The following is a 72,089-nucleotide window of genomic DNA, read 5'->3' as shown; positions in this document are numbered from 1 at the left end:
CTGGCTCCACCCTCCCTTCTCGAACCCACTAGCGGGTTCCAGGGGCTTCCAGGGGGGGGGGGGGTCTCTGATAGCTGTTGTCACATTGTATTTTTAAATCCTTTATATTAAGTTTGCTTGCTTGCTTAGGACCGTGCAAATCTTTCGGTCGTTTTTTAACCCACTTCCCGTGATTCAATCGAGCTGACATTTTCCACACAGACTCGTTGTGCGTGACAATTAATGTTCGTGAAAAAATTTTTCCAAAATTTTACACTTTTTAGGACTAAAATATTATATTGAATTACCAATTGCTTAATGGTGCAATGCAATCATCTGACCCATAGGTGGCAGCCATCTCAAGCCAGAGGACGAGAGGACTCTAGCCGCCACGCATATAAAGGATTTATAGTGAAAAACTTTGTTTTTACGGGTTATACTTATTTATAGCTTTATTTTGGTGATTTCGAAAACATATGCTTAAGCCATGTTTCTTGCGGAAGCGCGGAGTTGGCCTGATAACTTTAATCGAAATTGTCTTATGGTTACATTTCGATTGAAAGCTTCCGGGACTGCAGGGATTCATATTATTGGTTCTTTCGGTAAAGTCACGTAGAAGGGAAATGCTATTTTTAGATTTTTATTATTTTATTATTTCCCTTCTACGTGACTTCACCGAAAGAACCAATAATATGTCTTATGGTTGTTATTGTTTGACTTGCATCACACTGGGATTTTTGCACACAGCGTGGGTTTTTTTCTGGAAGATTTGCTGGTTTATCCAGGATGTCTCTGTTGCGCGTCGTCACTTTAAGATGTTCTCCGTTCATATTGTGTTTGTTGCGGTTGCACCCGACTCAAGAGCCGCATGGCTCACCAGCAGAGGTCGCAAACGGGTTTTGATTCCTTACCCGTACCCGTACCCGGCCGGGTACGGGTCGCCATTTGCGACCCTGGTGCGGCCGGGTACAGGTACGGGTAAGGAATCAAAACCCGTTCCCTACCCAAAATGAGTGACAAACAGTTATTCACCAGTGACTCACGGCCTACCCCTACCCGTACCCGGCCGCACCAGGGTCGCAAACGGGTACCCGTACCCGGCCGGGTACAGGTAGCCCGGTATCGGGTAGGGTACAGGTATCGGGTACCCGGTTGCGACCTCTGCTCACCAGGACTACACCTAATAAATGAAACTTGAAACTTGAAAACTTGTCTCTGTGACCCTTGCCCCAGTTCCTCCGCCCTGCCGCACACACACACAGCTGCGTCAGTGCTCACCGGCGCGTGTGCTGTTTGTCCACCGCAGTTGCCGCTGCTGGACAACAGACGGCACTATTACACTACGCACGTGTAATAAACCTTCTCGAGACGGCTTCCGGAATCAGTCCTTTTTATTTTCCAACTTCCACAGTTACACTCACACACTCCCCGTTGCTGACAGACAACGGAAAGTGGGCAGACTCCCCGCTAAGTCCCCACCGCACACGTGGCACCCAGAGCCCCGTACGCGCGTGACCCCTGCTCTCGTCGTTCCCAGGTCTGCTCCCGACTCCTCTCTCTCTCCTCCTCTTAATCCCTGGGTCACGTGGTACCTCCCAGCCAATCCTCCGTAGTCATCGTTGACTGTTCCAGATGGTTTCCCGTCAATCCCGGGACCACGCCTCTGATCCGGCTTCCCATTAGCTGAGGCCCCGATTGGCCAGGCCAATCACCCCTGCTAACATGCCGTGATCACGCCGAGGCCATGCTCCCTGGCTCACCCCTTATTGGCTACAAAGCGGGACCGGCAAGCCAATCACCACGTGAGCTCTCTATGGCTGTTATTACACACGTATTTCTCAGAACCATGTTCGGTCAGACAAGGGAGGGGGATAACACGATGAAAACATAATTCAATAAGTAATATACTTTTTTTTGAACACTCTTTAATGAAATGTACCGTACTCGTAATGGAAGAACTCCACGACTCCAGGAAGTGGCCCCGAAGCTTGCCACAACGTAAGGGACCGTGGTGATTTACAGCCAACGTCAGTTGAGCGTGGACAAATACACCCAAGCCGAAAATAACATATAAAAAATAATGTTTTGAAATATGTTTTTAATTTTTTTTATGATAGAATATAGTATCGTCATCAGTATGACATAAGTATACAAAGTTCGCAGTCGATACCACATTGGGAAGTGGGTTAAAATTGAGTTACAAGATTTGAGCAGAGGTGGGACAAAGTCATTGTTATGCAAGTCCAAGTCGAGTCGCAAGTCATCAAATTCATGACTCGAGTCTGACTCGAGTCCAAGTCACATGACTCGAGTCCACATCTCATAGGTGGGACAAAGTCATTGTTATGCAAGTCCAAGTCGAGTCGCAAGTCATCAAATTCATGACTCGAGTCTGACTCGAGTCCAAGTCACATGACTCGGGTCCACACCTCTGGATTTGAGCATATGACAACAGACAGAGTGAGTTAAATAAAAGTGTGTAAATAAAAGCGTGTAAAAAGGGGGGTTCAAGTTCATTTATTAGGTATAGCCCTGTGAGCCATTCGGCTCTTGAATCGGGTGCAATCGCAACAAACAAAAAACAAAAACATGAACAAAAAACATCTTAAAGTGACTATATGTGACTGAGTGCAAACAGAAAATCCAAGAAAAGACAGCAAAATATTGCAGAAAAAAAATCACCGTACACCAACACTGTGTGCAAAAATCCCAGTGGGATGCAAGTCAAATAACCACAAGACAACTTAGATTAAGGCCATCAGTCTAACTCTGTACTACAACAAACAAACATTGCTAAACCAATACACTTTTCGAAATCACCAAATTAAGCCATGAAAGCAATGAAACAGTGATCATATGAACTGGCAGTAGCCAGCTAATGTTTGAGACCAGTGGCTTACACCACCAACGACACGCGACACAATTACACTGCTGCTGTATTTAGCCAGAGACAGGTTTTTTTTGCTTACGTCAAAATATAAAACCCCAATCATTTCAACTGTCACGTCGCTGGGAAAGGAGTCAAACCAGCGACTTCTGGGTGGGACCGCTATCACACCCCACAGATGTGGCAGCTTCTTTTTCGATTTAAAGCATTCGTGACTGCAGGGATTCATCTTCTTGGTTCTTTCGTAAAGGCACGTAGAAGGGAAATAATAAAATAATAAAAATAAAACATAATAATTCTCACGACGTTTCGGCCACAACGCAAGCAGCCGTCCTCAGGCGCCTGAGGACGGCTGCTTGCGTTGTGGCCCGAAACGTCGTGAGAATTATTTTATTATGTTTTATTATTTTATTATTTCCGTTCTACGTGACTTTACCGAAAGAACCAAGAAGACGGCTTCTTTTTTGTTTCTCAGTTCAAAAGGTTATCGCGCAGTCATCGTTTACTGCCCTGGACATTCCTACATGGGTCGGACGAGTGTTCTCTATCGGGTGAACATATGTGGCGGTGATCCTGATTGGGGTGAACAGGTGGACTCAGCGTGCCCTCTCCTCCGGCGAACGTGAGCGTGGCCCTGCTGGGCCCCACCACGGCGCGGGTTTCCTGGCAGCTGCCCGACTCCGACGCTGTCATCGGCTTCACCGTGAAGCAGCAGGTGTGACCCTTCCCCTCGGCTCACCCTCTCACCCGCTCGCCCGCTCGCCCGCTCACCCGCTCACCCGCTCAGCCGCTCACCCTCTCGCCCGCTCACCCGCTCACCCGCTCAGCTGCTCACCCGCTCACCCGCTCACCCGCTCAGCCGCTCACCCTCTCGCCCGCTCACCCGCTCGCCCGCTCCCCGCTCACCCGCTCACCCCCTCACCCCCTCACCACCTCACCCGCTCACCCCCTCACCCGCTCACCCGCTCACCCCCTCACCCGCTCACCCGCTCACCCTCTCACCCGCTCACCCCCTCACCCACTCACCCGCTCACCCCCTCACCCGCTCACCCGCTCACCCTCTCACCCGCTCACCCGCTCAGCCGCTCACCCGCTCACCCTCTCACCCGCTCACCCAGGTGGCAAGCAGCCATCCTCAGGTGAAGACCAGGTCTGTCGGGGAGACAGCGTCTGAGGACGGCTGCTTGCGTTGTGGCCGAAACGTCGTGAGAATGATTTTATTATGTTTTATATTTATTATTTTATTACTTCCCTTCTACGTGACTTTACCGAAAGAACCAAGAAGATGAATCCCTGCAGTCACGAAAGCTTTAAATCGAGATTGATGCATGTCGTGCATGTTGTTCCCCCTGCATACGTACGCTGGACTTCTCTCGCAACGTACGTAGCCGACCGCGCTAATCGGAGTTGCGGTGGCATTGACAACAAACTGATCACGTCGAAGACCGGCGACAGGTTTTTGAAAAGACAGCGGAGCAGCGAACGGGAAGCCGGGGAAGTCGAATTAGGAGAGGCGAAGTAGTGAGAATTAAGGGGGGAGCTTGAAGATTACTCGCGCAGGAGAAGCGTTTCGAATTTGTTGGAGGGCAATAGGCAGAGGTCGCAATCGGGTACCCGATACCCGTACCCTAACCGATACCCGACTACCCATACACGGGTACGGGTACCCGTTTGCGACCCTGGTGCGGCCGGGTACGGGTACGGGTAGGCCGTGAGTCACTGGTGAGTAACCGTTTGTCACTCATTTCCCAACGTCTTGTCTCTTCTCACAATTCAAGTTCCTAGAATCAACCCACCCGCGCCTGCAACATGGCTTCATCCCAGAGGTCGCAATCGGGTACCCGGGTACCCGTACCCGTTTGCGACCCTGGTGCGGCCGGGTACGGGTACGGGTAAGGAATCAAAACCCGTTTGCGACCTCTGGCAATAGGGCAGTGACTCATGCAGCCAGCTATGGCTACAGGGTTTGGTGGTGGTACGTGTTGTTTATGTCGTTTATTGTGAAATTTCGGTCACAGTTCCTATGATCAGTGTTACATTGCGTATGGATTTATTTTGGTGATTTCGAAAAGTTTTTTGGTTTGGCCATGTTTGTTTATTGTAGTACGGAGTTAAACTGATGGCTTTAATCTAAGTTGTTGTTGTGGTTGTTGTTGTTGTTTAACTTGCATCCCACTGGGATTTTTGCACACAGCGTTGGTGTACGGTGATTTTTCTGGAAGACTTTGCAGTTTTTTCCTGGATTTTTCTGTTTGTGCATAGTCACTTTAAGATGTTTTATTGTACATGTTTTGTTTGTTGCGGTTGCGCCCGATTCAAGAGCCGAATGGCTCACAGGGCTTTACCTAATTAATGAAACTGAAACAAAGAAGGGAATTGCAGTGGTCCAGATCACAGAATGAGCCGTATGGCCCACAGCATCTTTATTTTTCCCTCGAGAAATCCAATGAGCCATGGAGTAGCTTTTCACAGGTGTCCAGTATGGGGGGGGGGGGGGTGAGAAAGTCACATCAACGAACGGGTACGAAAAACACAATAGGAGTGCAAAGAAATCACTGAACCATGAAAACGTAAAATAAATGCATAAATAAATAAATGCGTAAAATAGATCAAGTATATTGCACCTTGCTCTCTCTGTGTCGTCGTGTGGCCGTGTCACTGTGCCGTGTCACCGTCTCACCGTCTCACCGTGCCGTGTCACCGTGTCAAGTTCAAATTTCATGTATTAGGTATAGCCATGTGAGCCATTCGGCTCTTGAATCGGGTGCAACCGCAACAAACAAAAAACAAAAACATGAACAAGAAAACATCTTAAAGTGACTAAGTGCAAACCGTGTCACCGTGTCACTGTGTCACCTTGCCATGTCACTGTGTCACCATGCCACCGTGTCACCTTGCCATGTCACTGTCTCACCGTGTCACCGTGTCACCGTGTCACCTTGCCATGTCACTGTGTCACCATGCCACCGTGTCACCTTGCCATGTCACTGTGTCACCGTGTCACCTTGCCATGTCACTGTCTCACCGTGTCACCTTGCCATGTCACTGTGTCACCGTATCACCTTGCCATGTCACTGTGCCACCGTGTCACCTTGCCATGTCACTGTCTCACCGTGTCACCTTGCCATGTCACCGTGTCACTGTGTCACCTTGCCATGTCACTGTGTCACCGTGTCACCGTGTCACCTTGCCATGTCAATGTGTCACCTTGCCATGTCACTGTGTCACCGTGTCACCGTGCCATGTCACTGTGTCACCGTGTCACTGTCTCACCGTCTCACTGTGTCACCGTGTCACCTTGCCATGTCACTGTGTCACCTTGCCATGTCACTGTCTCACCGTCTCACCGTGTCACCGTGTCACGTGTCACTGAGTGACCCACAGAAGCGTCCGGGTGCGCGCCAGCGCTTCATTCTTCACCTGGCTCTCGCCCTGTCGCTTTGTCTCACCATGTCACCTTGCCATGTCACTGTGTCACTGTCTCACTGTCTCACCGTGTCACCGTCTCACCGCGTGTCCCCCGCAGAAGCGCCCGGGTGCGCGCCAGCGCTTCATCCTTCACCTGGCTCTCGCTCTGTCGCTTTGTCTCACCGTGTCACCTTGCCATGTCACTGTGTCACCGTGTCACTGTCTCACCGTGTCACGTGTCACTGTCTCACCGTGTCACGTGTCACCGTCTCACCGCGTGACCCCCGCAGAAGCGCCCGGGTGCGCGCCAGCGCTTCATCACCGAGGTGAACACGACGGCGCGCTCGTGCCTCCTGTGGGGCCTCGAGGGCGCCAGTGACTACGTGGTGGCCGTGCAGGCGCTGGGCCGCGCGGGGGCGGCCAGCGAGCCCAGCCCCGGCCTGCGCTTCAGCACCCCCCCGGAGGGGGACAGCGACGAGCAGCGCGACAACAACAACAACAACTCATCGTCGTCACGATCGTCTTCATCGTCCTCGTCACCGTCGTCGTCGTCGCTGTCTGTGGCGACGTCGCTTTCGGCGCACGGAGGAGGTGGGTGACCGGGGCATGTGTGTGGTGGTGGTGGTTGTTGTTGGGATGTGTTGGGATGTGTGTGTGAGGTGGTGGTGGTGGTGGTTGTTGTTAATTTTGGGATGTGTGTGTGAGGTGGTGGTGGTTGTGTTTAATGTTGGGATGTGTGTGTGTGGTGGTGGTGGTGGTTGTGGTTAATGTTGGGATGTGTGTGAGAGGTGGTGATGGTGGTAGTGTTAGTGGTGGTGCTAGTGGTGTGTTGTTGTTGTTATTGTTGGGATGGTGCGTGCGAGGGGGTGGTGGTGGTTGTTAATGTTGGGATGTGTGTGAGGTGGTGGTGGTGGTTGTTGTTGTTAATGTTGGGATATGTGTGTGTGGTGGTAGTGCGAATGACGAAGGGTGAAGATGATGATCGATGCTGGTGTTGGTGATGAATGTGGTGGTGGTTGTTATTGCTGGGATGGTGCATGCGAGGAGGATGAGGAGGTGGTGGCGGTCACCTCGTCCCCGCGTCGCACGGATGAGGTGCTCTGCAACTGCCCACGTGACGTGCCCGCTACCCACCCAGCCCGCTTCTTGTGCCGTGCCGGCCTTCGTAGTTGCTGCTGCTACTGCTACTTGCTTACGGCACTGTTCCGAACGAGTCTTTTAAGGCGAAACGGGGGAATCTTTTGTGTTTGTTCCAGAGACTGGATTGGGTGTCGGAGTCAACGCTCACTACTTTGCGAGTGAGGGTGTGCTTACGATCACAGTCTTCCTCCTCTGGATTGGTGAGGCGATGCAAACGTTTTTGGGATGTGTGTATGGGACGGCTTTTTTGGGTTTTTTTAACCGGTATCAAAATGATGGGGGGGGGGGAAATTAAAATAGGCTTCAACCCTTTCTGGAATTATAACGGAAGGTGTGAGATGTTCAAACACCGAATCGATACCTATTGCAAGGCATCATCAAGTCGACATTAACCACACGTGCATGTGGATACATATGCAGGTAATGAAATGTACGCATCGTCTTTGAAACCGATTGCCCTTACACCAGAGGCAGCCTCCTGCATGGCCTATTCTCATCGCCGGTGTTCGACAACACCAAATATCGACAAGTATAAAGGCACATTTTTGTTTTAATTGTCGCCTGTGGGGTTTCATAATTGCCTGGGATAGGGACACTGAGCTAAGGTCAAGAGGTTGAGTATTGAAATCCGCGGTGTGTCTCTTTCTCGCCCTCTCTCCCAGGGGCTCATTATCAACTAAAAAGTACGAAACAATTTTTTTAAAAGGGAAATAATAAAATAATGAAAATAAAACATAATAAAATAATTCTCACGACGTTTCGGTCACAACGCAAGCAGCCGTCCTCAGGTGAAGACCAGGTCTGTCGGGGAGACAGCGTCTTCAGAAGTGAGAATTATTTTAGCATGTTTTATTTTTATTATTTTATTATTTCCCTTCTACGTGACTTTACCGAAAGAACCAAGAAGATGAATCCCTGCAGTCACGAAAGCTTTAAATCGAAATTTTTAAAAATTTTACCAAGTAAGGTCCACTGAGCTGGATAGCTTTTTTGTTTCAGAAGCGACCTGGCCACAAATTATAGCCCAACGAAATTCATAGCAGCCAAATAGTCTGAACGCATGTTGATTCTAAATGCGGAGGGAGAAACCGGAGGACCTGGAAAAAAAATCTACGCAACTAACGGGGAGAGAGAGACACACACACGCAAACTCCAAATATACAGCAGCAGTCGTCAGGGTCGGGATTGAACCCACGACCTCCTGCATACCAGGCGAGGTGGTTAACATCTCCGAGCCACCGTGGCACCCTAATGACCATGTCAGACCTATTGTGAGTGAATGAATGTGTCTTTGTGTGCGAATCCGATCACCCGAGTTCGATTCCCGTTCACATCAGGGATGATTACCCGAGCTGGTCATGGGCCACCCCAAGGTCGATTCAACCTCAATTGAGTGCCTGGTGCGGTGTGTAAACATCGCCATTGGAGAGACAAAGGCGGTCGGGCGTGGTGCTGGCCACCCACCCCCTCGTGAACCATGCCGGCCTTTCACAGATGCTCGCGACCAGAACTTGCCCCAAAAGTCTGCAGTGGCTATACGGGGGCCTCCCCTGGGTCGATTCAGCCTGATGAATGAGCATCTGGTGCGGTTTAGTAACATCAGCGCTAGAGAGACAAAGGCGGCCGTGCGGGAGTAGTCTTCCCCGCCCCCCTCCCCACGTGCACCGTTCCAGGCCTTCCTTCACCGGCGCTCGCTTACCAACACTTGCCCCCGACAGTCTGTGCAGGCTATACGGGGGACCTTTGCCTTTAGTGGGTAATGGTGGTGGTGGTGGTCGTGGCCACGAGATGTAGTAGTCTTTGTGCGTGCGCGTGTGTAGCAGTGATGGTCCTCTGCTTGCGCGAGTACCGCACCATCAAGGACAGCTCCATACTTCACCACGGCGGCATGGTGAAGCCTGCGCTGGGGGAACGGGGGAGCGCCATCCTCCGCAAGCCGGACACCCCCATCGCTACGGCACAGGCAAGATGATGCCATCGCTAGGGTGGTGGTGGTGGTGGTGATGGTGGTGGTGCGGTGAGTGGTCGTGTAGCAGTTAGCGCGCTGTGGTACGAATCCGGCGACCCGAGTTGATGATGATGGAGATGGTTGTGGTGATAATGATGGTTGTGGTGATGATGATGGAGATGGTTGTAGTGATGAGGGTTGTGGAGATGGGAGATTGTTGTAGTGATGAGGGTTGTGGTGATGATGGGAGATGGTTGTAGTGATGATGATGACGGAGATGATTGTGGTGATGTTGATTGTGGTGAATATGGTTGTGGTGATGATGATTGTGGTGATGATGGTTGTGGTGGTGATGATGGTTGTAGTGATGATGATGGAGCTGGTTATAGTGATGATGATGATGATGGTTGTGATGATGATGGTTGTAGTGATGATGGGAGATGGTTGTAGTGATGATGATGGAGATGGTTTTAGTGATGATGGTTGTGGTGATGATGATGGGAGATGGTTGGAGTGATGATGATGGAGATGATTATGGTGATGATGATCGTTGTGGTGATGATGATGGTTGTAATGATGATGATGGAGATGGTTGTAGTGATGATGGGAGATGGTTGTAGTGATCATGATGGAGTTGGTTTTAGTGATGATGGTTTTGGTGATGATGATGATGGGAGATGGTTGTAGTGATGATGATGGAGATGGTTGTAGTGATCATGATGGAGATGATTGTGGTGGTGATGATGATGGTTGAAGTGATGATGGGAGATGGTTGTAGTGATGATGATAATGATGATGGAGATGATTGTGGTGATGTTGATGGTGCTGGTGGTAGTTTTGATAGTCTTGGTATTAGTGATGATGCTGGTTGAGGTGATGGCGATGATGCTAAGAATTATGGTAATGACGATTGGGGGGTGATAATGATAACGATTAAATATTGATCATTTAAAGTTTGCTTTTACACCCATTTAAAATTGTCAGATTGTGAGATTGCTAAATATGAAATGGTTCTGAGCGTAGCACTGCAGCCACTGTCAAAGTATAATTAATGAAATATGAATAATTTATGAACCATTTTAAATTAACGGAAGTCAGCTATGAGTTGTTTAGAGTTTAAATGTCACGTGTTACTAATGTGCGCGTGTACGTGTGCGCATGCATGTGTGCGTGTGTCTGTCTCTGCACGTGTGCAATGCGTGTGTGCGTGTATGTGCAAGTACCTGTTTGCATACAAACGTATGTTTGTAAATGCATGCATGTGTCTGTGTGCGTCCGCGCGTGTGTGTACGAGTGTATCTGTATGTACGCGTGTGTATGTGTACATGTGTACCGTGTGTTTGCGTGTGTGTATGTATTTTTGTACGTGTGTGCTCGTACATGCGTGTCTGCGTGCGCACGTGTGTGTGTGTTCTCGTTGTGAATTCAGCAGCCTCAGAGGAATTCCCATAGCCCCCGCGTTTCGAATGTATGACTCACATCGTCAATCGACCACTCAGCCGGGTGAACTGTGTTCGTGCGAAGAGGTGGTTCATAATGGCCATGTCAGACACCAACAAGTCACCATCAGTATCATCACCATCATCATGATCATCAGCACTTCCACCATTATAATGAGAACCACAACCAACATAATTTTCATCATCATCAACACCATCACAATTCCCATCATCATCGCAACCATCACAATTCCCATCATCATTCTCATCGTCAACATGAGAACCCCCATCGGCAGGATCATCGTCATCATCAAGAGGAAAAGAAAAGGTGGAGATTTTTAGAACGCAAAAATATATCAACTCATCCATTCACGATACTGCATAAACTTTATTACATTTTTTCCAATTACATTTTTTATCTAGAATAAAGGTTTTATAAACATTTTTTTTTTTGCACGGACGTATTCCGGGATGTGAAATTTATTGCTTGTTTTGAAAGTCAGTGCTACGGACTTTGTCGTGTACCATGATCTTAAACAATAATCTCATACATGGAAATATATAAAACAAAACATCGAACGATAATAAAAAATATAATAATTCACAGCCGTCGTTCATCCACTGCTGGCCGCAAGCCTCCCCCATTCCGTGTCGATCATGGGATTCTTACGACCATACTTCACCGCGCTGGTCAACGCAAGTGTTGACGAAGGCTGCGGGGTATTCGCAGGCTCGGATATTGTCAGGCCGTGGTGTGGAATCGATCTTAAAAACTTGATCCACCCGGGTGGGAAATAAACACGCGATATAAAATTAGACGCTCAATGTACGGCGAGTCCTCGCTTAAACGCGCGGCGGTGTTCACACAGCGCTGTGTTTACGCTACGACGCGGTTCTTCCATTTCGGGAACACTTCGCACGACGCGGAACGCTCGCGCCGTCATGATGCGGAACACGTGCCTGTTATAACGCGGTTTCTGATTGGTTGACGAACTTCCCTTCTTGATATTCTTAGGTTCATTCGGTAAAGTCACGTCGGTAAAAAATTAAAATTAATAAAAGTAAAATAAAAAATAAAATAAAAATCACGACGTTTCGGAGGCAACACAAGCTTCCGTCTTCAGGTGGAACCGTCACAGCACGATAGCTGTATCAAGTGAGAGAAATTTCAAGAACACAGTATTTGTATATATACTGGTTGAGGGTGGGAGGAGCCAAGGTAGGCCCTGAATATTATCTTTGTGAGGTTCGGTGCAGCTGAAGCACGCTGTTAGGAATGAGCCTTTGTTGTGTAAACTATTTTTTTATTTTACTTTTATTAATTGTAATTTTCTACCTACGTGACTTTACCGAAAAAAAAACCTAAGAATATGAATCCTTGCAGTCACGAAAGCTTCAAATCTAGAATTAATTCCCTTCTTGAGCTGCGCCGCTGAGCGGTGGTAGCGATAGAGTTCGCGGAATGATGCAGTAACGGTGTTTTGTCCCGCCATCTCACTCGTATCTCGCCAAACTTTATCGTCATTACGTTACTTGTGGGGAAATAGTTTACGCTTAAAACGCATCTACTACGATGACAACTCGCACGTTAAACGAGGACTGCCTGTACTCGGAACTTTTCGCGTTTGACGTCATAGCTTGCGTGGCACAACGGTGAGAGTGCTCGCCCCTCAATAAGAAGGTCGCGAGTTCAAATCCCGGTCGCAGAATGTTGGAATATATTATTAAATAACGTGAATAATTTAATCACATTTAAGTTAAGTAATATTCATTACAATAATAACAGAATTCTCCAATTAATTCCCCCAGCAAACAAGCATCGCTGAATCTCACGAGATTGTTTTCAACGGGGCCCTGCCACATTCAGATGTTGGGCTAATTTCACTTAATTAATGGAAAGGAAAAAAAACTACCATTAATTTTTGTGTCACAATTATTAATTAAAGTGTTTAAAATTTCGGGAATGTCTCTCCCCCCCCCCCCCGCAAGATGCATTTGTGCTGGAAACTCAGAAGTTAATACGAATCTGGTATGGATGGGGGTTTTTTTGTTGTTAACTGCTTAAAATGAAATCGCTTTAATGAACACAATCGCATTGGGGATTGTCACCTCATATTAACACAAATTTAGAATAATTATTATAACGTATGAATCATAACGTTTTGACCCGGCTTGGATTTAGGAGTGTAAGCGAGAATGCATACTGGATACGCAGGTGCATGCCACACGCAAGGACACGTTCCAAGCTTCAGGCAGGCAGGGTCACGTCATGGCAACGGGGATTCTTTTTTGTTTAAACATTCTCCACATCCAGGCCATCATGCGCTGTGCCCGACTTGAGCTCCCGCTTAACCTGCAACTACAAGCGCATTGCTTCCGCTGTAATTTACGAACAAGTTCACAGTTCTGCTGTAGGTGTCTTTTTTTAGGGGTTTCTTTTGTTAAAAACGAGAGATAGGTGTTTGGAAAAAGAAAACACAAACTCTTGGTCGTATTTACAGGAACTTTGCACATCCGCGCGTCGACATCGTTGAATGAACTCCATTTCTTTTTGTGATCCATCAAATTTCCTCAAAACCGCCCAGGGAAACTGTACAAGCTTAAACGGGTTTAAGGGTCGAAGAAGGTCAAAGGTCAAGTTTTGTAAAGAAAATTCAAATGCGTTAGGCAGGAGGTGTCTGTCTGTGTGTGTGTGTAAGGGTTGCCACTTGAGTCATCATGTGATGAAGAAGACTTATCCCACGATCGCGAAAGAGGAGAGAGCTCCCTGTAAACGCGTCGTCTTGAGTGGTGGATCATCATCATCATCATCACAACGACGACGACGACTACATAGTGGACAAAAACCAGGACTTTTAATGTCACACCCTCACTCACTCGCCCGACTCACCCACTCTTACTCATCCACTCACTCGCCTCTCAACTTACCCACTCATCCATCTACTCATCCACTCACCCATCCGCTGACCCACGCACCCACTCACCCATCCGCTGACCCACCCAACCCACTGACCCACCCACCCACTCACCCATGCACTCACCCATCCGCTGACCCACCCAACCCACTGACCCACCCACCCACTCACCCATCCGCTGACCCACCCAACCCACTGACCCACGCACCCACTCACCCATCCGCTGACCCACCCAACCCACTGACCCACCACCCACTCACCCATGCACTCACCCACGCACCCACTCACCCATCCGCTGACCCACCCAACCCACTGACCCACCACCCACTCACCCATGCACTCACCCACGCACCCACTCACCCATCCGCTGACGAACCCAACCCACTGATCCATCCACTCACTTACCCATGCAATGACCCACACACCCACTCACCCATCCGCTGACGAACCCAACCCACTGACCCACCCACTCACTCACCCATGCACTGACCCACCCAACCCACTGACCCACCCACTCACTCACCCATCCGCTGACCCACCCAACCCACTGACCCACCCACTGACCCACCCACTCACTCACCCACGCACCCACTCACCCATCCGCTGACCCACCCAACCCACTGACCCACCCACTCACTCACCCACGCACCCACTCACCCATCCGCTAACTCACCCAACCCACTGATCCACCCACTCACTCACCCATGCACTGACCCACACACCCACTCACCCATGCACTCACCCACGCACCCACTCACCCATCCCCTGACCCACCCAACCCACTGACCCACCCACCCACTCACCCATGCACTGACCCACGCACCCACTCACCCATCCGCTGACGAACCCAACCCACTGACCCACCCACTCACTCACCCACGCACCCACTCACCCATCCGCTGACGAACCCAACCCACTGACCCACCCACCCACTCACCCATGCACTCACCCACGCACCCACTCACCCATCCGCTAACCCACCCAACCCACTGATCCACCCACTCACTCACCCATGCACTGACACACCCACCCACTCACCTATCCACTACATGTGAACTCATTGTCTCGAGTGATGCATCATCATCATCATCGTCACGATTGCTATTCATTACGCCACTGACAAACACCGGGACTGGTAATGTGCCGGGAAGACTTGGAGATGTCCCAGTAGCAGCAGCGGCCTCACTCGACAAAGAGGGAAGCTCCCTGGTGAACACCAGGACGGGTGGCAACCCTGCCGTGCATGTGTGCGTGCGTGCTTCCAGGATTGTTGTACACAATGGTTAAATACTTTTTTTCAGTTCAAGTCAAATATGCATTTGGCCGTCTTTTTTTTTCGCCCCTCTTCTCAACAATGCAGGATAATTGTGCATGCGTGTGTTTTATATACATACAGAGCGTAGAGGCCCCCCCCCCATCAATAATCTTCCCCTTGCGTGAGCATGGCTCTCGGGATCCAGCGTAAAATGTCCCGAGCGAGGGGTTGGATCCCGCTTAATGCCGAGGCATTATTGCTACGGCTGTGATCATCACCACCGCTGGATTGAAACTTGAACACGACTACCCCCACGTTTATCCACTGCCACGTGTCCAAGCCAGCCCCGGGGCTATCATGGAACGTGTGGTTTTTCCATTGGGCCTGGTTTGCCGAGCCGAGCACAGAAACCAATTGGCGACACGCCGCTGGCTTCACGAGAAGACTTCTGAAACTGGCACCAGGTGGGCGAGGAAGGGGGGCGGAGCCAAGCAGGGGCGGGACTAACGACGCGTCTGTTGCGTGTGACGTCACTCGGGGGGAACACTGCGACGGTGCAGCGTCATGGCACGGCGAGTGACGTAGGCGGGGGGGGGGGGAAAAACATGGCGTCTACCGGGCCAACCCGGCATGGCCCCGGCACGGCCACCTAGCACTGGTCAGCTGTGCAGTGGAAAAAAAAAAAGAGGTAAGGAATTTGGAGCAGCCCATGAAACGGAAATCGTCCCAGAGAGTTTAGGCCGCCTCCTCAACTTGGCAGCCCAACTTTGGGCTGTCAGGTTGATCAGCCCTTGGGTAGATCCACTGCTAAAACGAAGGCCCTTCCAAGTCCATCTCAGGTCATAACCATACCACCTCATCCCATCTCAAATGATTCTAAGGGCACCCCCGGCGACAGCTGTCCCTGTTTGGCGCAAGGCGACTGCGGCGCCCGGCCTGCAAAGTGGGCTGTTACGTCCGCCGGTAAGTGCGGGGCGTGGAGGTCGGTTGCCGTGTTGCGGTCGCGTTCCGAGTTGTTTCGTGGCATCGATTTTTTACAAATTTAGCAAAACGCCGACCGCGACGCCGACACGCGGTGGCCTCCTCGTGTCGCGACGACGACGTCCGGGGGGACCTTTAGCGTCCACTGCCACGCGGACGGCACGTGCACGTCACGCGGTTAACTTGCGTTGCGCTACACGGTCGACAGAGGCGCGGGCCCACCGGATTCGAAACTGCAAATGTCTGCAACGAGCAGGAAAATGCACCACCTGCTGGGCCAGGTGTGGCAGACGAGACGAGAAAAACAACGTGTCCAGCTTTCTGGGCGGGTCGCGATCACGGACCAGCCCTGCGAAAGTAAAACATCCACCCACACCCCGCTCCCCCCCCCATTAATTAAGCGATATCCGTTACGCTCGTACAGCGGAGTCACAGAAGTGCTCTCCACTCACCACTCCACCACTACTGTCCACGTGTGCGGAACAGACGTCACTTTCAAAAGCTCTCAGAGGTAACTCTGCAATGTCCGCTTCAGCGGATTCCATTCTCTAACAACACGGATTTGGGGGAGGGGGGAGGGGGAGAACAGCAGGAAGGCAGGGGCGGCGATCACACCCCACTGCAAGATTTTCCCGAACGGATTCCGCGTCTCAGCGCGGACGGCGCGACGTGCGGCAATCGTGGGTCGAAAGGAGAACGATCAAATTAGTTACGGGAAAGGAAGCGTCGACGATCACGAATCCACAGCTCTCCTGGCGCGCTCTCTCGCTCTCTCGCTCCCCTCGGGTGTCGCGTTGCCTCGCTCACGGGGAGTTCTCTCTCTCTCCCCCCGAGGAGGTCATACTTCGATGATGTTGATCGTTGGCGTCTTCGTGTACTGCGCACGGGACACGGAGACAAACGCCGGCACGGTCAGCGACGCGCGACGTACGTAAAGACCGATGGAATGAAAAATCACCATCAGCTGCTTTCAACGATACAAGTCCTCTTCTTCTTGATTCTTTCGGTAAAGTCACGTAGAAGGAAAATAATAAAATAATAAACATAAAACAATAAAATAATTCTCACGATGTTTCGGCTACAACGCAAGCAGCCGTCCTCAGGTGAAGAATGAAACGCCACCCAGCTTGGAGCGTATATTTAAGCTGGGTTGGAGGTGGAAGAAGAGCGCCTTGACAAAATAATTTGCATATCAAGAGGAATTTAGCATATTTATGGGAAATGCGTAGGAGGTGGGCGAGGGGGTTTCAAAGTCATATTATGCCCATGCATTATGCAGGATCAGCAGCACCAAAGGGAGGGGGTAGGGGTAGCATTAACAAAGGGAGGGCATGTTAATAGTATGTAGAAGCAACGAAACATGTGAATGGGAGAGCGGTGAAAGGAGACCCGCAGCGAAGCAAATAATCCATTCCCTGTGGAGAACACAAGATACACAGTCAATGCCAGTGAGTGGACTGCGGTCTGAAAGTCACCGTAAACGTGAACAAGCCATCGCCGCCACCTCTCGCGATCCCCGCGATCTGCCCAGCATCTTTGCACCTTTCAGGAATGCATCCCCAGCCAATTACCGAACCGACAGCGACAACATTTGCATCAACATACGCATTTTAACCTTCCGATAAGAACGATATATTTTTGTTCCTAAATACATTTATGAAAGCGCCTTCCTACAAAAAAGGAACTCAATGCCCTGGATGGCAAAAATAAACGACCCAAAAACAAACGTGACCCCCCCCCAAACGTGCGACCAAATCATTACACCGACATCGCTAATTACTAATTAAGACGGTCTCCACCTCGGTGACGTTCGTCATTAACGCCCAGAATTCTTTGTTGGTGGGGGGGGGCAGGGGGGAGAGAGACAGGGGGGGCGGCGGAGGGGCCACTGACCCATCGACAATACGACACATCGACAATACGGATAACGAGGTTACTCAATGTGATCGTTAAAATATCGGCGACCCCCCGTGACCCTGTCCGGTGCAGGAAAGACCACGTGGATCCATCACGGAGCGAGGCCCCCCTCCCCCCTCCCCCCCCTCCCACTCCCCCCTCCCCCCTGCCCCCTCCCCCCGTCCTGTGGAATCCCTTGCCCGCGTCATTAACGACCATTACGTAAATTGGGAATGCGTTAGCACGCTTGTATCGGTGCGGATTCTATTACAGCACATGGATTTTTATTTTTTGTGTCGCTTCGTATTGTCAGCAAGGACCATTACATGAATTATCGTGCATGTACACAATTTCATATGTAAAGATAAAGACAAAGATGCCCCGTATAGCCTTAACAGACTGTGGGGGCAAGTGCTGTTAGCGAGCACCTATGTAGGCTGGACAGGTGCACAAGGCGATGGGTGGCCAGCACCACGCCCGACCGCCTTTGTCTCCCCAGTGGCGATGTTTACACACCGCACTAGGTACTCATTTCAGGCTGAGTCGACCTAGGGGAGGCCCAGGAGCGGTTCAGATCATCGTCACCGGTGTTGGCCGTGAGCGGGAATCGAACTCGGGTCGCTGCGTTCGTAGCGCAGCGCGCTAACCGCTGCACCACCGCTCCCCATCTATACATATATACACACACACAGTCGTACCACAATTTATATTTGTATATTCTGTATAATGCATCGTGGCGGCAATATGGCCAGGCGATAGTGCGCTTGCCGCTTGCAGCCAGGGAATCTTTCGACGCATTAGCACGCTTGGATGTGTGCGTATTCTATTAGAGAAGCATGGATTTTTGGTTCATTTAGAAAAAAAAATGCGTGTAGTTTCGTATTGGCAGCACGGGCCATTACGTGAATTATCGCGCTTGTACACAATTCCATATGCGTCTGTGTGTATATATATATAAGACAAAGACCCCCCCGTATAGCCTTAACAGATTGGTGGGGCAAGTGCTTTTAGCGGGGCATCTATGAAGGCCGGAACGGTACACGAGGGGGTGGGTGGCCAGCAACCCGGCACGGCCGCCTTTGTCTCCCGGTACTCATTTGAGGCCAAGTCGACCTAGGGGAGACCCACAACCGGTTTAGATAATCGTCACTGGTGGTGGTGGTGGCCGTGATGAGAAGCAATGGAACTTGGGTCGCCACGTTCGTCGCGTAGCGCAATGCTAACCACGATGCAACCGTTCCCCACACAAAGACAAAGATCCCCCGTGTAGCCTTAACAGACTGTTGGGGCAAGTGCTGCTAGCGAGCACCTATAAAGGCCGGCACGGCACACGAGGGGGTGGGTGGCCAACACCACGCCCGATGTTTACACACCGCACCGGGTACTCATTTGAGGCTGAGTCGACCTAGGGGAGGCCCAGAACCGGTTCATATAATCGTCACTGGGTGTTTGCCGTGAGCGGGAATCGAACCCGGGTCGCCGGGTTCGTAGCGCAGCGTAGCGCTAACCGCTGCACCACCGCTCCCCTACAACACACACACACACGCGGTCACACGCGTTCACACACAATCACACTTCCCATCGTACGGTGTTGCAGCTCCAGGGAAGAAGAAGTGAAGCTCACCATTTGCATTCAGGGCTGCACGGCTCGGGAATTTGCGTCCGTGCGCACAAAGACACCCCAGGTAGCCTTCGCAGACTGTTGGGGGCAAGTGCCGCTAGCGAGGAGCCACCTATGAAGGCCGGCACGGCACACGAGGGGGTGGGGTGACCAGCACCACGCCCGGCCGCCTTTGTCTCCCTAGTGACGACGTTTACACATCGCACCAGGTACTCATTTGAGGCTGAGTCGACCTTGGGGAGGCCGACGACCGGATCAGATAATCGTCACTGGTGTTGGCCGTGAGCGGGAACCGAACCCGGGTCGCCAGATTTGTAGTGCAGCGTGCTAACCGCTACACTACATCTCCCTAATCAAACACACACGAAAAGACAAAGATCCCCCGTATAGCCTTGACAGACTGTAGGGGCAAGTGCTGTTACCGCGCGCCTATGAAGGCCGGCACGGCACACGAGGGGGTGGGTGGCCAGCACCACGCCCGACCGCCTTTGTCTCCCCAGTGGCGATATTTACACACCGCACCAGGTACTCATTTAAGGCTGAGTCGACCTAGGGGAGGCCCAGGACCAGTTCAGATAATCGTCACTGGAGTTGGCCGTGAGCGGGAAACGAACCCGGGTCGCCAGGATCATAGCGCAGCGCGCTAACCACTACACTACCACTACACTACCACTACCCACAGACACACACAGACACACACACGCACACATACAGACATACACAGACACACACACGCACACACAGAGAGAGGCGTGCACACCTCACAGACACTTTGCGGTAATCTTCATCTATCACTCGATGCCTGTGCCCGTGTGTTCATTCGCACGCTTTGCAATGCACGCGCGTTTTGCCGACAACAACAACAGCGGTCGTGTAAACATTCCTGTTCATGTTGACGTAAAGCTTTGCGTGACTGTGGGAATTTATGTTCTTGGGGTCGTTCGGTTAAAGTCACGTACACAGGTTCAAATAAAATAACAAAAATAACAAAAAAAACTATGACGTTTCAATCGAAAGGTCGTAGTATTTTGTTATTTTTGTTATTTTCTTTGAAGCTATCTACGTGACTTTCACCGAAAGACCCATAGAATATATAATCTTAAGGAATCTTAAGTTACGATGAAAGCCTGTAGTACAAATAGGTGAGTTGTAAGACGACGATTTGAAAGGTGAAACACTCAGAATCCCGAATGGAGCGAGGAAGGGGACTCCACTATCGCGGAGTCTGGCTGCAGGAGGCTCCATCTCTAATAAAACAACACCACCACCACAACCACCACCACAACCACAACCACCACCACAACCACCACCACCACAACCACCACCACAACCACCACAACCACCACCACAACCACCACAACCACAACCACCACCACCACAATCACAACCACCACCCACCCCCCACCCAGCCCCAGGGTGGGGCTGGGTGGGGGGTGGGAGGGGTGGGGCTGGGTGGGGGGTGGGAGGGGTGGGGCTGGGTGGGGAGGGGCTGGTCACCCCGTGGTGCCCTTATAAAACTCAACGTTTAACCTACTCACGCCGGCTTGTGCCCGCCCTCACAGTCGGGCATATTTGCGGAATACACCACGCCGCCGTTGACCCTGGCCATTGACCGAGCAACCCGACGTTCCTACCAGCTCCCTCCGCAGGAATGTGTTAAAACACTTTTAGAAACGCCAGCAAAGCGAGGCATTAGAGGTATCGAAACGAAGGCAAGCACCAGCCTCTCGTCGTTAGGAAGAGAGACAGCGTCAGTCTCAGGTCGAGCCGTTACGTAAAATGAAATAACGAAATTTTGGTGACATTACGCACGCAGGCTTCAAAGGTCAAGCCGAGGTCGACGGCACCACCCAGCATTCTGACCTCAGACTTACTTACCGACCCCTCTTCGCTCCCTGTGGAGCACTAGGCCGCAACAAGCCCACGCGATGCCGGACGGTCTTTAGCAGCTTTCTCTACGAGACTTCTGACCAAATGACAGTCTCACATGTGGCCATTCGAAAACCATCCAATTGATGCCCCTTGATGTGGAGAGCCAAACAACATCATCTCTGTCGTGTCGCAACTGTACTTAAGAAAAGTTGAGGCGCATCCACGACTTGACCTCAGCAAGATGACGTTGACTTCTCCCGACATGTAAGCAAACACCGTCAACATAATCGGATGGCTGACGCACAGGCGAACCGCCCTTAACAGACGATTACCGAGCACCCTGCAGTGACGCGAGAGCGAGGCCTACTGAAGGAGATGCCGATATATTTTTTTCCGAGGGCCGTCCCTTGCCTGTGATGGAATTCTCCACGGCCTACTTGCTGTACCTGCCACCTAGCAAGCGAGACTCACATCCAGGGCTTGAACCCAGGTGCAGTACGCGGCGGTGTTTGCTCAAGAGTCTCCGACACGGCCATTATGAACCGGGTGAGATCTAGACCGAGGCTGAGGATCTAGGAGTTGCCCACAGGTAAGTAGCTGTGCTGGCTTTGAGCGTATCCGACACGGCCATTATGAACCCCGCCCTGTCCGGCTACCTTGCCGCGCTTGATGCTGTCCTCGGAGCGGTCTGGAGAGCTCTCGCTGGAGGAGATCTTCACCTTCTCCTTGCTCTCCTTCGAGTCGTTGTCCTTGATGATGTCATACTGGCGGCAGAAGTGGGCGATGACAGCTGGGGGAGGTGGGGGGGGACAGAGGGGAGGGGAGACAGTGGTGATGATTGTGGTGGTGGTGGTGGTGGTGATATTGTGGAGAGCAGAAGTGCAGCGGTTAACGACCCGAGTTTGATTCCCGCTCACGGCCAACATCGGTGACAGTTATCTGAGCGAGTTCTGGGCCTCCCCTAGGTCGAGTCAGCCTCAAATGAGTACTTGGTGCGGCGTGTAAACATCGCCACTAGGGAGACAAAGGCGTCTGGGAGTGGTGGTTGGCCACCCACCCCCTTGTGTGCCGTGTCAGCCTTCGTAGGTGCTCGCTAACAGCACTTGCCGCTACAGTCTGTTAAGGCAATACTGGGGGGGTCTTTGTATTTAGTGATGATAGCGTTGGTAAATCTGGCCTGACTAGCACCGCCAGGTGAGTGTGGCCACTCACCTGGCAGCGCGGCCACTCACCTGGCGAACCATCCACTCACCTGGTGAACCATCCACTCACCTGGCGGTCCACCCACTCACCTGGCAAACCGGCTACTCACCTGGCGGTCCACCCACTCACCTGGAGAACCAGCCACTCACCTGCCCACATGACGAGCACCAGGACGATGATGATCATTTCTCCCGTCATGAGTTCCCGGTTGTCGAGAGCGTTCATCTGGACGTCCGACGCCCCTGGGAGGGAACACGCGGCGACGGAGAAGTGACCGTTGATGCACAGCCTCAGAACGCCAAAGGTCAGCAACAAACAGCACCATTGAAATTCAGAATAAATTTTTTTCTTTCTATTTGCTAACGTGTATATTTTACCGACATTGCATCCTGGGTAACTCACGATGCCATGCACCGTGACCTTTGTAATAGATAAGAGATATACTAATAGGGGTTTTCCCATTTTTTCTGGCAACAAAACTGACACCTTTTGCAAGGAATCATGCTTACATAAACCACAATACTTGCAGTCAAATGCAAACAAAAAACAATACTCTGATAATGTATGCATTGTCTTTGAAACGGATTGGTCCACACCAGAGACAGCTTTCTTTAGAGCCTAGTCTCATATGGTGTTCGACCAGATGACGCCAAAAGGCGCACAGTTCAAAGACAACGCACTACCAGAGTAATGAGAGCTCGGGGTGAGCAGGTACATCATGGGGACCTCCTTTGCCAGTACCAAAATATACTAATAGGGGTTTTTTCTGTTGCCAGAAAAAAGGGGACAAACCCTATTAGTATATTTTGGTACTGGCAAAGGAGGTCCCATGAGATAAACAAGAGAGTTAGAGAAGTGAGCACACTATGCATGGGGTTGGGTGGCCAGCACAACGCCCGACCACCTTTGTCTCCCCAGTGGCGATGTTTACACACTGCACCAGGTAGTCATTTGAGGCCGAGTCGACGTAGGGGAGGCCCAGGACCGGTTCAGATAATCGTCACCAAAGCTGGCCGCTGGTTCCGGAGCGCAGCGGGTAACCGCTACACTACCGCTCCCCACTCGCACACACACACACACGCGGGCACGGACAAAGACAAAGGTCCCCCGTATAGCCTTCACAGCCTTGTGGGGAAAGTGCTGTAAGCGAGCACCTATGAAGGCCGGCACGGCACGTGAGCGGCGTGGGTGCCCAGCACCTCGCACGACCGTCTTTGTCTCCCCAATGGCGATGTTTACAATACACCTCGCCAGCTATGTGTTGGTTGCCGAGTCGGCCTAGGGAATGCCCAGACGTGGTTCAGAGAGACACGCAGACACAGGCCTACACACACACACAAACATATTTCTGGATGACTTAACAGAGACACAGGCAGGCAGGCACACACAGAGACAGGCGGACAGAAATAGGCAGACACAAACCACAGGCACAGACAGAGACACACAAGAGACACACACAAGAGACACACACAAGAGACACACACAAGAGACACACAAGAGACACACACAAGAGACACACAAGAGACATACAAGAGACACACAAGAGACACAGACAAGAGACACACAAGAGACACACACAAGAGACACACACACAAGAGACACACACAAGAGACACACACACAAGAGACACACACAAGAGACACACAAGAGACACACAAGAGACACACACAAGAGACACACACACAAGAGACACACACAAGAGACACACACACAAGAGACACACACAAGAGACACACAAGAGACACACAAGAGACACACACACAAGAGACACACACAAGAGACACACACACAAGAGACACACACAAGAGACACACACAAGAGACACACACAAGAGACACACAAGAGACACACAAGAGACACACACAAGAGACACACAAATACCATCCCCCGCACTCGTGGAGAGAGCATCATCAGCCCTACTATGCAGAGAGCCCCAGCACTTAGCCAAATTACATGCAGCAGCAGCAGCAGCAGCAACAGTCGCAGCAGCAGCAGCAGCAGCATCACCTTTTCTCGTTTCATATTTGTAACATCATCGGGTACAAAGACACGAGACGACAGGCCCGTGTTCATCGAGCACGGCCTTGCACCTGGCTCTCAAGTGAGCCGGGCCGGCTCAAAGCCAATGCGCTTGCATACCGAGAGCCAGGCCCCTCCGTCCCAGCGAGCGGCGACTCCGACACGAGCCACGAGCCGGAGTCTGAGCCAGAGGTCGCAAACGGGTTTTGATTCCTTACCCGTACCCTACCCGATACCCGGCTACCCGTACCCGGCCGGGTATCGGGTAGGGTACGGGTATCGGGTACCTGATTGCGACCTCTGGGATGAAGCCATGTTGCAGGCGCGGGTGGGTTGATTCTAGGAACTTGAATTGTGAGAAGAGACAAGACGTTGGGAAATGAGTGACAAACGGTGACTCACCAGTGACTCACGGCCTACCCGTACCCGGCCGCACCAGGGTCGCAAACGGGTACCCGTACCCGGCTGGCCGGGTACGGGTAGCCGGGTATCGGGTAGGGTACGGGTACCGATTGTTTTAGCGCTTGCCTCCAATTGTCTTAGCGCTTGCCACCAATTGATCGGCGACAACCGCCGTTCGCCAGGATGTTGCGGTGACGTTGCCGCCATGTGGCGGGGGGTGACATCCACCACGGTGCTCGTGCCAGGCTAGGTGCACCTCGAGGCCAGACAAAGTGTCGAAGGCTCTCTGCGGGCAGGAGGTCACGGGACAGATCCAGGTGTTATGGGTTGACCGACTGGACGAACAAAGGTCCCCCGTATAGCTTTAGCATACTTTAGGGGCAAGAGCTGAGAGCGAGTATCACCTATGAAGGCCGGCAAGGCACACGAGGGGGTGGGTGGCCAGCACCACGCTTGGCCACCTTTGTCTCCCCAGTGACGATGCTTACACACCGCACTGGGCACTAATTTGAGGCCGAGTTGACCTAGGGGACGCCCAGAACCCGTTCAGATAATCGTCACTGGTGTTGGCCGTGAGCGGGAATCGAACCCGGGTCGCGGGGCTCCAAGCGCAGCGCGCTAACCGCTACACCACCGCTCCCCGCACAAAGATCCCCCGTATAGCCTTACCGGTGCCTCCAACTCGCTCCCCACACACGCTCGCACACACTCGCATGCATTTCGTTAAGTGTTCTCATTCCATTAACATTGGGAGTGATTAATTTAGCTAGCGCTGCATGTGACGGAAAAGAGCATTGCCTGAGTAAAAAGCAGCTCTGAGTGAATCACTCGGGAGGGGGAAGTGATGTGTGGGACGAGTGGTGTGCACCCTGCAGGTAGTACTAATGGGTGTCCCTTGGATAATCGGGCATCTGGCAGAAGGAAGGAGGCGATGGCGAGGTGCGTTGGCCATCGACGGAATTGACTGTGACGGAATGTTCATCTTATATGTGATGCTCGTGTTGGGACACTGAAAAAAGAAACTCTGAGAACCCGGGATCTAGCCCTGAGGTGGGTCTTAAGATGTTGAGATATTAGAGACTCTGGTCCCGAGACTCAGTCTTAGATCAAGACACCCATCCTGAGACATGGTCTGAGCTCATGACACTGATCCTAAGACCCGATCTCAGTGCAAGACACTTATCCTGAGATCCGGTCTCAGCTAAAAGACAGATTCGGAAACACAGTCTTAAGATACCGATCCTGAGACCAGGTCTCAGCTGATGACACTGATCCTAAGACCCGATCTCAGTGCAAGACACTTATCCTGAGATCCGGTCTCAGCTAAAAGACAGATTCGGAAACACAGTCTTAAGATACCGATCCTGAGACCAGGTCTCAGCTCATGACACTGATCCTAAGACCCGATCTCAGCGCAAGACACGAATCCTGAGATCCGGTCTCAGCTAGAAGACAGATTCGGAAACACAGTCCTAAGATACCGATCCTGAGACCAGGTCTCAGCTCATGATACTGATCCTAAGACCCGATCTCAGCGGAAACACAGTTTAAGACGCCGATTCCGAGAGATTGAAACCACCCCATCTTCCTTAGCCAAATCACCAATATGACATTTCAAGCCGGGGGGGGGGAGGGTGGTTTCCACCCCACGATGATGAATTAGGGCCCGCGTTTGATCGATGGAACACACGACGCCATAAAAGCTTCCACCATAAATTATCACGAGGAAATATTGATGCAAAGCAATAAGCTAAAGTGCAGCGCTGTTTATATATCTGCACACACACATTGTATGTTCTGTCACCCTCGTCGCTCCTGCACGGTGCCAATTCGTAGAAGCGGCTTGGACGCTGACCCACATTTACGATTCCACGGCATCGCCGTGACTTACAACAATAGCGCCGTAGACAAACAACAACAATAACTATGGCACAGAGGTCGCAAACGGGTTTTGATTCATCTTCTTGGTTCTTTCGGTAAAGTCACGTAGAAGGGAAGTAATAAAGTAATACAAATAAAACATAATGAAATAATTCTCACGACGTTTCAGCCACAACGCAAGCAGCCGTCCTCAGGTGAAGACCAGGTCTGTCGGGGAGACAGCATCTTACCCGTACCCGTACCCGGCCGCACCAGGGTCGCAAACGGCTACCCGTACCCGTACCCGGCCGGGTACGGGTAGCCGGGTATCGGGTAGGGTATGGGTATCGGGTACCCGGTTGCGACCTCTGCTATGGCAGTGATGAGCGATAAACTTCGCAGCGGGGAATTCGGCGACCAACGTGAGCAGAGTCGGTTTAAAACGCGTTCGACTTTCGGGAGCAAACTCGAACATTTGGCTGTGTCGGGTGGTGGTGGGTTTCACGACACATTTATATTTACACGATCTAATCGCCCCTCCCCCCCCCCCGTAAAATAATAACCCCCCGTTGTTGTGGATAACACAAGGAGATAATTGTTTTTTGACCCTTATATCTGGCAACAAAACTTATTTTTTTTTTACGAGGAATCATGTTTGCATTGACCACAATACCCGCAGTCGGAATGCAAACAAAACACACAACTCTGATAATGTATGCACTGTCCTTGAAATTGATTGGTCCACACCCGAGACAGCTTTCCTTAGAGCCTAGTCTCACATGGTGTTGGACCAGATGACGCCAAAAGGCGCACAACTCAAAGACAATGCACCATCAGAGTATGAGAGCTCGGGGTGAAGCATTTACACCATTGGAACCTCCTTTGCCAATAGCAAAATATGATCATTGTTTTTTTACCCTTTTATCTGGCAACAAAACTGACACGACGAGAGCCGGGGGTGACTGTACGATGGTAGCCGGAGAGTGTAACACCTCGTGGTTGTACAGCAGTAGAGCGAACGGTGAATCCAGTCCTCAGCTCATCATCCCTCCCTCCCGGGGGGTCGATAAAATGAGTACCACTTTGTGAGACTGCTCTGGTGGCTCAGCAGTAGGGGGAGCGTCTCGCAGCAATCACTAAGGTGTGGGTGTTGACTCAGCTCATCATCCCTCCCTCCCGGGGGGGGGGGGGTCGATAAAATGAGTACCACTTTGTGAGACTGCTCTGGTGGCTCAGCAGTAGGGGGAGCGTCTCGCAGCAATCACTAAGGTGTGGGTGTTGACTCAGCTCATCATCCCTCCCTCCCGGGGGGTCGATAAAATTAGTACCACTTTGTGAGACTGCTCTGGTGGCTCAGCAGTAAGAGGGAGCGTCTCGCAGCAATCACTAAGGTGTGGGTGTTGACTCAGCTCATCATCCCTCCGGGGGGGGGGGGGGGGGTTGGTAAAACGAGTACCACTCTGCAAGGGCGGTTGTGCTATTGTTATCCTCGCCCCTGACATAGGAATGTGGAATTTACACCACTGGCTCAGGATGGCTGTGAACAGGATGAGCACCAATGCCCCAATGGCTCCTTCGAACAGGAAATGTGTTTGTTTTTTACTATCAGCACTCGCTGTGACGGTCCCACCTGATGACGGAGACTTGTGTTGCCTCCGAAACGTCGTGATTTTATTATTTTATTTTTATTAATTATTATTTCATTTTTTACCTACGTGACTTGCAGTCACGAAAGCTTCAAATCTAGAATTGCAATGGACTATTTCGTCGAAAAATAAATCGCTCGCCAAATTTTATCAACAGAACGGCCATGAGATCTGTCGGCTGGGCGCACGCTCAGGACAATCTCGGTGTGGTTCCGTGTGATGAGAGAGCGAAGCGAACAGTTGAGCGATGAGCGAGAGGGCGAGAGAGTGAGCGAGTGATTGAGCGAGCGTGGGAGAGAATGAAGGTAGCTGTATGACCCCCTCCCTGCCCGCCCTGCCACTGGGATTCCGGACACAGGGACTCATCATGACGGCAATTCGTCTCCGGATTAACACATTTCCATCCTGCACAGCTCACACACTCACTCGTGTGCTCACTCACTCATTCACTCGCTCACTCACTCACTCGTGTGCTCACTCACTCACTCGTGTGCTCACTCACTCGCTCACTCACTCACCCGTGTGCTCACTCACTCACTCGTGTGCTCACTCACTCACTCGCTCACTCACTCACTCGTGTGCTCACTTGCTCACTCACTCCCTCACTCATGTGCTCACTCACTCACTCGCTCACTCACTCACTCACTCGCTCACTCGCTCGTTCACTCGCTCACTCGCTCACTCACTCACTCACTCGTGTGCTCACTCACTCGCTCACTCATTCACTCGTGTGCTCACTCACTCACTCGTGTGCTCACTCACTCACTCGCTCACTCACTCGGATGCTCACTTTCCACATCGCTTGCACACTCGCTCCCCTGCTCGCTCTTATGCATATGCAATGACCAAATGACTCAGTCCCACACTCACCCTAATGGCCACTCACTTACCCTCTCACCACACCCACTCGCCCCAGTGACCCACTCACTAACACATATGAAGACAAAGACCAAGATCCCCCGTGTAGCTTTATCTTTGTTGATGAAAAGTGCCGTTAGCGAGCACCGATTAAGGCCGGCATGACACGCGAGAGGGTGACGGTCAGAATTGTACCCGTCCGCCTTCGTCTCCCCAATGATGATGTTTACACACCGCTACACTGGGCACTCATTTCAGGCCGAGTCAACCTAGAGGGTGGACCAGGCCCGGTTCAAATAACCATCACCGATGTTGGTGGCCGCGAGCGGGAATCGAACTCGGATCACAGCTGCACCACCACTCCCCACACAAACAAAGATGCCCCGTATAGCCTGAACAGACTGTTGGGGCAAGTGCGAGTAGCACCTATGAAGGCCGGCACGGCACACGAGGGGGTAGGTGGCCAGCACCACGCCCGGCCGCCTTTGTCTCCCCAGTGGCGATGTTTACGCACAGCACCAGCTACTCATTTGAGGCTGAGTCGACCTAGGGGAGGCCCAGGACCGTTTCAGATAATCGGCACTGGTGTTGGCCGTGTGCGGGAATCGAACTCGGGTCGCCGGGTTCATAGCGCAGCGCGCTAACCGCTGCACCACCGCTCCCCACACACACACGCACACTCAGACACACACGTCGTATGATATTTTTCTGATTCACAACTGGCTTTCCGCTAAAGATAAGACGAGAAGATACACAGATGGAGATAAATGCTGCCTCCTCGCGTCTGGAGTGATGCGGAGATGTTCGGACCGATAGAGACAGTCTGGAATCAAATAAATGATCGGTTTCATACACAGGCACTCAATCAACAACATTTGCAAACAATGCCCACTACGTATGTATAACCCACTATGTATGCAACTGTACACACTACATATATAAAATGGCCAATTTAAAAAGTACGTACAATATGCAATGATACCCATTCAATGTAATGCAAACTGTATACAATACCCACTATATAAGTTCATGTATCTCTGTTGAACTTCTTTTGTACCGTACATAGCCAAATGGGCTAAGTCAGAGATGTGTCCAACCTCATCAGCTTTTTGTAAGCTAAGCAGGCTTTCAGCCTGGGTAGTAAACTTTCCAACCTATTATTGGCTCAGGGATATGCATTGTATTGCAATCATGACTACGCTCATTTATCCCACAAACTTCCCGACTGATGTTCTTGGTTCTTTCGGTAAAGTCACATAGGAGGGAAATAATAAAATTATAAACATCAAACAATAATACATTCTCACGACGTTTTGATTGCAACACAAGCAATCATCATCTTGCTGTGCTTTTTTTCCCACCTGATGATGATTGCTTGTGTTACAATCGAAACGTCGTGAGAATCTTATTGTTTTATTTTTATCATTTGATTATTTCCCTTCTACGTGACTTTACCGAAAGAACCAAGAAAATGAATCCCTGCAGTCACGAAAGCTTTAAATCGAAATTTAAAATCCCGACTGAGTTTCACGACTCCTCTTTCAGGAGGGCGTTGCCAAGTCTCCGCTGGAACATGGTCCCGATCTTCCCCTCTTCTTTCCTTGCTGATGTAGATGCAGAGCATCAACTACAATCTTACATTCGGGTGCTCAGGCCAGATAATCGTGCCAGGAGCAGTGGAATTGTATCACTCCTTCGTATTTAAATTTCGATTTAAAGCTTTCGTGACTGCAGGGATTCATCTTCTTGGTTCTTTCGGTAAAGTCACGTAGAAGGGAAATAATAAAATAATAAAAATAAAACATGATAAAATAATTCTCACGACGTTTCGGCCACAACGCAATGACTGCTTGCGTTGTGGCCGAAACGTCGTCAGAATTATTTTACTATGTTTTATTTTAATTATTTTATTATTTCCCTTCTACGTGACTTTACCGAAAGAACCAAGAAGATCCTTCGTATTTGTGTATCGGGCATTGCATCGTCCTACGCTGTACGGTCTGTTCTGTATGACCAGAGTCAAACAACGGAGAGTTTTTAAATTTCGATTTGTGCATAGAGGTATCAGCATCTGCCATGCGGAGTGATGATTGCTGCTGCTGCGGCGGCGTGTGTGCGCGTGTCATCCCAAGAGAGCAACACGTGCGGTTTCATTTTTCAAAATCTGGAAAATTTGAACCGTGGGCCGGCACACGATGACCATCCGCCGTTGTTGAAAAGCGACCGCCTCCAACTAACCCAGCAGCGTCCCTTGACGAGCCTCCTACAATTTTACGGTAAACAAACAAAGATCCCCGGTATAGCCTGAGCAGACTGCAGGGGCAAGTGCTGTTAGCGAGCACCTATGAAGGCCGGCACGGCACGCGAGGGGGTGGGCGGCCAAGACCACGCCCGGCCGCCTTTGTCCCCCCAGTAGCGATGTTTAAACACCGCAGCAGGTACTCATTTGAGGCTGAGTCGACCTAGGGGAGGCCCAGGACCGGTTCAGATAATCGTCACTGGTGTTGGCAGTGAGCGGGAATCGAACTCGGGCCGCCATGTTCGTAGCGCAGCGTAGCGCTAACCGCTACACCACCGCTCCCCACAGTAAACACACACACACCCAGCACGGTATTAACCAGGGCGGGCGGGCGGATTCCAACCGCAAACCGACAAAGTGACAATTGCGCCACCGCTGGGCCACATCAGCTCGGCACCGACGCGCCGGTGGGGGGCAACAGCCCCCCCCCCCCCATCGTCTCCACCCTTCGTCATTGGTACCACCACCACCACCACACACACACACATCCCAACATTAACCACAACCACCACCACAACCACCACACACACATCACAACATTAACCACAACCATCACCACCACCACCACACACACATCACAACATTAACCACAACCACCACCACCACCACCACACATCACAACATTAACCACAACCACCACCACCACCACCACACATCACAACATTAACCACAACCATCACCACCACCACCACACACACATCACAACATTAACCACAACCATCACCACCACCACCACACACACACACATATCCCAACATTATCCAAAACAACCACCACCACCACCACACACACATCCCAACATTAACCACAACCACCACCACCACCACCACACATCACAACATTAACCACAACCACCACCACCACCACCACACACACATCACAACATTAACCACAACCATCACCACCACCACCACACACACACACATATCCCAACATTATCCAAAACAACCACCACCACCACCACACACACATCACAACATTAACCACAACCACCACCACCACCACACACACACATCCCAACATTAACCACAACCACCACCACCACACACACATATCCCAACATTATCCAAAACAACCACCACCACCACACACACACATCCCAACATTAACCACAACCACCACCACCTCACACACACATCCCAACATCAACAACAACCACCACCACCACCTCCTGTCCGCATGCCCCGGTCACCCACCTCCTCCGTGCGCCGAAAGCGACGTCGCCACAGACAGCGACGACGACGACGGTGACGATGAAGACGATCGTGACGACGATGAGTTGTTGTTGTTGTTGTTGTCGCGCTGCTCGTCGCTGTCCCCCTCCGGGGGGGTGCTGAAGCGCAGGCCGGGGCTGGGCTCGCTGGCCGCCCCCGCGCGGCCCAGCGCCTGCACGGCCACCACGTAGTCACTGGCGCCCTCGAGGCCCCACAGGAGGCACGAGCGCGCCGTCGTGTTCACCTCGGTGATGAAGCGCTGGCGCGCACCCGGGCGCTTCTGCGGGGGACACGCGGTGACACGTGACACGGTGAGACTGTGACATGGCAAGGTGACACGGTGAGACAGTGACATGGCAAGGTGACACGGTGACACAGTGACATGGCACGGTGACACGGTGAGACAGTGACATGGCAAGGTGACACGGTGAGACAGTGACATGGCAAGGTGATACGGTGACACGGTGACATGGCAAGGTGACACAGTGAGACAGTGACATGGCAAGGTGATACGGTGACACAGTGACATGGCACGGTGACACGGTGAGACAATGACATGGCAAGGTGACACGGTGAGATAGTGACATGGCAAGGTGACACGGTGACACGGTGACATGGCAAGGTGACACGGTGAGACAGTGACATGGCAAGGTGACACGGTGACACGGTGACACAGTGACATGGCAAGGTGACACGGTGACACAGTGACACAGTGACATGGCAAGGTGACACGGTGACACAGTGACATGGCACGGTGACACGGTGACACGGTGAGACAGTGACATGGCAAGGTGACACGGTGACACAGTGACACGGTGACATGGCAAGGTGACACAGTGACACGTTGACACAGTGACATGGCAAGGTGACACGGTGACGCGGTGACACAGTGACATGGCAAAGTGACACGGTGACACGGTGACACAGACAGCAAGACACGTGAGCCGTGACACGGGGACACACACAGCGTGCATCGTAGTCGGGGCCGACGTCGCTGCTGCTGCTGCTGCTGCCGCCGTGTGTGTGTGTGACCCGAACCGAACAATTCGCAAGCAAATTTTTTTTTGCCCCTTCAAAACACGTGGGCCCCTGACGCCTGCACACGAATGGGCCTCCTCTTTGCGAATCACGTCACGGGATCTTTGCCGTGCACAGTGAGCGAAGCAGAACGCACGCGACAGTCGCATTTTCACGATTAATACACGTGTAATGCGGGCGTAAACGGCCTCGCGGATATGACGTAACTGGGGGAGGGGTTAGGTCACGTGGGGGAGAAGGGAAAGCTCTTAAGGGCGGTAACCGGAAGAGACGGGGGGGAGAGTGTAAGAATAAAGACGAGAGGAGGCCACGCAGGGCAGAGGGTGGAGAGTGGCGCGATCGCCACACGACGGGACTCGGCACCGTTGGCCAGCGGTGTCCGGGCACGGGGGAACCAGAGGGCAGCGGTGGGGCTGCAGAGAGAGCAGCTGGGAGACTGCACAAAGGCGGAGAGGCTGAGAGGAGAGCCAGCAGCGGAGCTGCACCGGGAGCGAGGAGAAAAGGCTACGTGAGCGACGGCAGCTGCCAAGCTGCCGAGCGGGAGATGGAGAAGACTCTGAGCGAGGGCCGTGTGGGGCAAAGTTGTAAAAAACCCAAATAAAGGACAACGGAGACAGACACAGTGAAAGAGTCCTTTATTACACACGCGCGCTATTAAATCGGGGCGGCCCACTGGACCGAACTGTAAACCCTCACGACCGCTGGGCCGCATGACCACCCTACAGTAACGAGAACGTCAACAAATGGTAACGCTGCGGGACCACAGCCGAGGAGCGGTGGAGGCGGCAGCGCCAAATCCCCCCTCCCCACAAAGCTCTGCGATCCCCTACATATGAAGGTGTTACCGGCCAATGACTGGGTGTTTACGCGTGGGAAGAAACGAGCAAGGGGGCAACACGCGACCCCATGCAGACGGCATAGGTGGAGTCCACGGTTTCTGCTGTACCACCCCCGCCCTCGAATCGGAGCGCTTCACGACAACATTGGCGCGTGTGTGTGTGCGTGTGTGTGGTGTGTGTGTGGTGTGTGTGTGTGGTGTGTGTGTGTGGTGTGTGTGTGTGTGGTGTGTGTGTGGTGTGTGTGTGTGGTGTGTGTGTGTGGTGTGTGTGTGTGGTGTGTGTGTGGTGTGTGTGTGTGGTGTGTGTGTGTGGTGTGTGTGTGTGTGGTGTGTGTGTGTGGTGTGTGTGTGTGGTGTGTGTGTGTGGTGTGTGTGTGTGGTGTGTGTGTGGTGTGTGTGTGGTGTGTGTGTGTGGTGTGTGTGTGTGGTGTGTGTGTGTGTGGTGTGTGTGTGTGGTGTGTGTGTGTGGTGTGTGTGTGGTGTGTGTGTGTGGTGTGTGTGTGTGGTGTGTGTGTGTGGTGTGTGTGTGGTGTGTGTGTGTGTGGGGAGCGGTAGTAGAGCAGTCGGCATGCTGCGTTAACCGGTCCTGGAGCTCCCCTAGGTCGACTCAGCTTCAATTGAGCACCTGGCGCGGTGTGTAAACATCGCCACTGCCAGTACGCAGTACCGGTCACCCGCCCCTCTTCGTGTGCAGTGCCCGCCTTCATAGGTGCTCGCTAGCAGCACTTGCCCCAGCAGTCTGTTGAGGCTATACGGAGGGATCTTTGTCTTTGTCTATGCGTGTGTGATCCACCAATCCCCCCGCTCCGTGAACCCGCTGGCGACGTGACGATGCCCACCTGCTGCGAGATGGCGTAACCGATGACGGAGTCTCCGTCCGCGACGTCCCAGGACACGATCACGGAGGAGGCACGCACGGCGCTCACCGACACGTTCACCGGCGGTGGGGGCCGGTCTGGGTGGAGAGGAGGGGGAGAGCACAGGGAGGTGGAGTGCGGTTTGTTGCTGGCCGCTTGACGTTGTGTGGACCATGGGAACCTGTGTAAAACAATTACGTTCTCGGATTTTGGATGGCCATCGAACAAAGCGTCACTTTCAGATAGACGGCCGTCTGGAACGCTCTCTTCCTTCAGTTCACCCCCTTGAATCGCTCTTCTAGCGCTGCCGTGTTCCAGTGATTATCACTCGTTGATTCCTCTACCCGTTGTCGAGCACTCGGTCTGTACAGGACACCGTTTGGTCAACCACCACACTGCAGGTCACAACAATTCACTTCGCCAAACTCACTCACCCACCCACTCACCCACTCACTCACTCACCCACCCACCCACTCACTCACCCACCCACCCACTTACTCACTCAAACCACCCACCCACTCGCTCACTCACTCACCCACCCACTCACCCACTCACTCACTCACCCACCCACTCACTCACCCACCCACCCACTCACTCACCCACTCACTCACTCACCCAGCCACTCACCCACCCACTAAAAACGTTGTAATTGTTTATTCTTTAAGTTAATATTGTAGATATCATTATACTGGTAGAAACCTCCTGGCTACACCAGCCCACAGGGGATTATTGTGTCCGTCCGTCGTGCAGGGAGGGGCTGGGTGGGGAGGGGCTGGGTGGGGAGGGTGTGGCTGGGTGGGGGGTGTGAGGGGTGGGGAGGGTGGGGAGGGGCTGGAATGTGTTTATTCATATAAAATTTCCTTCTTCCTTTACAAATCCCTGAACGAATTTCGACAACAAAACAGAATCGATGAATATGCATAAATTACAAACCTGTAATCTTAAACAAAAACGTCCTAAATTCATTTCAAGAGAATGCGTGCGTCGTACCCAGCCGGGTACGGGTAGGGTACGGGTACGGCCGGGTACGGGTACCCGTTTGCGACCCTGGTGCGGCCGTGTACGGGTACGGGTAAGGAATCAAAACCCGTTTGCGACCTCTGATTTGGGCCCTATTGTTCACGTGGCGAAGCTTTCTAATTGGCTGTGTCGGACGGTGGCGGGTTTAAGACACATTTATATTTACACGATCTAACCCACAAACCTTGATGATAAATATGCTCTTCTTGGTTCTTTCGGTAAAGTCACGTAGAAGGGAAATAATAAAATAATAAAAATAAAACATAATAAAATTCTCACGACGTTTTGATTGCAACACAAGCAATCGTCATCTTGCTGTGGTTTTTTCACACCTGATGATGATTGCTTGTGTTGCGATCGAAACTTCGTGAGAATTTTATTGTTTTATTTTTATCATTATATTATTTCCCTTCTACGTGACTTTACCGAAAGAACCAAGAAGATGAATCCCTGCAGTCACGAAAGCTTTAAATCGAAATATAAATAAGCTCTTTTTATTCTATGGTTCCTTCGGTAAAGTCACGTAGATAGAAAAAAATACAATAAAATAATACAAAATAATGTGAATACAAATATCACGACGCTTCGATCGCAACGCAAGCGGTCTTTATCATTGCGTTGCGATCGAAACGTCGTGATCATTTTTATTCACTTTATTTTTCATTATTTTATTGTTATTTTTTCTATCTACGCGACTTTACCGAAAGAACATTGGAATATGAATCCCTGCAGTCGCGAAAGTTTTAAGTCAAAATATGTAGCTCTTTTGTAAGGGCGACTCGGCCGGCAGACAACATCAAAGCATTCCACACAAATGACAGATGTCTGTTTAAAAAAATACGGCAAAGTAGTAGCCCTCGTGTATAGTACGAATGGAAGAAAGAAAAACACACGTTGATTGTTACACACCTGTGATGTGATGCCTGAACCACGAGATTAAGAATCGATGTTTACAGAGGAGGGCGCGTGGCTTACAGATCAGAGCGCTGAGCTGGAGCCACTGAGAGCCGGGGATTTAAAGCGAGTCCTCCTCAAGTCGACTAATTTGATGGGCTCAGCATGGTCCACCAGTGACTCACTCACGCAGAGGCCCATAGACTCACGCAGAGACCCACAGACTCACGCAGAGACCCATAGACTCACGCAGAGGCCCATAGACTCACGCAGAGACCCACAGACTCACACAGAGACCCATAGACTCACACAGAGACCCACAGACTTACACAGAGACCCATAGGCTCATACAAATACCCATAGACTCACGCAGAGACCCACAGACTTACACAGAGACCCATAGGCTCACACAGAGACCCATAGACTTACACAGAGACCCCATAGGCTCACGCAGAGACCCACAGGCTCACGCAGAGACCCATAGACTCACACAGAGACCCACAGACTCACGCAGAGACCCATAGACTCACGCAGAGACCCATAGGCTCACACAGAGACCCATAGACTCACGCAGAGACCCATAGGCTCACACAGAGACCCACAGACTCACGCAGAGACCCATAGACTCACACAGAGACCCATAGGCTCACGCAGAGACCCATAGACTCACACAGAGACCCATAGACTCACACAGAGAACCATAGACTCACGCAGAGACCCACAGACTCACGCAGAGACCCATAGACTTACGCAGAGACCCATAGGCTCACACAGAGACCCGTAGACTCACACAGAGACTCATAGACTCACGCAAGACCCATAGACTCACGCAAAGACCCATAGACTAACGCAGAGAGCCATAGACTCATGTAGAAACGCATAGACTCATGCAGAGACCCATAGGCGCATACAGAGACCCATAGGCTCACACAGAGACCCACAGACTCACGCAGAGACCCATAGACTCACGCAGAGACCCATAGGCTCACGCAGAGACCCATAGACTCACGCAGAGACCCATAGACTCACGCAGAGACCCATAGGCTCACGCAGAGACCCATAGACTCACACAGAGACCCATAGACTCACGCAGATATCCATAGACTCACGCAGAGATTCATAGACTCACGCAGAGACCCATAGGCTCACGCAGAGACCCATAGACTCACGCAGAGACCCATAGACTCACGCAGAGACCCATAGACTCACGCAGATACCCATAGACTCACGCAGAGATCCATAGACTCACGCAGAGATCCATAGACTCACGCAAAGACCCATAGACTCACGCAGAGACCCATAGGCTCACGCAGAGATCCATAGACTCACGCAGAGACCCATAGGCTCACGCAGAGACCCATAGACTCATACAGAGACCCATAGACTCACGCAGAGACCCATATACTCACGCAGAGACCCATAGACTCACGCAGAGATCCATAGACTCACGCAGAGACCCATAGACTCACGTAGAGACCCATAGACTCACGCAGAGATCCATAAACTCACGCAGAGACCCATAGGCTCACACAGAGACCCATAGACTCACGTAGAGACCCATAGACTCACGCAGAGATCCATAGACTCACGCAGATACCCATAGACTCACACAGAGATCCATAGACTCACGCAGAGACCCATAGACTCACGCAGAGACCCATAGGCTCACGCAGAGATCCATAGACTCACGCAGAGACCCATAGGCTCACGCAGAGACCCATAGACTCACACAGAGACCCATAGACTCACGCAGAGACCCATATACTCACGCAGAGACCCATAGGCTCACGTAGAGACCCATAGGCTCACGCAGAGACCCATAGACTCACGCAGAGACCCATATACTCACGCAGAGACCCATAGGCTCACGTAGAGACCCATAGGCTCACACAGAGACCCATAGACTCACGCAGAGACCCATAGACTCACGCAGAGATCCATAGACTCACGCAGAGACCCATAGACTCACGTAGAGACCCATAGGCTCACGCAGAGACTCATAGACTCACGCAGAGACCCATAGGCTCACGTAGAGACCCGTAGACTCACACAGAGACCCATAGGCTCACGTAGAGACCCGTAGACTCACACAGAGACCCATAGACTCACACAGAGACCCATAGACTCACGCAGAGACCCATATACTCACGCAGAGACCCATAGGCTCACGCAGAGACCCATAGACTCACACAGAGACCCATAGACTCACGCAGAGACCCATAGGCTCACGCAGAGACCCATAGACTCACACAGAGACCCATAGACTCACGCCGAGACCCATAGGCTCATACAGAAACCCATAGACTCACACAGAGACCCATAGACTCACGCAGAGACCCATAGGCTCACGCAGAGACCCATAAACTCACACAGAGACCCATAGACTCACGCAGAGACCCATAGGCTCATACAGAGAACCATAGACTCACGCAGAGACCCACAGACTCACGCAGAGACCCATAGACTTACGCAGAGACCCATAGGCTCACATAGAGACCCGTAGACTCACACAGAGACTCATAGACTCACGCAAGACCCATAGACTCACGCAAAGACCCATAGACTCACGCAGAGAGCCATAGACTCATGTAGAAACGCATAGACTCATGCAGAGACCCATAGGCGCATACAGAGACCCATAGACTCACGCAAAGACCCATAGACTCACGCAGAGACCCATAGACTCACACAGAGACCCATAGACTTACGCAGAGACCTATAGGCTCATACAAAGACCCATAGACTCACACAGAGACCCACAGGCTCACGCAGAGACCCATAGACTCACGTAGAGACCCATAGACTCACGCAGAGACCCATAGACTCACACAGAGACCCATTGACTTACGCAGAGACCTATAGGCTCATACAGAGACCCATAGACTCACACAGAGACCCACAGACTCACGCAGAGACCCATAGACTCACGCAGAGACCCATAGACTCACGCAGAGACCCATAGGCTCATACAGAGACCCATAGACTCACACAGAGACCCACAGACTCACGCAGAGACCCATAGGCTCACACAGAGACCCATAGACTCACACAGAGACCCATAGGCTCACACAGAGACCCATAGGCTCACCCAGAGACCCATAGACTTACACAGAGACCCATAGGCTCACACAGAGACCCATAGACTCACGCAGAGACCCATAGGCTCACCCAGAGACCCATAGACTCACACAGAGACCCACAGACTCACGCAGAGACCCATAGGCTCACGCAGAGACCCATAGGCTCACGCAGAGACCCATAGACTCACACAGAGACCCATAGACTCACGCAGAGACCCATAGACTCACGCAGAGATCCATAGACTCACGCAGAGACCCATAGACTCACGTAGAGACCCATAGACTCACGCAGAGATCCATAAACTCACGCAGAGACCCATAGGCTCACACAGAGACCCATAGACTCACGTAGAGACCCATAGACTCACGCAGAGATCCATAGACTCACGCAGATACCCATAGACTCACACAGAGATCCATAGACTCACGCAGAGACCCATAGACTCACGCAGAGACCCATAGGCTCACGCAGAGATCCATAGACTCACGCAGAGACCCATAGGCTCACGCAGAGACCCATAGACTCACACAGAGACCCATAGACTCACGCAGAGACCCATATACTCACGCAGAGACCCATAGGCTCACGTAGAGACCCATAGGCTCACGCAGAGACCCATAGACTCACGCAGAGACCCATATACTCACGCAGAGACCCATAGGCTCACGTAGAGACCCATAGGCTCACACAGAGACCCATAGACTCACGCAGAGACCCATAGACTCACGCAGAGATCCATAGACTCACGCAGAGACCCATAGACTCACGTAGAGACCCATAGGCTCACGCAGAGACCCATAGACTCACGCAGAGACCCATAGGCTCACGCAGAGACCCATAGACTCACGCAGAGAACCATAGACTCACGCAGAGACCCATAGACTCACGCAGAGACCCATAGGCTCACGCAGAGACCCATAGGCTCACGCAGAGACCCATAGACTCACACAGAGACCCATAGACTCACACAGAGACCCATAGATTCACGCAGAGACCCATATACTCACGCAGAGACCCATAGGCTCACGCAGAGACCCATAGACTCACGCAGAGACCCATAAACTCACACAGAGACCCATAGACTCACACAGAGACCCATAGACTCACGCAGAGACCCATATACTCACGCAGAGACCCATAGGCTCACGCAGAGACCCATAGACTCACACAGAGACCCATAGACTCACACAGAGACCCATAGACTCACACAGAGACCCATAGACTCACGCAGAAACCCATAGACTCACGCAGAGACCCATATACTCACGCAGAGACCCATAGGCTCACGCAGAGACCCATAGACTCACGCAGAGACCCATAGGCTCATACAGAGACCCATAGACTCACACAGAGACCCATAGACTAACGCAGAGACCCATAGGCTCACGCAGAGACCCATAGACTCACACAGAGACCCATAGACTCACGCAGAGACCCATAGGCTCATACAGAGAACCATAGACTCACGTAGAGACCCATAGGCTCACGTTGAGACCCATAGGCTCACGCAGAGACTCATAGACTCACGCAGAGACCCATAGGCTCACGTAGAGACCCGTAGACTCACACAGAGACCCATAGACTCACACAGAGACCCATAGACTCACGCAGAGACCCATATACTCACGCAGAGACCCATAGGCTCACGCAGAGACCCATAGACTCACACAGAGACCCATAGACTCACGCAGAGACCCATAGGCTCACGCAGAGACCCATAGACTCACACAGAGACCCATAGACTCACGCCGAGACCCATAGGCTCATACAGAAACCCATAGACTCACACAGAGACCCATAGACTCACGCAGAGACCCATAGGCTCACGCAGAGACCCATAAACTCACACAGAGACCCATAGACTCACGCAGAGACCCATAGGCTCATACAGAGAACCATAGACTCACGCAGAGACCCACAGACTCACGCAGAGACCCATAGACTTACGCAGAGACCCATAGGCTCACATAGAGACCCGTAGACTCACACAGAGACTCATAGACTCACGCAAGACCCATAGACTCACGCAAAGACCCATAGACTCACGCAGAGAGCCATAGACTCATGTAGAAACGCATAGACTCATGCAGAGACCCATAGGCGCATACAGAGACCCATAGACTCACGCAAAGACCCATAGACTCACGCAGAGACCCATAGACTCACACAGAGACCCATAGACTTACGCAGAGACCTATAGGCTCATACAGAGACCCATAGACTCACACAGAGACCCACAGGCTCACGCAGAGACCCATAGACTCACGTAGAGACCCATAGACTCACGCAGAGACCCATAGACTCACACAGAGACCCATTGACTTACGCAGAGACCTATAGGCTCATACAGAGACCCATAGACTCACACAGAGACCCACAGACTCACGCAGAGACCCATAGACTCACGCAGAGACCCATAGACTCACGCAGAGACCCATAGGCTCATACAGAGACCCATAGACTCACACAGAGACCCACAGACTCACGCAGAGACCCATAGGCTCACACAGAGACCCATAGACTCACACAGAGACCCATAGGCTCACACAGAGACCCATAGGCTCACCCAGAGACCCATAGACTTACACAGAGACCCATAGGCTCACACAGAGACCCATAGACTCACGCAGAGACCCATAGGCTCACCCAGAGACCCATAGACTCACACAGAGACCCACAGACTCACGCAGAGACCCATAGGCTCACGCAGAGACCCATAGGCTCACGCAGAGACCCATAGACTCACACAGAGACCCATAGACTCACGCAGAGACCCATAGACTTACACAGAGACCCATAGGCTCACACAAAGACCCATAGACTCACGCAGAGACCCATAGGCTCACCCAGAGACCCATAGACTCACGCAGAGACTCATAGATGCACGCAGAGACCCATAGCCTCGCACAAAGACCAAGAGACTGGCATAACGACCCATTGATTAAACCTGGTTCTCCAAGTTCAGAATTTGTATATAAACTAGAGGAATCCGATGGATGGTAAAGCTCTTTTTCACAGATGTCCAGTAATTGATGGGCTCAGCAGGGTCACCAATGACTGCAGAAAAAAAACCCATCGTATGAAATTTGTTAGCGCACTTAATTAGACTGAGAATTAAAAAAAAAAAATCCAGAAAGTGCAGCCCTCGACAATGTATGTGTATACCAAAGGTTCACTTGAAGGTTTCCAAAAACACTGCTCTGCAATCAAAATATGATAATTGGTTTTTTACCCTTTTATCTGGCAACAAAACAGTGTTGTTGGCAGATAAAAGGGTAAAAAAAACAATTATCATATTTTTTCTTCTGGCAAATGAGGTTCCAATGGTGTAAATGCTTACCCCGAGCTCTCATACTCTGATGGTGCATTGTCTTTGAGTTGTGTGTCTTTTGGCGTCATATGGTCCAACACCATGTGAGACTTAGGCTCTAAGGAAAGCTGTCTCGGGTGTGGACCAATCAACTTCAAGGACAATGCATACATTATCAGAGTTGTGTTTTTTGTTTGCATTATGACTGCAGGTATTGTGGTCTATGCAAACATGACTCCTTGTTTAACACGTAGGCTTTCGCGGCCAATATTATTCATAATCAACGTTTTTGGATTTAGATCGCGTTATTTATAAATGTGTCGTAACCCTCCACCACCCGACACGGCCAATCAGCAAAAAAGTGTCACGTTGACAAAAGACAAAATAGTTCACTGCTTTAGCCCACCGGTGTGTTGAAGCGTGAAACTACAACATTTACAATTTTTGAGTACTGTACGACGTTTCGCTGGTAATTGCTCAATGATGCTGGATGCAATTACCAGCGAAACGTCGTACTCAAAAATTGTAAATGTTGTGGTTTCACGCTTCAACACACCGGTGGGCTAAAGCAGTGAACTATTTGTCTTTTGTCAACGTGACACTTTTTTACTGATTGGCCGTGTCGGGTGGTGGAGGGTTACGACACATTTATAAATAACGCGATCTAAACCCAAAAACGTTGATTATGAATGACTCCTTGTAAAAAAAAGGTGTCAGTTTTGTTGCCAGATAAAAGGGTAAACAACCAATTATCACTGCTCTGCAATATCCACTTCCGTGGGCGACTTTACGTACCCCAGAGCGTCACGTGATGCACGGGTCTCAGAACTAACTCTGTGATATCCACTTTCACAGACAAATGCTGCGTGGAGTGTAAATACGAGTCGATGAATGATTGCTCGATGATGTAATTTCACGCCCCGTCTCCATCCTACTTGCTGCGTTGTCTGAGAACTGCCGTATTGACGCAAGAGAATGACCTCTGGTGAACGGAGTGAGACAAATGATGGGGAGGGCGAGAGAGACGGGGAGATTACAGACAATTCCCCATCAATGGGAGACGAGGCTGACTGGTGTATCTTTATATAATCACGTGTGAACATGTGTCTGTGTGTCTATTTAGATGAGAGTGTGTCTGTCCGCGTGTGTATGGGGTTAGTTTAGCGGTTAGCGCACTGCGCCAAGATTCACACGGTCAGAGTTTGATTCCCGCTGATGGCTAATATCAAGTGACGATTATCTGAACCGGTCCTGGGCCTCCCCTAGGTGGACTCGGCCTCAAATTAATCCTCAGTGCGGTGTGTTGTAAATATCACCGTTGGGGGAGACCAACCACCCCCTCGTGTGCCGTGCCGGCCTTCAAAAGGTGCTACTCGCTAACAGCACTTGCCCCAACAGTCTGTTGAGGCTATACGGGGGATCTTTGTGTGTGTGTGTGCGTGCGTTGCTAGGCATAGCTAAAATAGAAATGTTTTGTAACCCTGGTTCACTTTCATTTTTAATGATTGGCCTCCCTGAATTACAGCACGAAAATCTCTCATTCGTGTGAGTAAATGCGTGTGCGGCAGTGCGTGTGTCAGTGTGTCACTGTGTGTGTCTGTGTCATGGTGTGTGTCACAGTGACATACTGTGTCGTGGTGTCAGTGTGTCACTGTGTGTGTCTGTGTCATGGTGTGTGTCACAGTGACATACTGTGTCGTGGTGTCAGTGTGTCATTGTGTGTGTCTGTGGCATGGTGTGTGTCACAGTGACATACTGTGTCGTGGTGTCAGGGTGTCAGTGTGTCATTGTGTGTGTCTGTGGCATGGTGTGTGTCACAGTGACATACTGTGTCGTGGTGTCAGTGTGTCACTGTGTGTGTCAGTGTCGCTGTGTGTGTCACAGTGACATACTGTGTCAGAGTATCAGTGTGTCACTGTGTGTGTGTCACTGTGTGTGTCACAGTGACATACTGTGTCAGAGTGTCAGTGTGTCACTGTGTGTGTGTCAGTGTCACTGTGTGTGACACAGTGAAATACGGTGTCAGGGTGTCAGTGTGTCATTGTGTGTGTCTGTGTCATGGTGTGTGTCACAGTGACATACTGTGTCGTGGTGTCAGTGTGTCACTGTGTGTGTCTGTGTCATGGTGTGTGTCACAGTGACATACTGTGTCGTGGTGTCAGTGTGTCATTGTGTGTGTCTGTGTCATGGTGTGTGTCACAGTGACATACTGTGTCAGAGTGTCAGTGTGTCACTGTGTGTGTGTCAGTGCGTGTGTCACAGTGATATACTCTGTCAGAGTGTCAGTGTGTCATTGTGTGTGTCTGTGTCATGGTGTGTGTCACAGTGACATACTGTGTCAGAGTGTCAGTGTGTCACTGTGTGTGTGTCAGTGTGTGTGTGTCACAGTGACATACTGTGTCAGAGTATCAGTGTGTCACTGTGTGTGTGTCAGTGTCACTGTGTGTGTCACAGTGACATACTGTGTCAGAGTGTCAGTGTGTCACTGTGTGTGTGTCTGTGTCGCTGTGTGTGTCACAGTGATATACTGTGTCAGAGTGTGTGTGTCACTGTGTGTGTGTCTGTGTCGCTGTGTGTGTCACAGTGATATACTGTGTCAGGGTGTCAGTGTGTCACTGTGTGTGTGTCAGTGTGTGTGTCACAGTGACATACTGTGTCAGAGTGTCAGTGTGTCACTGTGTGTGTGTCAGCGTGTGTGTCACAGTGACATACTGTGTCAGAGTGTCAGTGTGTCACTGTGTGTGTGTCAGTGTGTGTGTCACAGTGATATACTGTGTCAGAGTGTGTGTGTCACTGTGTGTGTGCCAGTGTCACTGTGTGTGTCACAGTGAAATGCTGTGTCGTGGTGTCAGTGTGTCACTGTGTGTGTCAGTGTCGCTGTGTGTGTCACAGTGATATGCTGTGTCAGAGTGTCAGTGTGTCACTGTGTGTGTGTCTGTGTCGCTGTGTGTGTCACAGTGATATACTGTGTCAGGGTGTCAGTGTGTCACTGTGTGTGTCAGTGTCACTGTGTGTGACACAGTGATATACGGTGTCAGGGTGTCACTGTGTGTCACTGTGTGTGTGTCACTGTGTGTGTGTCACAATGATGTACTGTGTCAGAGTGTCAGTGTGTCACTGTGTGTGTGTCAGTGTCACTGTGTGTGACACAGTGATATACGGTGTCAGGGTGTCACTGTGTGTCACTGTGTGTGTGTCACTGTGTGTGTGTCACAGTGATATACCGTGTCAGAGTGTCAGTGTGTCACTGTGTGTGTGTCAGTGTCACTGTGTGTGTCACAGTGATATACTGTGTCGTGGTGTCAGTGTGTCACTGTGTGTGTCACAGTGATATACTGTGCCGTGGTGTCAGTGTGTCACTGTGTGTGTCAGTGTCACTGTGTGTGTCACTGTGTGTGTCACAGTGATATACTGTGTCAGTGTGCCACTGTGTGTGTGTCAGTGTCACTGTGTGTGTCACAGCGATATACTGTGTCAGGGTATCAGTGTGTCACTGTGTGTGTGTCAGTGCCACTGTGTGTGTGACACAGTGATAGAGCCCAGCGCGCTAAATACTACACATGCAATGGCACACACATTATGGAACATGCGTGTGTGTATGTATGCACACACACACGTCTCGTGTACACGTTCGCATAGGCACACACACACACGTTTGCACGGTTGGCTCCGTACGGTGCGAAATAAGTTCAAGATTAATTCATACATTTACACAGATACATGCGGAATCACGCACACATTGACACATCTTAAGAGACACACACACACGTGATGTACACGGCCACGTATCACATACACAATGACACGTTCAGACACACCGACACACATGTCATCACACACACACACGTGTGTATACATACATGTGTACACATCTCACACACGTTATCATATTCACATACAGAGACAAAGATCCCCCGTATAGCCTCAACAGACTGTAGGGGCAAGTGCTGTTAGCGAGCACCTATGAAGGCCGGCATGGCACACGAGGGGGTGGGTGGCCAGCACCACGCCCGGCCGCCTTTGTCTCCCAATGTTTACACACCGCACCAGGTACTCATTTGAGGCCGAATCGACCCAGGGGAGGCCCAAGACTGGTGAAAATAATCGTCACCGGTGTTGGCCGTGAGCGGGAATCGAACCCGGGTCGCTGCGTTCGTAGCGCAGCGCGCTAACCGCTGCACCACCGCTCATCAAAATATATAGACTGTACACACAGACACACCCGTTATCGCGTACACATTGACACATCTTAGCACACACAACGCACACACTGACACAAATCTAGTCACACACACACGCACACGTCCACGTATTACATGCACAATGACACATCTTCTAACATACACACACACACACACCGACAAAGATCCCCCGTATAGCCTTAACAGACTGTAGGGGCAAGTGCTGTTAGCGAGCACCTATGAAGGCCGGCACGGCACACGAGAGGGTGGGGGTGGCCAGAACCACGCCCGACCGCCTTTGTCTCCCCAGTGGCGATGTTTACACACCGCACCAGGTACTCATTTAAGGCTGAGTCGACCTAGGGGAGGCCCAGGACCGGTTCAGATAACCGTCACTGGTGTTAGCCGTGAGCGGGAATCGAACCCGGGTCGTCAGGTTCATAGCGCAGCGCGCTAGCCGATACACCACCGCTCCCCATATACACACCGACACACATGTCATCACACACATGTCATCACACACACACACACGTATGTATACAGTCATATGTGCACGTATCACAAAGACAAAGATCCCCCCCTCCGCCCGTATAGCCTCAACAGACAGTTGGGGCAAGTGCCGTTAGCGAGTGGCACCACCTATGAAGGCCGACACGGGCGCAAAGAGGGGGGGGGGGAGGAGGTGGGTTTGACCAGCACCACACCCGTCCGCCTTTGTCTCCCCAACAGAGAGACTCACTCACCTGCATTGGCAGCGATGAGACCCAGCGCCAAGTCGAGTACTGTCACAGCAAGCCATCCCCGGCCCTTCATCTCCACGGAGAAACACTGTGGCCTCGGCCTCCAAAAAAATCAGCCTCACCCCAAAGCCTCCTCCATGTGAGAAGCCCCCCTTTTGTTCCCGGTTCGATCCCGATATCGGGTCTGGGGGGGTGGGGGGCTCAAATCAGCGAGAGGTAACGGAGGTCACGCATCGCTTGACCGAATTGCCTCTGGAGAACGATGCTATCTTCATGTGTACGTGCTCTCTGCGTGCGAGTGGAAGGAAATCACCAATTGCGCGAATTAATATGCACGTACTTGCAGTAGAGCGTAGATGCTACATCTAATTATCTCGACGTATTAATTGTAAGGTAGGTAGATGCCTCGTAGCGTTGCGGCCGGCTGTTTTAATTCAACGACGGATCTCTCTCTCTCTCCTAACTAATTCGCCAATTATTTGCCAAAAATCTCACCACGCTGAATATGCATATGGCAAGCGAAATAACATTTACGGAGATTTAAATACACACACACACAGAGACGACCAAAAAAAAATCCCTGCGCAAAAATCTGCTGTTGAAATAATCAAACGTTTAGAAGCTTGCGCGGCGACGAATCGAATAACCAAAATGCCAATATTCGTGCCTGTCGAAACCTTGAAGGGTTACCATCGCGCCGGTCGGTATCTGCCCGTGGCTTGAGTCTGAACGGAGCCTACCGACCCAGCACACACACACACAGCTGCACAAAGACAAAGAGCACCCCCGCCGCCAGATAGCCTTCACCAGCCTGTTGGGGCAAGTGCTGCGAGCGAATCGCCGAGCCGAGGCCCGGCAGAAGCCCCACGAGCGAGCGGTGGTTGTAAGGGGGTGGCCAGCACCACGCCCGGCCGCCTTTGTCCCCCCAGTGGCGATGTCTGGGGAGGCTGAGTGAACCTATACGAGTTGACACGGACGCACACACACCCCTCCACCCCACGTGTGTGTGTGTCAGTGTGACGTGTGCTCAGTGAACGGCGTTCCATTGGTGGAGCCCAAAGAGCGCTGTGAGTAGGCGGCAACGCTGTGATGTCGCTTCTGGCCACTTGGTGTCACACGTGCTTAGCACGCCGCTAAGGTCTCCGTGACCGTATTCTCTCTCTCTCTCTCCGATAGTTTCAAGTTTCGTTTATTAGGTATGTAGCCCTGTGAGCTATTCGGCTCTTGAATCGGGTGCAACCGCAACAAACAAAAAAATAAAAACATGAACAAGAAAACATCTTAAAGTGACTATGCGCAAACAGAAAATCCAAGAAAAGACAGCAAAATAACGCAGAAAAAGCCCGTACACCAACGCTGTGTGCAAAAATCCCAGTGGGATGCAAGTCAAACAACAACAACAACCACAAGACAACTTAGATTAAGGCCATCAGTCTAACTCTGTACCACAACAAACAAACATGGCCAAACCGAAAAACTTTTCAAACATCACCAAAATAAAGCCATAAAAGCAATGCAACAGCGATCATAGGAACTGTGACCGAATTTTCACAATAAACGACGTCAACAACATGTACTACCCAAAACCCTGCAGCCATAGCTGGCTGCATGGGTCACTGCACAACAGCAGCAGGAGCATCGGTCGGAGTGTCAACATTTTTAAATCCTTTATATTTAGTTCGCTTGCTTGCTTAGGACCTTGCAAATTTTTCGGTCGTTTTTTAACCCACTTCCCGTGATCCAATCGAGCTGACATTTTGCACACAGACTCGTTGTGCGTGACAATTAATGTTCGTGAAAAAAATTCCAAAATTTTACACTTTTTAGGACAAAAATATTATATTTAATTACCAATTGCGTAATGGTGCAATGCAATCATCTGACCCATAGGTGGCAGCCATCTCAAGCCAGAGGACGAGAGGACTCTAGCCGCCACGCATATAAAGGATTTATAGTGAAAAACTTTGTTTTTACGGGTTAATTTTTTCAATGCCCCTTTAAGATCAGCACACATGGAGAAGCGGCCGTCGTGTGCTCGGCACGGGATCAGGAAGATGCATTTGCACTCGAGGATTCCGATAAGCTGGGAAGCTCTTTTTGACACACGAGACAGTACAGGGGGTGGGGGGTAAGAGCGTTGCCACAATAAACACCAGAGGCACGGTCGTATGTGCAAACACAAAGACATGCAAACAAAATAATAATCATTCATAGCCAATAAAAAAAATAGAATTACTTTACTATGCAAGTTTCAAATGTATGTGTTTGAACATGTACGTGTTTTTATATTTAGGACCTCTTTATAACATGTGCTCCAGGACCCGTACTTGCTTCATCCGGCACTGGTTCTAGGATGGACTTTTTATTTATTTTTTACAACAATGTCTAATAGTGTATTGTATTACATTTCTCTGTTTCTTCTTGTGTACCTTTTCTTGTTTCATTGTATGTAATGGCAGAGATTATGGATGTATAAAGTACAACCATAACCACAATCGCATCAACATAAATCGATACATTGTTACATGAAGTCCAGATATTGTGGCCAAGATTGAGCAAATTGTTGTTTTTATTTACATAGCATAGACATTTTTTTTTTAATATTTTTTTATAAAGTACAACCATAACCACAATCATATAAACATAAATCTATTTTATAGCAATATATTGGGGGGGGACATTTTGAGCATATTTGAATACTGTAATGACGGCCTTGACGTTTACCACATTTCTCTTACCAGTGTCTTGCAGCTCTGGAGCAGCGGTCAGCCTCAAACCATCGCATTCGTCTCAAGCTAAACTCGGACCCACGTCTCACACAGGAGGTGTCCGTGCCTATACAGCAAACATCTGGCAGGTATCGATTTAAAGCTTTCGTGACTGCAGGGATTCATCTTCTTGGTTCTTTCGGTAAAGTCACGTAGAAAGGAAATAATAAAATAATATTGATTTATTATGTTATATTTTTATTATTTTATAATTTCCCTTCTACGTCATTTTACCGAAAGAACCAAGAAGATCTGGCAGGTAAGCGTTGTCTTTCAGGCAAGCCTCATTGCTGATGAGACGCTGAATGTCGAAATAGATGCAGAGTTGTGTTTGCGTTGGATCAATACTACCGATGAAGATGCACTCACAGAAGGCCATGCCCCTGATGAGATGCATAAAATAAAACGCTTGTTTTATTGTGTGCATCTCGTATATTTAATTATACTGTATGTTGTATTGTGGAGAGAAACACACGTGCGAAGGAGATGAATTGCTTCTTTATTTTGTGACACAGCAGTTGCGGTTGGGCATTTGTCCACAAGAGGGCGACCGACACTAATCCTGAACTCTCACCCAGAGATCCACACACAGAGATGCCCACAGACTCACACAGAGACCCACAGACTCACACAGTGACTCACACAGAGACCCACAGACTCACACAGTGACTGACACTCACACAGAGACCCACAGACTCACACAGAGACCCACAGACTCACACAGTGACTCACACTCACACAGAGACCTAGAGACTCACACAGAGACCCGCAGACTCACACAGTGACTCACACTCACACAGAGACCTAGAGACTCACACAGAGACCCACAGACTCACACACTGACCTAGAGACTCACACAGAGATTCACAGACTCACACAGTGACTCACACTCACACAGAGATGCCCACAGACTCACACAGAGACCCACAGACTCACACAGTGACTCACACTCACACAGAGACCTAGAGACTCACACAGAGACACACAGACTCACACAGAGACTCACACAGAGACGTAGACTCACACAGAGACCCACACAGAGACACACAGACTCACACAGAGACCCAGACTCACACAGAGACTCACACAGAGACGTAGACTCACACAGAGACCCACACAGAGACACACAGACTCACACACTGACCCTCAGACTCACACAGAGACCCACAGACTCACACAGTGACTCACACTCACACAGAGACCTAGAGAATCACATAGAGACACACAGACTCACACACTGACCCACAGACTCACACAGATTAAAATACTGTACTCACAAAGAGGCCCAGAAACTCACATACAGACTCAGAGACTCACACAGAGACTAATAAACTCACACAGATTCAAATACTGTAATCACAGAGACTCATAAACTCACACACAGACTCAGAGACTCACACAGAGACCCATAAACTCACACATATTAAAATACTGTACTCACAAAGAGGCCCAGAAACTCACATACAGACTCAGAGACTCACACAGAGACTAATAAACTCACACAGATTCAAATACTGTACTCACTGAGACTCATAAACTCACACACAGATTCAGAGACTCACACAGAGACCCATAAACTCACACAGATTCAAATGCTGTACTCACAAAGAGGCCCAGAAACTCACACACAGCCTCAGAGACTCACACAGAGACCCATAAACTCACACAGATTCAAATACTGTACTCGCAAAGAGGCCCAGAAACTCACACACAGCCTCAGAGACTCACACAGAGACCCATAAACTCACACAGATTCACCCAGAGCAGTGGAGTGACCCTCACTGACAGTGGAGGAGGCTTTATCCACCAGCGGAGTCCGCAAACGTAGACGAACATCCCCTGGGGCGAAATTCACCCACCCCATCAGAGACTCGCTTCAGGCTGAGTCGACCTAGAGGGGGCCTACCATCGTCACGTGTTGGCGGCCATTAATGGACGTCGCAATGGGTCATCTGAGAGGTGGTGGCGACTTGACGAGGCCTTCATGCAGCAGTGGATAGGTCATGGCTGACGGTGACAATGATGAATTAGCAAACACAATCAACAATTCACTTCCAGCGTGTTGTTTTTTTTCCTTGCAACTGTAATGTGAAGTTATATCCGGGTCGTTGACGGATTACAACTCGTCACGATGATTGGCTGCCGGTCCTGGTCCATAGCCAATGGGGGGAAGCCTAGGGGCGTGGCCCTGACGTAATGGAAAGGTGACAGCTGTTTGTAGAGGATTGGTTCTGCTGGCTTTAGCCACAGCCAATGGGGAGACGAGTCAGGGGCGTGGTCCCGGGAGCCTACGGTGGAGTCTGGAAGATTCCATAGAGGCTAACCAGGATTGGTGGAAGCGTACCACGTGACCCGGGTATTAAATAGGGGAAGAGACGAACAACACGTGGTGAGAACTGGAACGAACGGAGGGGGGAGGCCACGCGAGAGCGGGGGTCCAGGCTGCCACGTGGTCCAGGCTGCCACGTGGTCCAGGCTGCCACGTGGTCCAGGCTGCCACGTGGTCCAGGCTGCCACGTGGTCCAGGCTGCAACCTGGTCCAGGCTGCCACGTGGTCCAGGCTGCCACGTGGCTGCGTGCGTCTCTCTCTTTCTATCCCTCTCACGCTGTCTGTCAGCAGCGTGAAGGAGTGTTGTAAAGAAAGACAAATAAAGACCGGATTCCAGAAGTCGCTTCAACGACCTTTATTACACAACGATGGACACTGCTGTGTCAATCCACACACATTCGGGATCGTCCCCCCTTTACAAAGGCAAAGATGCCCCCCGTGTAGCCTTTAACAGAATTGTTGTAGCAAGTGCTGTTAGAACCTATGAAGGCCGGGCACGACGCGAAGGGGTGGGGTGGCAAGACACCACGCCCCGGCCGCCTTTGTCTCCCCAGTGGCGATGTTAACACGCTGCCGCGCCAGGCATTCAATGAGGGCCAGAGGTCGCAAACGGGTTTTGATTCCTTACCCGTACCGGTACCCGGCCGCACCAGGGTCGCAAACGGTAACCCGTACCCGTACCCGGCCGTACCCTACCCGTACCCGGCCAGGTACAGGTAGGGTACGGGTATCGGGTACCTGATTGCGACCTCTGGGATGAAGCCATGTTGCAGGCGTGGGTGGGTTGATTCTAGGAACTTGAATTGTGAGAAGACGTTGAGAAATGAGTGACAAACGGTGACTCATCAGTGACTCACGCCTACCCGTACCCGTACCCGGCCGCACCAGGGTCGCAAACGGGTAGCCGGGTATCGGGTAGGGTGCGGGTATCGGGTACCCGGTTGCGACCTCTGATGAGGGCCGAGTGCGCTAACCATCGCGCCACCGCTCCACGTCACGCGCACGTCGGTGTGTACATCTAAACATCTTTGTCGCGGCTTCCTTTCATTTTTTTATGCTGATGAATAAAGAGTCGTACACACTGTAAGAGATAGGATATGAAGCGTCAATATAAAGTGGTCATAACAGAGACCTAAGAGGAATAACTATTGCTCCTTCCGCGAATGGGTTGCCACCTGACCTGTTTGGTTTGTCATCTGCAGTTCGGGAGGCAGGATTTGATGATCATCACTCTCCAGCCACACTCTCCACTACCCACACACTTCACTACCCACACACTTCACTACCCAGTCACTCACTCCACTACCCACACACTCCACTACCAAACCACTCACTCCACTACCCAGCCACACACTCCACTACCCAGCCACACACTCCACTACCCACACACTCCACTACCCATCCACACCCCCCACTACCCAGCCACACACTCCACTACCCAGCCACACACTCCACTACCCAGCCACACACTCCACTACCCAGCCACACACTCCACTACCCACACACTCCACTACCCACACACTCCACTACCCACACACTCCACTACCCAGCCACACTCTCCACTATCCAGCCACACACTTTGGAAATGTAAATTATCGTGCCAACGGGTACATTACAAATCTGTCTACGTGACTTCACCGAAAGACCCAAAGAATATGACTACATTACAAATGTTTTATCATCATTATTATTACTATTGTCTGTACCGAGATCTGACAAACTCTGATGTTGAACTGTCTGACAGTTCTAATAACAGGTCCTGGTGCTAACTGAGAAACGTCTGCCCTTTTGGCCTGCAGTACACAAGGTGGCAGCCCTTCTTAACCCCTGACCCCCACCGAACCGTGCTGAGATTAGCAATTCACCAATAATTCTGATAACATTCGTCAGAAAAAAAACCCACGTGCCGACTGACACCCCCCAAAAAAACTCGCGCGCTGCCGTGAACGGCTCGGCGTGGCGTCGACTGTCGATCGCGACGATTTTAACGCCACCGCCACCGCCGCCACCGCCACCGCCGCGGTCGCCCTCGTTGCTCTAGTGGATCTTCCCGTCGCAGTAGCACGAGGCGGGGCAGTTCTTCTGGATCACCTTGCCACTCGTGCTGTTGCTGCAGCCGTAGGTCGCCTTCATCTGGACGCAGGTTGAGTAGTAGTCGGTGAACATGCAGGGGTTGACTGTGGGGCAAGGCAAAGCGCGGCAGCGGTGACGGCGGCGGCGGGTTACCGGTGGCGAACGACAATGTTTCGTGCGTACGTAATGTGAGGATATATATTCGGCTCACTGACGTATCACAACTCGTCACGATGATTGGCTCTGCCGGTCCTGGTCCATAGCCAATGGGGGGAAGCCTAGGGGCGTGGCCCTGACGTAATGGAAAGGTGGCAGCTGTAAGTAGAGGATTGGTTCTGCTGGCTTTGGCCACAGCCAATGGGGAGACGAGTCAGGGGCGTGGTCCCGGGAGCCTACGGCGGAGTCTGGAAGATTCCATAGAGGCTAACCAGGATTGGTGGAAACGTACCACGTGACCCGGGTATTAAATAGGGGTGGAGACGAACAACACGTGGTCAGAACTGGAACGAACGGAGGGAGGAGGCCACGTGGGAGCGGGGCTCCAAGTTGCCACGTGGCTGCGCGTCTCTCTCTTTCTATCCCTCTCACACTGCCAGTCAGCAGCGTGAAGGAGAGCTGTAATGAAAAGTGAATAAAAGGCCGGATTCCAGAAGTCGCCTCAACGACCTTTATTACACGTACATCGCGTTGAACTTCTTTCGCGCCGTACGTGGCAAATCGGGCTAAATCGGAGGTGCACTTGATGGAAAGCAAGATAAAGCAGGCGGGTTTCAAACTTAATTTGGAGCTTTCGTGACTGCAGGAATTACTCTTTGGTTCTTTCGGTAGAGTCACGTATAAAGAAAAAATAATAAATTAAATACTAGCATACAACGTTACGATTGCAACACAAGCAATCATCATCAGGTATAAATGAAATAGAAACACAAATCTAGCATACTTAGAAATGTAATGTAGTACAACAGAGAGTCGGATAACATAAAAGTCTTATCGACAGACCTGTTGTGGCCGAAACGTCGTGAGAATTATTTTATTATGTTTTATTTTTATTATTTTATTAGTTTCCATCCTACGTGACTTTACCGAAAGAACCAAGAAGATCAATCCCTGCAGTCACGAAAGCTTTAAATCTAAATTTAAACCCTACCTAGTTGATTACGTTCTTCCTGAGAATGCTAAATTTGAGAGAGAGATAAAACACAGAACCAGAGACATATAGACAGACATAAAAGCAGACAGATATCACAGAGATACATAGAGAGAGAACAAACAGGCGGGTTTCATTGATTCATCCAGTACTACTGCACGCGAACATTTGCCCCCCGCTCACCCCACTCGCTCATCAGGGCAATCAGTCGCCTTCTTATCACTCTTTTATTTCTACTGCCGTGGTTGCTATCCCCGTGAACTTCACTCTGACTGGCTCATCCAAACGGTGTTCAACCACCATCACCACCAATTAAAGTCACGGCCCATGACTGGAATTGGTCAAATCTGGCAATGCGGCGAGACACTGCTGCCGTGCAAAGTCTTGGCAGGGTGAGGTTTTCCTGGGTAAATAGTTGGCACCATCATCACCACCATCATCATCATCACCACCACCATCATCATCATCATCACCACCACCACCACCATCATCATCACCACCACCACCATCATCACCATCATCACCACCACCACCATCATCATCACCACCACCATCATCACCATCATCATCACCATCATCACCACCACCATCATCACCACCATCATCACCATCATCATCACCGCCATCATCACCACCATCATCATCACCACCACCATCATCATCACCATCATCACCACCATCACCACCACCACCATCGTCATCATCACCACCACCATCATTACCACCACCATCATCATCATCACAAACCCTGCCAAATCATTGTTAATATTTAACACGCAGGAGGCTTTCGCGACCAATATCATCCATAATAGAGGTTTGTTTGGGTTAAATCGCGTAAATATATAAATGTGTCGTTAAAACCCGCCACCACCCGACACAGCCAACTAGTAAGGGTCGTCCCGTAAACAGAACGTGGCCAATTCGTCACTAGTACAGCACTAGTGTGTAGTGTAGTGTATAGTGTAGTGTATAGTAGTGTACAGTGTAGTGTATAGTGTAGTGTATAGTGTAGTGGTATAGTAGTGTATAGTGTAGTGTATAGTGTAGTGTATAGTGTAGTGTATAGTAGTGTAGAGTATAGTGTAGTGTATAGTGTAGTGTATAGTGTAGTGTATAGTGTAGTATACTAGTACAGCACTAGTGTATATTGTAGTGTATAGTAGTGTATAGTGTAGTGTATAGTGTAGTGTATAGTAGTGTACAGTGTAGTGTATAGTAGTGTAGTGTATAGTAGTGTAGTGTATAGTGTAGTGTAGTGTATAGTGTAGTCTATAGTGTGATATACTAGTACAGCACTAGTGTATAGTGTAGTGTATAGTGTAGTGTATAGTAGTGTATAGTGTAGTGTATAGTGTAGTGTATAGTAGTGTATAGTGTAGTGTATAGTGTAGTGTATAGTGTAGTGTATAGTGTAGTATACTAGTACAGCACTAGTGTATATTGTAGTGTATAGTAGTGTATAGTGTAGTGTATAGTAGTGTACAGTGTAGTGTATAATAGTGTAGTGTATAGTAGTGTAGTGTATAGTGTAGTGTAGTGTATAGTGTAGTCTATAGTGTGATATACTAGTACAGCACTAGTGTATAGTGTAGTGTATAGTGTAGTGTATAGTAGTGTATAGTGTAGTGTATAGTGTAGTGTATAGTAGTGTATAGTGTAGTGTATAGTAGTGTATAGTGTAGTGTATAGTGTAGTATATAGTAGTGTATAGTGTAGTGTATAGTAGTGTATAGTGTAGTGTATAGTGTAGTGTATAGTAGTGTATAGTATAGTGTATAGTGTAGTATACTATTACAACACACCGCTGTGTTGGAGAGCCAAGCCACAACATTTACAATCCGAGCTACGACGTTTCGCCAGTAATTACAACCAGCTTCATCAGGCGACAGCCAGATTTGTGGAGAAGTCCACCTGTCTCGTTCCTTACGTAGAGACGTGGATGTGGTGACCACGCTTCTGAGCTCTTGATTCAACGCATTGTGCGTCACCCATTGATCGTGCCCTTCCCGTCCATTGTGAGTATTAAAATAGCCGTACCAGGGGTAATCCCGTGGCTAATTCTCTGGAGGGTCCCGCGCAAGCTAAGTCCATTCATTCGTGGCACGGAGATACGCAGACACTGGGGTAGGGCGCGTGCACGGGCACAAACAGACACGGAGACTGGCATGAAGAAAGGGACGCACACGTGGAGAAATACGAGCAACGAGGTCGAGATTCGACACATACGCAGAGAGACACACGCTCAACATAATTGTGTACGCCTCCAATAAAAGTTGGACCTACCCCCCCCCCGTGTCTTCAACGCGTGTGTATTTAGTCTCTCTGTGTCAGCCGTAGCCATGGAGTCAACATTGGGGGGGACCAAATCTTCAAGGGGGTCTAAATTTGAAAACTAATTTCCTGTCTAAAATATGAAAAAATTCGCTAACACATGGGATGGACTTTTTTTTTTACAATAATGTCTAATAGTGTATTGTATTACATTGCTCTGTTTCTACTTTTTTTTTACCATTTCTTGTTTCATCGTATGTAATGGCAGAGATTAGGGATTCATAAAGTACAACCATAACCACAATCACATCAACAGAAATCGATGCATTGTTACATGAAGACAAGTCCAGATATTGTGGCCAAGGTTGAGAAAATTGTTGTTTTTATTTACATAGCATAGCAATTTTTTTTTTCTATTTTTGAAAGCAATATATTGGGGGGGACATTTTGAGCATATTTGAATATTGGCCGTAATTATCATATATATTGTGGGGGGTGTGTGTCCCCCAATAAATATTATAATGTAATGTATTTCAGAGCCAGATTATGACAATGCTGGGGCACGAAGCTATGTCAAGCCAAAGATGTCCCATCGAGGAGTGCCTCGATATTTTTTGTCATGTCGAAATGCCTTATTTTTTTAAACCCATTATGTACAAACTCTTTGGTTCTTTCGGTAAAGTCACGTCGGTATAAAATAAAATATTTTTTATTTTTTTCTATTTTTTTATTAATAATATTTTTATACCTACGTGACTTTACCAAAAGAACCAAAACGTATGGATCCCTGCAGTCTATGTTGTGTGTCTCTCTCTGTGTCTCTGTGTGTTATTTCTCTGCTTATGTGTCTGTCTGTGTGTCTATGTTGTGTGTACCTCTCTGTGTGTCTCTGTGTGTTCTTTCTCTGCTTGTGTGTCTGTCTGTGTGTCTATGTTGTGTCTCTCTCTGTGTGTTCTCTCTCTGCTTGTGTGTCTGTCTGTGTGTCTCTCTCTGTGTGTCTCTGTGTGTCTCTCTTTCTGTGTGTCTCTGTGTGAGTCTCTCTCTGCTTGTGTGTCTGTCTGTGTGTCTCTCTCTGTGTGTCTCTGTGTGTGTCTCTCTCTGTGTGTCTCTGTGTGAGTCTCTCTCTGCTTGTGTGTCTGTCTGTGTGTCTCTCTCTGTGTGTCTCTGTGTGTCTCTCTCTGTGTGTCTCTGTGTGAGTCTCTCTCTGCTTGTGTGTCTGTCTGTGTGTCTCTCTCTGTGTGTTTCTGTGTGTCTCTCTCTGTGTGTGTCTCTGTGTGAGTCTCTCTCTGCTTGTGTGTCTGTCTGTGTGTCTCTCTCTGTGTGTCTATGTGTGTGTTTCTCTCTGTGTGTCTCTGTGTGTGTCTCTCTCTGTGTGTCTCTGTGTGAGTCTCTCTCTGCTTGTGTGTCTGTCTGTGTGTCTCTGTCTGTGTGTCTCTGTGTGTCTCTCTCTGTGTGTCTCTGTGTGAGTCTCTCTCTGTGTGTCTCTGTGTGAGTCTCTCTCTGCTTGTGTGTCTGTCTGTGTGTCTCCGTGCCACCCTGCTGCGTGGACACGCGCGCGTCCCTTGAGCGCACTCACCGCACAGCTTGTTGACGCAGCTCTTGGGGCAGGAGGCGCACGCGTTCCCCTTGTCGTACGGTCGGAAGAGACGCGTGTTCAGGTTGCCGCTGGGAGGGACGACAGCAAGGGCAGGCGACGACGTCTCGCTCTCGGCAAACGTCAACACCGACGACGACGATAAACAAACAAACGCGGCAGCCATGCGCACGGTTCGGCTAGGGGTCTTTACACGGGTTACTCACTTGATACAGCAAATCTGGCTGTGACGGTCCCACCTGATGACGGGGACTTGTGTTGCCTCCGAAACGTCGTGTTTTTTATTTTTTTATTTTTGTATAATTGTATTTTTATTCATTTTAATTTCAATTTTTTTACCTACGTGACTTTACCGAAAAAACAAAGAATATGTGGGGAGGGGTCTCATATGAACCCTTGCACATTCTGAGACATCTGCGAATTGCTGGGTGGGTGTCCCGTTCACCGCTGAATCTCAGAACGCTCAAGCGGTTTTTGCGTAACACTTATTTAGGGACAAGCGTAGCGCCGTTGTTTTTATAAAGACATCGCACTCACTGCAGGGAACTGTAGCGACACGACCACCGCACTCTACGATAGCCGGCGCCAAACTGTGCCACATGCCTTCTTGCATAGCCTTGTGGGAGCCTCGGTACTGATAAAGTTTTATTTAACTTTTGTTATTCTTTTGAGTCCGTTTCGATGTCGTACATATACGTCATCGAAACTGAATCAGAAGAAAACTTATGACGTACAGGGAAAGGATTACGTTTAAAGTTGAAGTTTTTATGATGACGGTATTAACCATAATACTCTTTGTTTTTTTTTTCGGTAAAGTCACGTAGGTAAAAAACGTCGTGATTTAATTTATTTTTATTTTATTTTTTACCTACGTGACTTTACCGAAAGAAACAAAGAGTATGGACCCTTGCAGTCACGAAAACTTCAAATCTAGAACCATAATAATGTCATAAATGTATACAGTTATCAACTAAAACCGTCATAATACCATCAAGTAATATTGTCATCAACTATGTACTCTAATACTTTCATCATAACACCACCATAATACCATCAATTATTCCCGTTAATTATAATACTGTCATTAATACTGTCATCAACTAATACTGTCATCAACTGCGTACTGTAATATTGTCATAATCATTACCGTCATCAACTAACACCATTTCGGCGAAATGGACACCGCTAATATGAATCCAGACGTGATCATTGCTGCTAAATGCCGAGAAAAAGGACCATCTTAAAGGGTCAGACACCACTCGGACGAGGTCTTCGAGTGTAGCAACTCAACATTGAGGAACTCTCAAGGCCGACCTTTGACCTCCTGGCCAGAGAATGAAGCCCTATCGGCATGGCCAGCAACAGCATCAGCAACAGACCTCGACATCGGCATCTACAGCTGCCGAACAACAGCATTGCTGCTCATAATCAACGTTTTTGGGTTTAGCGTTATTTATAAATGTGTCGTAACCCTCCACCACCCGACACGGCCAATCAGTAAAAAAAAAGTGTCACGTTAACAAAAGACAAATAGTTCACTGCTTTAGCCCACCGGTGTGTTGAAGCGTGAAACCACAACAATTTACAATTTGAGTTGTACGACGTTTCGCTGGTAATTGCATCCAGCATCATCGGGCAATTCGCCAGAATGGATGCAATTACCAGCGAAACGTCGTACTCAAATTGTAAATTGTTGTGGTTTCACGCTTCAACACACCGGTGGGCTAAAGCAGTGAACTATTTGTCTTTTTTCAACGTGACACTTTTTTTGTTTTTACTGATTGGCCGTGTCGGGTGGTGGAGGGTTACGACACATTTATAAATAACGCGATCTAAACCCAAAAACATTGATTATGAATAATATTGGTCGCGAAAGCCTACGTGTTAAGCATTGCTGCTGCCATCATGCGCAAGAGAGTAGGGAGTAGAACCAGGGTCGTCTCATCTCTGCTCCACCTTTCGCATTTCCCTCCCATCGTCTCATTTTCCCAAAACTCTGCCGAATTCAATAAAATTGTCGCGACTTTCAGAATCACAATATTTATTTATACTGGAGGAATCCGATGAGCTATGAAGCTCCTTGATGTAAGAACAAAGTTTAGCTTGTGGCATATTATATTTTTTGCGACATAGAAGTGTAATGAATGACTTATTGTTAGTAGCTCAGCTTATTGGAGAGTATATTGAGTATATTGATGATACTGATGTAGTTTATATTTTTTACGTGGTGGTTTGTCTGCTGCAGCTCCTTACTATTAAAAATTCCCTCCCTTTACTACTGCTAATCCTACAAAATACACGAGCATAATATGACTTTGAGACCTCCCCACTACCTACACATTCCACAAGTAGTGACTAATCCCATATCTGCATTTTCCATAAATATGCTAAAATCATCTTGATATGCAAATTCCTTTGTCAATGCGCTCTTCCCCCTCCAACCCAGCTTAAATATACGCTGCCAAGCTTGGTGGTGTTCATTCGGACGCTGTCTTTCCGACAGCCATGTTCTTCACCTGAGGACGGCTGCTTGCGTTGTGGCCGAAACGTCGTGATAATTTTATTTTATTTTGTTTTATTTTTATTATTTTATTATTTCCCTTCTACGTGACTTTATCGAAAGAACCAAGAAGAGACGTCCAGTCGTGCTGTTTTGTTTGCTGGCAACTTGACGCTTTTGGTTCTTTGGACACTTTCGCCCAGCAACTGATTTATAAACTAATACAATTAAAAAAACAATAATTACTGAGTGGGGTAACGATGGCAGTGGGGGCGTTGCTTACGTTGGGCAGTAGTGGCAAACGTAGAAGTACTTCTTAGCAGTCGCGCAGAAGTTGACGGAGCATCCGATCTGGAAGGAACTGTACCACACCAGCTGCAACAGCAACAACAAACAACAACCGACGTTCGCCACTAAGTGGCTGTGACATCACCACAGCGATTGCGCCAGGCTAAGTGCACGTTGAGGCTGTCGCATGAATTGTTAAAGGATCTCCCTGCCGACAGGAGAAGGTCACGGGACAGATCCAAGTGCCGTGGGTTGACTCCTTTGCCAGTCTAGGCGCAGGAGGAGGTCACCGGACAGACCCAGGTGACGTGGATTGATTAACTGAGATGACTGGCAACTGCATCACCTGTGGCCCTGAACGCACGTGTGTGCGTTAAAGGTGCACACATACCGCGTTATAACAGGCGTGGGTTTCATGTTATAATGGCACACATACCGCGTTATAACAGGCGTGGGTTCCGTGTTATAATGGCACACGTTCTGCTTTATAACAGGCGTGGGTTCCGTGTTATAATGGCACACATTCCACGTTATAACAGGCGTGGGTTCCGTGTTATAATGGCACACGTACCGCGTTATAACAGGCGTGAGTTCCGTGTTATAATGGCACACGTACCGCGTTATAACAGACGTGGGTTCCGTGTTATAATGGCACACATACCGCGTTATAACAGGCGTCGGTTTCATGTTATAATGGCACACATACCGCGTTGTAACAGGCGTGGATTCCGTGTTATAATGGCACACGTTCTGCGTTATAACAGACGTGGGTTCCGTGGTATAACGGCACACATTCCGCGTTATAACAGGCGTGGGTTCCGTGTTATAACGGCACACATTCCGCGTTATAACAGATGTGGGTTCCGTGGTATAACGGCACACATTCCGCGTTATAACAGGCGTGGGTTCCGTGTTATAATGGCACACGTTCTGCGTTATAACAGGCGTGGGTTCCGTGTTATAACGGCACACATTCCGCGTTATAACAGATGTGGGTTCCGTGTTATAACGGCACACGTTCTGCGTTATAACAGGTGCGCGTTCTGCGTAACAACAGTGTGTGCTTTCGATTTAAAGCTTTCGTGACTGCAGGGATTCATCTTCTTGGTTCTTTCGGTAAAGTCACGTAGAATGGAAATAATAAAATAATAAAAATAAAACATAATAAAATAATTCTCACGACGTTTCGGCCACAACGCAAGCAGCCGTCCTCAGGTGAAGAACAGGTCTGTCGGAAAGACAGCGTCTGAAAGCCTGGGGTGTTTCATTCAGACTCTGTCTTCTCGATAGACCTGTTCTTCACCTGAGGACGGCTGCTTGCGTTGTGGCCGAAACGCCCCCCTCTGTCTATTTAAGGCCTCGCCACAGAGACGATCTCCCTCTCTGTGCCTGTGTGTTACTCTCTCCCTATGTATCTTGGTGATATCTGTCTGCTTATATGTCTGTTTATAGTTTTCTGGTTAGATTTTTGTTGCTATTTCATTTATACCTGACGACGATTGCTTGTGTTGCAATCGAAACGTCGTAGTATGCTATTATTTAATTTATCATTTTATCTTTATACGTGACTTTACCGAAAGAACCAACGAGTTATTTTTATTATGTTATTATTTCCATTCCACGTGACGACTTTACCGAAAGAACCAATGAGATGAACAGTGTGTGCGTTCCTCGTCGTAACGGCGCACGCGTTCCTCGTCACAATGGTTCGTCACAATTCCTCGTTGCGCCAACGGTGTACCTCCCCGCCAGCGTAAAAACGTGCGTCGCGGCCAAAGCGCGCCGTTGACGCATGAAAGCGATGAGTCACCGACCGCGTGCCACCCGCGTTGAGCCGTCGCGAGCGAAGCACATCTCACCTGCGTGTAGTGCTCGACGCCTGCGCCTTGGCCGGCCTTGTCGTACACGAAGCCCGGCGCGGTCACCTCGTTGTACCACTCACCGATCACGTACTTCCAGGTGAAGGGGGCATTGCCGATGTAGAGGTTCTCGCCGCAGCCAAACACTGCAACGAGACAGAATTCGTTTAATCACCGCGTTATTGATTGTCATCGTTGTCATCGTCGTCGTCATGTTCATGTTTTTGTTTGTTGCGGTTGCACCCGATTCAAGAGCCGAATGGCTCACAGGGCTATACCTAATAAATGAACTTGAACTTGAGCTTTAAGATGTTTCTTATTCATGTTTTTTTTGCGGTTTGCACCCGATTCAAGAGCCGAATGGCTCACAGGGCCATACTTAATGCATTAACTTGAACTGGAACTTTAAGATGTTTCTTATTCATGTTTTTTGGTTTGTCGCGGTTGCACCCTATTCAAAAGCAGAATGGCTCACAGGGCTATACCAAATACATAAACTTGAACTGGAACTTGAGCTGCCGTGGTTGTTAATGGTTAGCGCACCAGACTTGAAAGCCCACTCTGCTCACAGGGGTTGGCTACTTCCTCAATCCTTTGGGGGGTTTTGCAATCATCACACTTATACATACATATATACTAATACAAAAATCCCCTGTATAGCCTTAACAGACTTTTCGGGTAAGTGCTGTTAGCGAGCAGCACCTATAAAGGCCGGCACGGTACACGAGGGGGTGGGTGGCCAACACCACGCCCGGCCGCCTTTGTCTCCCCAGTGGTGATGTTTACACACCACACCAGCAACTCATTTGAGGCTGAGTCGACCTAGGGGAGGCCCAGGACCGGTTCAGATAATCGTCACTAGTGTTGGCCGTGAACGGGAATCGAACTCGGGTCTCCAGGTTCGTAGCGCAGAGTAGCGCTAACCGCTACACTACCTCTCCCCCCATCACACACACACACATAGACACACACACAGACACACACACATACACACGTACTCTACACATGTGCACACGTACAGCAATTCTGTCATCGTGGTGTTATGGAGAGCACCACTGGGATTGCAATCCGAAAGGACCTGGAGAAGAATCCACACGACCACGGGGAGAGAGAGACACGCAAACCTCAAATATACAGCAGCAGGCGTTAGGGCCGGGATCGAACCCACGACCTCCTGTATGCGAGGCGAGGTAGTTAACATCTCCTAGCCACCGTGATGATGATGAGAGAGAGACACGCAAACTCCAAATATACAGCAGCAGGCGTCAGGGCCGGGATCGAACCCACGACCTCTTGTATGCCAGGCGAGGTAGTTAACATCTCCTAGCCACCGTGATGATGATGAGAGAGAGAGAGACACTCAAACTCCAAATATACAGCAGCAGGCTTCAGGGTCGGGATCGTACCCACGACCTCCTGCACACCAGGCGAGGTAGTTAACATCTCCTAGCCACCGTGATGATGATACAGCAGGCGTCAGGGTCAGGATCGAACCCACGACCTCCTGTATACCAGGCGAGGTAGTTAACATCTCCTAGCCACCGTGATGATGATACAGCAGGCGTCAGGGTCAGGATCGAACCCAAGACCTCCTGTATACCAGGCGAGGTAGTTAACATCTCCTAGCCACCGTGGCGCCCCAAAGTGAGTGTAAGAGCAGCAACGGGGTCTCACCCGGTGTCTTGCGGTTGGCAGACGCGCTGTGACCCAGAGCGCAGGTTTTGGCCCAGCTGAGGCTGTTGTTGGCAGCTTGCTCGTTCCATGACTTAAGGGAGACAAGAAAACCCACACTGCATAATGCACGGGCATAATATGACTTTGAAACCTCCTACGCATTTCACAAGTAGTACTAATCACATACCTGCATTTCCCATAAATATGCTAAATTCCTCTTGATATGCAAATTATTTTGTCAAGGCGCCCTTCCCCCCTTCCAACCCAGCTTAAATATACGCTCCAAGCGTGGTGGTGTTTCATTCAGACGCTGTCTCCCCGACAGACCTGGTCTTCACCTGAGGACGGCTGCTTGCGTTGTGGCCGAAACGTCGTGAGAATTATTTTATTATGTTTTATTTTTATAATTGTATTACTTCCCTTCTACGTGACTTTACCGAAAGAACCAAGAAAGACACACTGCCATGCTCACGGGTCGGCAAAAACCTGTGGCTCCAGGGCCGCATGCGACTCTTTAAGGGGCCTGCTTCGTGACATTATTCATGAAAGACCCAGCGTCTCGTATTCACCACGCACTTTGCGGCTCTTAAAATATTTGAAGTTTTTTTTAAATGAATTCTACAAAAGAATGGATTTTTTTTTCTCTTTGGTTGCCTAGCCTTGTTCATGGTTCAACCATTGTCTGGCCGATAAAGCCAACCACCTGGAATTGCATCGCTTCAACGATGTCTTTGGTGAACTCTCCCCATCCAGATCGCGGTGCGGAGCTGTGCAACTGTGGATTCCGCGCGATTACAACACTTTGACGTTGTGTTTGACACGTGTCCATCACGCGTGTTTGCACACGACTTCAAACAATCTCTCTCGATCCACGTGGCGTAACGTGATTTTTCTTTGAATGTTTGTTTTTTTACCAATTTCTCCGAGCTAAGTTTGTTTAACAGGAATTTGTATTAAATATTCGTGTTTGTGCTGTGATTTCTAATCGGTTGTCGCTACCATCGTGATTTATTTAGCTGCCTTTGCTCTGACTTCTATTTGGGTTATTTGTGCCGCGTGTACATGCATGTATGTTGAACTCCTTTCGCACCGTACAAGCCAACTGTTGCTCAAATCAGAGGCGGTTGTTTTTGCTCTGATTCCTATTCGCGTCATTGTTGTACTATGACAGTAAAGTTGCTTGTGTTTCTGTGTCACCTCTGTTCTCATGTTGACAACATAGGTCACTCTAACTAACTCACTATTAATTAACTAAATTAATTTTAACAGGTAAGGCACACTGAGCTTTCTAGCTCTTTTTCAAATCAAATGATAGTTCATATTCTTAGGTTTTTTTCGGTAAAGTCACGTAGGTAAAAAAATAAAATTAATAAAAGTAAAATAAAAACGTCGTGATTTTTATTTTATTTTTATTTTACTTTTATTAATTTTAATTTTAATTTTTTTACCTACGTGACTTTACCGAAAAAAAACCTAAGAATATGAATCCTTGCAGTCACGAAAGCTTCAAATCTAGAAATGATAGTTCAACAAAGTAGCGTATCACGTGGCAACTTATAGCAGCCAAATTCTCTGAACGCACGTTGATTCTAAATGTGGAGGGAAAAACCGGAGGACCCGGAGAAAAATTCCACGCGACCACGGGGAGAGAGACACGCAAACTCAAAATATACAGCAGCAGGTGTCAGGGTCGGGATCGAACCTATGCGCGCCTGTATACCAGACAAGTCGCTTAACATCTCTCCACCGTGGCGCCCAAGTAAACTTGAACAACTCCTACAAGAAGCTTCAAAATGACACGAGGAGCTCCGACAAGGAGCGATGTCGGGGTTCTTTTCTTCCGCAAAAAGATTTCGTGGAGCCGCTCGCTCGCACGGCGGTCGCTCCTGCCGTGGGCGGGGGGGGGGCAGTGGGGGGCAGAGGTCCCTACCATCTACAGCATGTTGCTGTGTGGGAGTGGGAGTGGAGGGGGGGGGGTCCCCACCATCTGCAGCATGTTGCTGTGTGAGAGTGGGAGTGGGGGTCCCTACCATCTGCAGCATGTTGCTGTGTGAGAGTGGGAGTGGGGGTCCCTACCATCTGCAGCATGTTGCTGTGTGAGAGTGGGAGTGGGGGTCCCTACCATCTACAGCATGTTGCTGTGTGAGAGTGGGAGTGGGGGTCCCCACCATCTACAGCATGTTGCTGTGTGAGAGTGGGAGTGGGGGTCCCTACCATCTGCAGCATGTTGCTGTGTGAGAGTGGGAGTGGGGGTCCCTACCATCTACAGCATGTTGCTGTGTGAGAGTGGGAGTGGGGGTCCCCACCATCTACAGCATGTTGCTGTGTGAGAGTGGGAGTGGGGGTCCCTACCATCTGCAGCATGTTGCTGTGTGGGAGTGGGAGTGGGGGTCCCTACCATCTGCAGCATGTTGCTGTGTGGGAGTGGGAGTGGGGGTCCCTACCATCTGCAGCATGTTGCTGTGTGGGAGTGGGAGTGGGGGTCCCTACCATCTACAGCATGTTGCTGTGTGGGAGTGGGAGTGGGGGTCCCCACCATCTACAGCATGTTGCTGTGTGAGAGTGGGAGTGGGGGTCCCTACCATCTGCAGCATGTTGCTGTGTGGGAGTGGGAGTGGGGGTCCCTACCATCTGCAGCATGTTGCTGTGTGGGAGTGGGAGTGGGGGTCCCCACCATCTGCAGCATGTTGCTGTGTGGGAGTGGGAGTGGGGGTCCCTACCATCTGCAGCATGTTGCTGTGTGGGAGTGGGAGTGGGGGTCCCTACCATCTGCAGCATGTTGCTGTGTGAGAGTGGGAGTGGGGGTCCCTACCATCTACAGCATGTTGCTGTGTGAGAGTGGGAGTGGGGGTCCCCACCATCTACAGCATGTTGCTGTGTGAGAGTGGGAGTGGGGGTCCCCACCATCTACAGCATGTTGCTGTGTGAGAGTGGGAGTGGGGGTCCCTACCATCTGCAGCATGTTGCTGTGTGAGAGTGGGAGTGGGGGTCCCTACCATCTGCAGCATGTTGCTGTGTGAGAGTGGGAGTGGGGGTCCCTACCATCTGCAGCATGTTGCTGTGTGGGAGTGGAAGTGGGGGTCCCTACCATCTGCAGCATGTTGCTGTGTGAGAGTGGGAGTGGGGGTCCCTACCATCTGCAGCATGTTGCTGTGTGAGAGTGGGAGTGGGGGTCCCTACCATCTACAGCATGTTGCTGTGTGAGAGTGGGAGTGGGGGTCCCTACCATCTGCAGCATGTTGCTGTGTGAGAGTGGGAGTGGGGGTCCCTACCATCTGCAGCATGTTGCTGTGTGGGAGTGGGAGTGGGGGTCCCTACCATCTGCAGCATGTTGCTGGCTGCCGGGCTCACGCCTCGACGCAGCTTGTTGTGGAGGTCCACGATGGTCTTCTGCACCGACGCCTGCGCAGTGTTCAGCGAGGTCCACTTCGTCACCGTCACGGCGGCCGCGGCTGCCTCGGCTGGCAGCGCCGCATAGACCAGCATCACTCCCAGCGCCACCATCACTGCGCAGCTGCGAACACGGAACAATGACAGAGGGATTTTATTTCGATTTAAAGCTTTCGTGACTGCAGGGTCGAGATCGATCCCACGACCTCCTGCACACCAGGCGAGGTCGTTAACTTCTCCTAGCCACCGTGATGATGATACAGCAGGCGTCAGGGTCAGGATCGAATCCACGACCTCCTGCACACCGGGCGAGGTAGTTTCGGCCACAACGCAAGCAGCCGTCCTCAGGTGAAGAACAGGTCTGTCGGAAAGACAGACCTGTTCTTCAAGGTCAGGATCGAAAGACAGACGCTGTCTTTCCGACAGACCTGTTCTTCGTCGGAATGACGCTGTCTTTCCGACAGACCTGTTCTTCACCTGAGGACGGCTGCTTGCGTTGTGGCCGAAACGTCGTGAGAATGATTTTATTATGTTTTATTTTTATTATTTTATTCTTTCCCTTCTACGTGACTTTACCGAAAGAACCAAGAAGATGACAGAGGGCGCCACGGTGGCTAGGAGATGTTAACTGCCTCGCCTGATGTGCAGGAGGTCGTGGGTTTGATCCTGACCCTGACGCCTGCTGTATCATTATCATGGTGGCTAGGAGATGTTAACTACCTCGCCTGGTGTGCAGAAGGTCTTGGGTTCGATCCTGACCCTGACGTCTGCTGTATCATCATCACGGTGGCTAGGAGATGTTAACTACCTCGCCTGGTGTGCAGGAGGTCGTGGGTTCGATCCCGACCCTGACGCCTGCTGCTGTATATTTGGAGTTTGCGTGTCTCTCTCTCTCTCTCATCATCATCACGGTGGCTAGGAGATGTTAACTACCTCGCCAGGTATACAGGAGGTCGTGGGTTCGATCCCGACCCTGACAACTGCTATATGTTTGGAGTTTGCGTGTCTCTCTCACTTGGATTTTTCTCCGGTTTTCCCTCCACATTTAGAATCAACATCACGCGTTTAGAGCATTTGACTGCAACACACTTCCACACCAGATAGTGTTTGGCTACTGCATTATAAATTACCACGTGATCAGCCACATTGTTGAGCTTTCATTAGTGGCCAGGTCGCTTCTAAATATGCAGCTCAGTGGACCTTACCTGGTAAATAAACACAATTTCTGGTTGTATCTCCCATGTATCCTTTAAAATCCTGTTGGTGCAAGTGCTGTTAGCGAGCAGCACCTGTGAAGGCCGATATAGTACGTGAGAGCGAGTGGGTAGACAGCACCACACTCAGGCCGCCTTTGTCTCCCCACCGACTATGTTTATACAACGCACCGGGTACTCG

General features: G+C 50.1%; 2 protein-coding genes across 2 annotated transcripts; both read right to left on the bottom strand.

The window, feature by feature from the left end:
• Positions 1–14,667: 14,667 nt before the first annotated feature.
• LOC144950268 (fibronectin type III domain-containing protein 5b-like) lies at positions 14,668–49,778 on the bottom strand. The gene is made up of 6 exons (XM_078880338.1): positions 48,805–49,778; positions 35,558–35,673; positions 32,825–33,122; positions 22,694–22,786; positions 21,998–22,131; positions 14,668–16,829 (listed from the first exon to the last, which is right to left on the bottom strand). The coding sequence occupies exons 1-6, from the start codon at positions 48,872–48,874 to the stop codon at positions 16,791–16,793; spliced, it is 750 nt and encodes a 249-aa protein (XP_078736464.1). The 5' UTR covers positions 48,875–49,778; the 3' UTR covers positions 14,668–16,790.
• A 6,042-nt stretch (positions 49,779–55,820) lies between these two features.
• Positions 55,821–70,808, bottom strand: LOC144950273 (cysteine-rich secretory protein 2-like). The gene is made up of 6 exons (XM_078880346.1): positions 70,623–70,808; positions 67,305–67,395; positions 65,631–65,776; positions 63,767–63,858; positions 60,966–61,054; positions 55,821–56,075 (listed from the first exon to the last, which is right to left on the bottom strand). Exons 1-6 carry the CDS (start codon positions 70,806–70,808, stop codon positions 55,936–55,938), a joined length of 744 nt encoding a protein of 247 aa, XP_078736472.1. The 3' UTR covers positions 55,821–55,935.
• Between the last annotated feature and the right edge of the window lie 1,281 nt (positions 70,809–72,089).

This window comes from Lampetra fluviatilis, chromosome 57, assembly GCF_964198595.1.
Source record: "Lampetra fluviatilis chromosome 57, kcLamFluv1.1, whole genome shotgun sequence".
Classification (NCBI taxonomy): domain Eukaryota; kingdom Metazoa; phylum Chordata; class Hyperoartia; order Petromyzontiformes; family Petromyzontidae; genus Lampetra; species Lampetra fluviatilis.
Note: the sequence above shows the minus strand (reverse complement) of the source record. Positions and strands in the feature narration are given on the sequence as shown.

Excerpts from the sequence above, each read along its gene's own strand:
- LOC144950268 (XM_078880338.1), bottom strand. The coding sequence starts at position 48,874 with ATGAAGGGCCGGGGATGGCTTGCTGTGACAGTACTCGACTTGGCGCTG. Across the intron at positions 35,674-48,804 it reads TCTCATCGCTGCCAATGCAG|ACCGGCCCCCACCGCCGGTG; the intron begins GTGAGTGAGTCT and ends CTCTCCACCCAG. Across the intron at positions 33,123-35,557 it reads GTTACGCCATCTCGCAGCAG|AAGCGCCCGGGTGCGCGCCA; the intron begins GTGGGCATCGTC and ends TGTCCCCCGCAG.
- LOC144950273 (XM_078880346.1), bottom strand. The coding sequence starts at position 70,808 with ATGGTGGCGCTGGGAGTGATGCTGGTCTATGCGGCGCTGCCAGCCGAG. Across the intron at positions 67,396-70,622 it reads CCAGCAACATGCTGCAGATG|TCATGGAACGAGCAAGCTGC; the intron begins GTAGGGACCCCC and ends GTCTCCCTTAAG. Across the intron at positions 61,055-63,766 it reads GTTTGCCACTACTGCCCAAC|CGGCAACCTGAACACGCGTC; the intron begins GTAAGCAACGCC and ends CGTCCCTCCCAG.